The sequence below is a fragment of the Adiantum capillus-veneris genome, chromosome 12, assembly GCF_014529385.1.
Source record: "Adiantum capillus-veneris isolate H3 chromosome 12, ASM1452938v2, whole genome shotgun sequence".
NCBI classification, from domain to species: domain Eukaryota; kingdom Viridiplantae; phylum Streptophyta; class Polypodiopsida; order Polypodiales; family Pteridaceae; genus Adiantum; species Adiantum capillus-veneris.
In genome coordinates, this window is record NC_140942.1 from 116,617,769 (window position 1) to 116,689,857 (window position 72,089).

Sequence of the window (72,089 nt, forward strand, 5' to 3'; positions counted from 1 at the left end):
AAGGTAGAAGCACAACTACTGACTGCATAGGCACTGGGAGTATCAGAAGAAATGGTGGGGGATACTGCTGTGTGGATACTGCATATGCACTAGGAATATTGGGAGAATTGGTACGGGAAAACCTTTTTTCTTCTTCGTGCAATGAATCGATGATACCATGTAGAAGGGCGACGGATCTTTCTCTTTTAAACTAATGACAATTTGATGGAATCCATCAGGAAAACTTTTTAACAAAATGGCTATGAGATCTTCTTCTAGCACTGGGGCTTCGACATACACAAGTTGAGTTTCAATACTCTTTAGCCTGCTAGCTAAAGATGTAAGGATTCATTGGCACACATAGAAAGAGAGTACAAATCCATCTTTAGACTCATCATTGAATACATAGCTTTAGCACCAAAAAGCTTCTCTAACCCTATCCAAGCAGCACTAGAAGATTGCATGTCATCCAAATAATGAATAAATTCATCTTTGAGAGATATCATAATAATACCTAATGCTTGCTCATCCTTGATTTGTTGCTTGGCAGATAACGCTCTTGTATAACTGTAGCAAATGTGCATGCTTTATCGGTTGAGGGACCTTCAAATATTATTTTGCATAAGAGAGCCCTTCACTTTGATTTGTCAGGTATGAAAATCAAAATCGTTGAGCTTGTCGACTCTTGACGCCATGTTAAAGTCTTTAAGAAGCCTGGTAATGAGGTTGTGATGTTGGTTATTGCATCGGCTTAATCTTTAGAGAGGTTTTCTTTGTCTCTGACCGTCTTTGCATGCACCTTACAGAGTGTATTGGGATGCTGCAAAAATTTTCTTTAGAAGATTAAGGGTTTGGCAAGATTCAACCTATGGCAGAATTCAAAGCCAGTCAACTTCTGGAGCAAGTAGTATTTTCCAAAAAGTAAGTGTTACTGTTGTAGGACTTGGCAAATACCATATCACTACTGAGCTTGAGGGTGTGAATGGGCTATTAATGGAAGCCACAAGAGGTAGATAAATTTAAAGCAATAAAAATAGAAGAAAATTGAGCTTTATAGCAAACGAAGACAATGTGTCGATGGCGTTTTTCTCCAGAGCAGCCCCAACAGAAGCAAAACTGCACAATGCTTCAGCATTGAGATTTCACCAGCGTACCAGGGAAAATAGGTTGAGGGCGGTGCTGATGATTTTTTAGTAGGTCCATGACCTCTCTCTCTCTTTACAAGCAGCTGCTCCCGCAAGGTTAAGTCACGAGCCGAGGCCAAGCAAGGCTCTGATACCGGTTGTAGGAGGTTCGGGCTGTGCAGGGTGTTGGCAAGTAGGATCCATGGAAACAAAGATGCATGCAGGCAAAGATAAGAGAGAGAGAGAGAGAGAGAGAGAGAGAGAGAGAGAGAGAGAGAGAGAGAGAGAGAGAGAGAGAGAGAGAAGCTCGACACCACCCAAGAAAAATAACGCTATGTATATTTTAATTCAAAATCTTTTTACATATATATGGAGTTAAACTTTGCCATGCAAACTTGACCTAGAAGTGAAGTTGCTTGCATGGCATGGGGCACAAACTTGGGCTTGAAAACCTAACATATTTGACCTAGGTGGAAGCCATACTATGATGTAGGGGGTTGAATAACCCGCTTGAAAAGAAGTTACTAGTGGTAGGAGTCAGGCTTTGTACATATGGTTTTGTGTGTACAGAGTGTTTGTGTTTGGTGTGGCAGTTTCAGAGTTTAGAAAGCATGTATGTGGTTGAACATAAATGTTCAACAAGGGGTTTGGGCAATGATGGTGCAACCAAAGTTGGTCGATGTTGTGAGGAGTGCAATGCAGTTCTATGGGTGTATATAGGTGCATGGTAGAGTGCTAAAACTTGTATGAAAGTCCTAGGGAGGAAGATGATTGCAAGGATGTATGCTTGATGCCGTTGTTTAGGCCAAGAAGGCTCCAAAATGGGCTATCTAGGATGGTAGGTTAGGATGTCCAAAATGTTGAAGTTTTGCCTTGGGATGTGATGTTTGAGGTGCTCTACAAGCCAATATAGTCAGCTCCTCAAATGGAGCTACGGTGTGGAAGCTACGACGGGTCAAAGTTGGAAGGATTTGGATATCCTTGACAAACAGTGCAAGTGGGGATGGATGGTCACAACTGACGTTAGTAGATAGGATTGAAGTGGTTGAGTTATGGTGCATGCCAGTCTTTTTGGATTGTCAATTGGAGCTTGGTTGGCCAAGTTATGGCCAGTTGAAGACTTATCAGGGGCCGGTTGTGTGCCAAGTTGACTACCTTGGTAGGCATGCCATCTAGAGTTTTCTTAGCCTCACCAGAGATCCATGAGATAGTGTGCACTGCATGCAACTAGCTAGATTTGATGACTCATCAAGTAGAGTCAGGTGGCTTGGATGTGCCAGGTCAAAGTTTGATGTTGGAGCGAGAAATTGTGCGAGATGGTTTTTGCCCGCTTTTCAGATGTCAATTTGCGATCATGATGAGGTGGAAATATAATGGGGTTTTCATGGTTTAAATCTAGCATGAAGCACTTTTGGTCAGGTTTTGCGGCTTGGGAACCATGCCTGTGAGCATAGAATGGCAAAGCATGGAACGTGAGGTGAAAAAGGGATTTTTTATATGTTACGTTGGCCTTGTTGCATCAATCATCGACGTACCCTCGTGGTCCGTGGTGGTTTGGTGCCGCTTGAAAGGGCCTGTTCACACAGTAGGGGCATTGCCCCTCCATCCTTTTCTACGAGATCATGCATGTTTGAGCTTGGACACTACCACTAGAGCTAGTCCCCCCCCCCGCCTCGACTTAGGAAAGTGAGAGAGAAAGAGAGAGAGAAGTTGAAACAGCCTACAAAGAGTCAGTTTTCATGCATGAAAAGAGGGAAAGATGCACAAGTGTTCGGTGCTCCACATCTTACTAAATAAAAAGGACCAATTTTTTGTATAAATAGCCCAAAATGAATCTTTTTTTAGGCTTTTTTCTCGGCTATCAAAAGGAGGTGCCGTCAAAGTGACGAGGGCGAGTGTGTGTAGAATTTTTTAATTTCAATCAATCTTGAATTTCTCTGCAGTCTGTCTATTCCCCACCCCCCTTTCTCTTTTGTTGTTGCTCTTTGTACTTTCCTTATTAGTTGTACATATACAAAATAATAAGTAGCTCCTCATTTTAAGGCTTGCTCAACCCACATAGCACTGTGTTGCTCTTTCCCTTCCCCGCATCCATGCACAACACACTTATTGCACACTCATCATTATGACACTTGTTTAGATTCATTGTATTTTTCCATTAGACTTGCCTACCACTTTTAGTTGATTCTTGCATTGACTACCCATGATACACACTTCCATAAAGGAGCATGCAAGGTTTAGACACTAAAGAAGGAAGTGTCTACTTTAGTAGGCAAGGTAGCTACCATCTATCAATCTTTGCATCATTTGTGACCTTCCTCATTGTAAATCTCCCAATTTCACGCTAAATCAATGGCATCTAGAATGCAATATCCCAAAGTCATGTATTTCATGGTTATACAAATTAGCATACATGTCTTATTCAAAATCCCTTCCAATAACGAGGAAACTAATCTTTCCTCTTTTGGATTTTCTCTCTTAGGACATCTAGCAATATATTTCCTCATACTGTTAGCACACTCTCCAACCGTTTCCTCTTGTTCTCTTTAAAATTATAGATTCGACCTACAGTAATGTTTGATTCATATTTTACAAAAGAGAGCCACAAATCTTTTTGCAAGTGTTTGAATATTTGTTAAACTTGCAATCCCCTGTTCAAAACAAAAGTAGTACCTTGGCCCTCAAGTGTCATTCTAAAACCCTCATAGTGTGTATGTAAATCACACTCTCTCAGCTCGTAACACTTTGTTAAAACTTGCTATATGGTCATATGGATATCCATTTCCATATACTTTTGGAACCATTTATGGGAAATTTGTGGGTTTTATTTTTCCTGAAGCTACTTTTGCTTGCCTAGGAAATGGAGGAGCTAACAATAGATCTAGATCTTTTTTTTTGGAAAAATTCATAATAGATCTAGATCTTAAAATAAATTGTTATTCATGTGTAACGCATGTGACTTAATATCATGAGTGCTAGAGTACAATACAAAGAGAAACTATAGGCCGTAATATTCCCTTATCCAATTGATGAACTTTAATCTAGGCAAGAAAATTTTATAGACATGGATATAGCTCTATTTTAAAAATGTCTTCATACACATGCCTAAGAAAAAATACTAGTGTTTCAATAACGTTGCTATGTGCAAAGTAGCTTATAGTCTCTTTCTAGTTTAGCTAGTTATAGTCTAGACTAAGAGCCTCCCCTTTCTTCGGGGGAGTTTATAGACTTCTACCTATCTTTATCTCTCTCTCCAGACTCTCTCTCTCTCTCTCTCTCTCTCTCTCTCTCTAAACTCTCATTCTCTCTTCCATCCCTATATTGTAAGGTTAGGGTGGGTGAGCGAGACTAGCATTCATGTTAGCATAATTGATAAGTGCACTAGTTAACTCACTATAAATGAGAGAGAATGTAAACACAAAGGGATAACTTGATTAGAAAATGAACTACCAACATTGGGAAAGTGTGTACAAATGAGTGACTTCTTAAATAGCAACACCATAATTATGGCTAGGTGCATCTCTCAAGGGTCACATAGGTGTCTTTCCCAAGGGTCAAGGGGAAACTACCAAATTGCAAGAGTGGATCCATAGAAAGTGGAAATCTAGGATTGAGGGGATACCTTTTAAACTCTTGTAAAACTCATCGTGATATTTGTGTTAGTCCATATGCCCTCACATGCTCAGGGGTGACTAGACTACCGACTGTTCAAGAAGTCATGCCCATAGTATTTAAGAGGTCTAGACCAAAGGCCATAATCCAAAAAATCCTCCCCTTGGATTTTGGACTCTACTGAAGTAAGCTAAACCAAGAGTCAATGCCACATAGGGTAGTAGTGACATAGATTGGGGTAGTCACACATACTAAAATAGGTCTCGACTGATATGATGTCACATAGTCTAAAGAATGCTCCCCTCAAAGAAACAAGGTGAAAGAACATCCATATCTATAGTACATCTGTATACTCGCAAAAGTGGTCAAGGGTGCCATAGACATGAACATTGTTCTCCTCCTCTTGATCTTCATCTTCGTCTTCATGAGGTCTTCATCCTTTGTAAGGTTGAATTTTTCTTTGTCTCTATTGTTGCCTACTGCTATTGTGGCATTTTCTTAGGTGGATGACCTTTGATGTTGCATTTTCTACAAAACTTGTCCTTATAGAAGTCTTGAGAAAAATTTTGTGATTTGACACATTCGTAACACTTCTTACGGTCTTCGATGAAGATGCCATGTAATACCCTCCATTGGTTGAAGCCTTCTTTGCTTGCTTTTTTTCTTTCTCAATTAACACATTGATAACATGTTGCAAAGTTGGTTTAGGGTCCTTTTGTTCTAGCACTATGAAAATGTTGTCAAAATTTTTGAGGACATCACTTAAGAGTAACCTTATCTTCTTTGGAAATTTGACACTCAAAACAAGTTAATTGAGTGATGATACTCATCAACCTATTCACGTGGCTTGAAATTTTCTCCCCTTGAAGGACTACGAGTTTGTAAAGGTTTCTTTAATGTTTAGTTTGCTCATTTTCTATTTGACACCAAAATTTTCCTCTAAGATAGTCCCTGTTGGGATGGCCATGTTGCAATTATTAGTGAACTACACATAATTAATGAAGTGGTAAGCATACCAAGATCCTATTCATGTTTCACTTGAATTTTTCCAATCTAAGATTTGGTGAGTGCGCCTTCAGCTACAGATGTTTCAGGTATCCGTGGTTTAAAAATAGACCACAATTGCTTGTGCATAAGGTAACCATGTATGAAAACCCTCCTTGTTAGATTTTCCAATACCTTTTTCTCCCATAGTGCTGGTAGAGAGATCTTAGCAATTAGCAAGAACCTAATGCCAATGTATAGCCTCCATACAAGTGCACTTGAGTGATTCTATTCCCATGGGTGGAAAAACTTATGCATACAAATCAATGGTTCTACCATGGATACAAGGTTTTTCTTAGAGAAGAAAAATATATCTTTTGTTTGAAACCTAAGATGTAATGCTTGAAGTTCAAAATTAAAGCTCGGGAGGCCCTTCTTTGCTCTTTAGCTGCTTTGGGGGAATGTGAAGGTAAGCATTCTCCAAGAAAAAAACCATTTAAATATCTTCTTTGATTCTTGTAATAACCTTCTGAAGTTTAGAGCCTTGCCTTTCCCTTGTTGTGTGAATCTCCCTTTAAGAAGGTAATTTTCCAAGCTCAAGCAATTGTAGAAACGGATTCCTAACAAGGTCAAAGTTGGGGGGGTGATATTTGGGAGAAACAAGTCATGTGGGGTAGGGAGCTTAGAAACTTGAGCAGAGCAGACAATGGGTAGATTGACAAGCAGGTGGGGTCACGCACTCAAGCATCCGGGCAATTGAGTAGTTCATCGGTAGTGGGGAAAATTTTTGGGCAGGTTAGGGCAAGAACAAATGGCTGCCCTTTTTTTCCTTTTTTTGGTGTGGCTTGGGCCTTTGACTTCTTAAAAGGGCCTTTCCCTATGTTGAAATCTATCCCACCAACTCTTCATCTGATTCAAAACACACAATCAAAAAAGTTCATGGCATTGAATGTATGTGTTGAGGCTCGCCCTCAACATGTTTACACACACAATTGATGAAGAAGAAGAAGATACAAAAAGCTGAGGTACATGTACTAATATGCTCCACAAACATCTCCTCTTCAATATCCATCATTCTTGCAAATTAGACTCAAAAGAGTTCCCTCTTTGGAACTCAACCATTTTGTTCATCAAAGATTGCAACTTTAGCAAGGAAAACATCCAAAACATTAAATTACTTTGAGATTCACATGCATTTTGCAAAGTAAGGTTCAAAATATTCATCTATCGCTCGTTATTTTGAAAAATTTGATCCAAACAATATGAGACTGACAACATTGATGAATATCAAAATCAACATCTCCCATCTGCAAAATTTGGTTTGCAAGCTCAAAATTCACGAAATCTAAAAAATTCATTTCAGGTTGAACTTCATTTTCTTTAGACACTTCAAGGTTCTAATCATTTTTAACTTTTAGCTCAGTATCCATTCCATACTTCAAAAACATCTCCACAATCAATGTTAACCACCATTTTTCCACAAATTATAAACTAAGTTTCAGTTCAAAATGAGATATGAATGGTTGGATGCAAGAAAACACATTGAAAACTATCAAACATTGCTTCTTCAACATCTTCAACACCTATAAGTATAAATTCAATTTTTGTTCTAGGTTTAGGTTCATGTTCCTCTTTAAAAAGACTGAAGAAAGATTTAAGGTAGGATGCAAACTTTGCAACAATTAGACACTGCCTCTTGAGCATCTCCAATATTTGTGCATGTAGATAAAACACTTTGAAACCTGATTCAGACACAATATGCCAAAACAAATAATTTTTTAAAAAGCCTTGATATAAGAAACACCTAAATTGATCTTCTTCTTCATCAAACAGATTTGATTCAAGGCATAAAAATAACAAAATTGGACTCTCCTTCACACATAAAAAACACCACCAAATTAGCTTGCTCATATTTCTCCTCAAAAACATTAAAAATTCACTTTTTACATGCAAAACACTCCAATCATTGATATCTCCCTAAAATTGATAAATTTCACGTTCATTTTTAAGCTTCTCACACTCCATTAACACTTTAAAGAACTTCACATAATATTTTTCTCCTTCAGGTTGCACAACTTTGCCTTCACGTTGCACAAGTTTGCTTTGAGATTCCAAAAAAATTGCAGTTGTGGATGTAAGAACACTCAAGAAAACCATCTTGAACTTCAATGTGAATTGCTTCACTTTCTACTTTCGCTTGAAAACCTCTAGAGAGCTGCTTCTCATAGTGATTAGTTTACTCCACTTGACAAATACGCAAAAATTGAAATGAATAGAGTTTAAATGATTGAACCTAAAAACTTATGACGTGTTCCTAAATTTCCTTCCGCTTCTTCTCTTCTTGGATGTATCTTCAATGCATAAGGAAGATTCAAGTTAGGCTGCTCATCTAGTCGTTCAAGAGGCTTCAAACTTTTATTCATTGGTGATTTAACTGTCCATGCATGAGAATCCAAAGCTACTATCAGGAATGACTCGCATGTTTAAAAAGTCTTCCCACATAGAAAACAAATAAAATCAGCAAACCCACCATCAATGTCATTCAGCATGAACACATAGAACCATTGAGAGATAATAAGATCATCCATATCTCCTTCATCAACAGAATCACATGAAAATTCAAAAGAATCTTCAGGAACAACCACTTGATTATGATCAAGAACTTGCAATAAACTTGCATCATTATTGGTCAAAACCATCTCCTTTGCATCATAAACACCATTCACAACATTGACATCAAGATCTTGACCACATAAGGAATACAAATCTTCAAGAATATCATCAAGAAACCAAACTTTCTTGAAAAAAAATGGACTTCCAATCTCCTTTACAAAATTTATAAAAGCACCAACATCATAAAATCATTCAAGACAACATCATCATTTAAGACATCTTCCATAACATTGAGGTTTGAAAAGAACTGCCACATTCATGTTTCAAGTAAGTTAAAGATTCAAATCCTCAATTTGAGTATCCTTGTCCAAAACAACTTGCTTAAGAGCATCATGAACTCTATAACAATAAGAAATATGCAAACTAGCTATAGCTTGAACTTGTGAAAACTCCACCATCAATGATTCCTTCTCTTCTTGAGTTTGGTTGATCTTGGAAACCACTTCATTTGGTGTAACCATATTTATTTGAATACCTCTCATTCTCCAACTCTAATGTGAGATTGGTGATCATATCCACTTGAGAAATTACAAGACTTTAATATTCAATAAATTCAGATACATAACTTCTTTGCAAACTACTAATTTTTTGTTCAGGGACCTGCATTATGGATTTCTATAAATTAGGGACATCTGGTATCAAAACTTACAATTCAAGGACCTGAAATTCAAGATCCTTGTCTTCACAACTTGAATAACTCATATCCACTCTTCAAAATTGGCTTTCAATCTTCAATACTTCAAAATCGACAATTCCTTCATCAACACAAACAATGTCACTTGTGGGATACTCCTCATTAAGGTACATAAACGATTAATTCATCACACCATCTCATCATCAACACACATTATGTCTCCATCTATATTCATCTCTTCCATTTCAATACACTATAATCTGATGTCTCCTTAAATTTCAACCTCTTCAAGATTGATGTCCAATGTTGGCATATGGGTTGGTATGGGATATCGATGGCTTCTATGGCTCATCCCCACTTGGATTCCTCCCTTCTCAATCACTAGTTCTTCTTATGGGTTACTTGCCTTCTCTTCCTGCAAAGAGATGAGTGTCTTTGATGTGAGGTTTGGGGATAGCTGGTAGTCCTCTTGGCTCCTTTGGCTCATAAGCTGCTTCTAGCTTCCTCCTTCTTCCTCCATCATCTTTTTCACTCTATATCCCTTGCTTTGAACAGTATCTCCTTCTTAAACCAACTTATTGTCTTCAATCATCTATATCTAGAACTTTGATTCCATATTCAAGTACGTCAAAATCAGGTTTGAAACATTTAGGTGCTGAAAAATTAGATTTAGGCTTTAAAATTTGAGATTCTGAAACCACAAGTGCTTGAAAAGCTATTGGTAACTAAAATTTGACAACTTGGGGTTGTTTTAGGTTGTAAACAATAAAAGTTTGCTGAAAACACCATTGAGAATCATCATGATTGAGGTAATCATCAAATTCATCTTCATATTACTCTAAAATGCCTTGAACCTCTTCATGCAACCTTGATATTCATCGTGCTATAGAGCACGACTTCCTCTTCTTATTGACAAAACTATTATGCCACTTGAATGCATCATCAAGAAGATCAAAAAACCAACCCAAATCCTCTTGAGCATCACACATGTCCTGATGACATGATGCATCCCAAAAACATTGCATAATTTGATGCAACTCCTTGGACAACTTTGGCATGCAATACCTGACACAAACCTCCTCCTTTGGAAAAGGCTTACATTTGTAAGGACATTGCTATATAGAGTGCCCATATTTTTTACAAATGGTTGAAAGTCTTGTTTCAACCATTCTTTCCACTCTTTCCACTTTAGCATCATGGCCCTACAATCATAACTTTCTTGTGCCCCTTCTAGGCTTTCTCTTAATCATGCTCAAGGGCATGAAACCACATCATAGGATCATCAAGTGTTGAGGCTCACCCTCAACATGTTTACACACACACAATTGATGAAGAAGAAGAAGATACAAAAATAGATACATATAATAATTCAATTTCTCATTCCATTATCGAGTTACAAGCATGAAGAAATAGTTCAAGCTTGATTCAAGAAACTGCTTGATTGAATGGAAAAGAGTTGAGGTTTGGAGCGAGATTTTTTAAGATATTGTTCAAATGACCAAATCCAAAAAAAACCTCACTCTGAAAACTCACACCAAAAAGCTCGCTCCAAAAAGAGGTCTTGGAGAGATCTTTTTCTTCTCTCCCCCTCTCCCCACCCTCTATCTCCTCTCACTCTCACTCCTCAGTCTCTTGCTACCTTTTCCTCTCTCTCTCTCTCTCTCTCTCTCTCTCTCTCTCTCTCTCTCTCTCTCTCTCTCTCTCTCGTGTGACCCCCACCCAATCCACTTGAGTGTGTGCTCCCAAAATGACAACACCATGATACATTATCACATTTGGAAAGGAAAACCACTATCCCACTTGAGTGGTCCCCTTCATGTGCTCCCAAAGCGCGAAGAAACAAAAAACACAATGTGGGCACATTAAAAAAAAAAGCAAAGTACAAATTTTCATCAGCAAGCTACAAGTTAGAGAGCATCGACATGCCCTCGGTTTCTTGTTGAGGCTGTCATCACCTACTTCTGCAACAATCCTAAAAAAGGGACAGTTGCCTCAATCAAGACTGTTGTTTATTGGGCAACGAACAACACATTTGCATATTGGTTCGACAGTGTTTTGGTGAGGTCAACAATTTTGGCTGTTGCATGCAAAGGCTTTGAAAGTTGATGTGGACTAAGAGAGAGAAGGAAAAATGCAAGAGAGAGAGTGGCAACATTGAGCCACAAAGTTGAAACTTGGAGGGCTTCATTTCACTAGGTAAATCCCACTAACACTTGAGGTTAACAATATAATATGGTGTGTGTGTGTGTGTGTTGTGCGCGCGCACGTGCACACACACACACACACACACACACACACACACACACACACACACACACACACACAATTTTACTTGTAGCTTACTTTTGTTGCAAAAACAACAAGAATTTAATACCAAATTTAACAAGAGAATTAATCCCTCTTGAGGTACCCAATTTGAACATTCAATAGAGCTCATGAAGATGGCTATGCACACATGAGAACTCACACGCACACACCTAAAAGTAGGAAAGTTTTGAAGCTGATGAATTGGTCTAATGGTGCTCAAATATGAGGGAGTTAAGGGCTCTATGAAAATTTTGCAAGGAGGGTTCAAAATGAGGTGAGCAATGCACACTGAAAACAAAGCCACAAAAACTAATCAAAGATGTAAATTACTCAAAAATTGACAAAAAAAAAGGCAACCTAGACGCAAATTCAATAGTCTATATACACTAATTGCCTAATTGCTACTAGTCGCATGTTCCTCTCATAGATGAGGGTAGTGGCTTGCAATGAACATGCCCAAAATCTATGAGTCATGATTATGTAGCTTATTGCTACTAACACTTGATTTAAAGAGAGGGATCAAGTGTGTAATTAAAAGAGAGAGATTAGCAATTGATAGGCCTAGGTGTGATCCATCGTCTCTAATACAAATTGAGAGGTTAGGGTGGGTTAGAAAGACTAGCAGTCATGCTAACATAATTGATAGATATAAAAGAGAATTGATAGTAATTAACTCAATCCAAAAGAGAAAGAATGCAAATAGAAAATGATAGCTTGATTAGAAAATGAACTAACAACATTGGGTAAGTGTGTACAAATGAGGGTAAAAATGAACTAACAACATTGGGTAAGTGTGTACAAATGAGTGGCTACTTCAATAATAGCACCATATGGCTAGGGGCACCTATCAAGGGTCACATAGGTGTCTTTCCCAAGGGGTGTCTCCCAAAGGGCCACAACAGCTCCATAGAATGCGCGAAGCTAGGATGGTTGGGATACCTTTTGGACTCTTGTACAAGTCACCATGCCATGTGTGCTATGCCATGTGCCCTTACATACTCACAAGGTGACTAGACTGCTCACTGTACAAGAGGCCATGCCCATAGTATTTGAGAGGCCTAGGTTAAAGGCCATAATCCCACACACGCGCGCGCGCGCACACACACACACACACACACACACACACATACACATACACACACACACACACACACACGTACACATACACACACACACACATAATTATATATGTGTGTGTAGGTGCACGTGTGTGTGTAAAATTATATAATTTTGTCTCTCTTTCTTACTGATGCTTTAATATGTGTGTGTGTGCGTGTGTGTTTTGTGAGTATAAGTGAGTATCTAATGCATACATACATCTATATATAATCATATACTTTGAAGATAATATATATATTTATATATACATCACCCAAATTTTGAAAGAAATTTTAAAAGGTTTGAGAAAGAGAAGAGAGAAATCACCCGTGTGCTAGACTGATTAGCTTGCTTTTCCATGCAGTACAAACCTTCAGGTCAAGACTCATGTGAGGTTCCCAACCCCGAGAAGATTGGGGAGACTTTGATAGATGGCCTTCCTTTATTCTCCTTTTACAATGACGAAACCCTACCCTGTTTCCACAAAGTAGAGATACGAGCAACAAAAGAGAGGAAGTCCTCTATCCCATAGTTTACGTGGTTATACGGGTCATATGCCACAAACCAAGTCGATAATCTAGGATTCTAATGAAACTGTTTCCTAACATAAAGATGAAATTCCATTGATATGTTTAGAATCCATAAACAATGCCTTTTTCCCCACGTTTAAGAGGCACGGCCGCCATCCATAAACCATAAATACGATATGAGACTTAGTCTAAACTAAATAGTAATCTTATGTCACGTAGAGTTGGGCCATCTCAACTCTTGGCACAATGAGTCTCTAATTTCACTTCTCTTAACAAGAGGGAGTGGAGAGTTTCTCGACTAATCGAGACCACCCATCCTTGACTGGCAACCTGAGCCAGCCCCTACTTTCCACCCATACTCATACTTTTTTGCTTGTTTACTAATTACTACCACACTATTTTACATATACAAACAATGTTCTTTAATTAATTCCAGACACAGATTCCTTCATCCAGCCCTTCAAACATCACCAAAACATTTCTTTTTCAAACGTGGTCTAATGAGGACAGTCCTATAATTCAACAAAAATGAATCTTTCAATTATTCTTAAGAGTTTTCACTACCCGCGGACTTTCTCTGTCTAACCAACAGAGCCTTTGCAAAGGATTTACTTATTTGCTAACCACGAAATGTGCACACTTTTCCAGTCGCTAACTGCAAGGTATCCTGCTAACCGCAAGGTATCTTGCTAACCACAAGAGACAAAAAGAGAGCTGGTTAAACCTCAGCTTAATCTTCGCTAACCACGGAATCACCTCGCTAACCGTGAGTTCCATCTGGAAACAAGATATTCTTTCAGCAAAATTGTTTTCTTTATGTGATTTCTTACACAAGACTAACTAGCTTCTAATATTAAACAGAGATAGTTTATCAAACACAAATCATAAATCAAACAATTCCTTCTCTACTCTATGAAAGCATATGTTTGTTTCTTGTGATATAATCACGTTTTTTGGACAGTTTAAGGGAATTCTTAGGCTTGACTTACTGATCATCATGTACGATGATGCATAATTATAAATTCATCTTACTGGATTAGCAACACGTTCGACTACCTCTTGTGGTTGAGATTGGACGGCTTCGACTTCTTTTGCAACCAATCATAAAAAGCACAAAATGGAGTCATACCAATGCTTTGATGATCAGAAGCATCGTAAGCATACTCCATTAGAGGTAAAAATTGAATCCATATCTTAGGTTCTCTACAATAATAAGCTCTAAGAATATCTTTGATGACTTGGTTAACTCGTTCTGTTTGACCATCTGATTGAGGATGGTATGCGGTACTAAAGTTTAACTTTGTTCTAATTGCCTTGAAGAGTGAGGTCCAAAAGTTTGAAGTGAACTTCACATCTCGATCACTTACAATCCGTTTGGGTAATCCATGCAATCTAAAAATTTCTTTAACAAATAGTCGTGTAATGTCAGAGGCGGTAAAGGTTGTCTTGATTGGTATGAGATGTGCAACCTTCGTGAGTAGGTCAGCAACTACCATGAGTGAATTATAACCTCCTTGTACCGTAGGTAATCCAATGACAAAGTCCATACTTATCATTTCCATTTCATTTGGGGAATGTCCAATGGTTGAAGTTTATCGGGAAGTTTTACTCTCTCAGCTTTAATCCTTTGGCATGTCAAGCATTGATGAACATAGCATAGAACATTTGCCTTTTTGCCACTCCAATAGAAACTTTTTTTGTACGGCATTGAGAGTCTTCGCATATCCTGGGTATCCTGAAGTAGGGCTATCATGGGCCTCAAATAAGATATCCTTCTTTAAGTTAGGGTCCTTTGGTACACATAACCTATCTCTATAGTAGAGACAAGGTCCGTTATGTGAGAAGTGTAACATTGAAGGTATATTCTTTGAATCCCTAGATCGAGCAAGGTTAAGCTGATTTTGATACTCCGGGTTAGATGACGCAACGTCCTTAATATTTTCAATGATTGGGTTGTTGGGTATAGATATGAGGCTCAAAAAAGGTTTTTGACTGAGTGAATCTGCAACCGTGTTCTCTTTTCCGAGACAATAGATAATGTCAAAGTCAAATTCTTGCAAAAGTTTTACCCATCGTCTTTGTCGCATATTCAAGGTTGCTTGGATGAAAATCCACTTTAAGCTCTTATGGTCGGTTATAAGTCGAAACTTCCTTCCCAATAAGTAGTGTCTCCATAGCTTCAGAGCGTGAATGACTGCCAATAGTTCGAGATCGTGGGTGTTGACCTGCAAATCAACCGCATCCGAAAGCGCATTTTTCTTGTACTATTCACATGATGAGCTTAAATGTAATTAATTCTTCAAGCTTCAAATAATTTTCGGAACATATGTCATTGTATTTGCTACTCAACAACACCCCTAATAGGAAGTAGAATTCATTTTTGATGAGATGACACCTCCAAGGCTGAGGTATAAAAGCCAATCTTTTGTAAACCTAAGGGTTTTCTTTTTTAATCATTTTTGGGGGTTTATCTGAACGTAAGGTGACTGCGTACCATGTGTGAGAGTGAGAGAGGTCTTCTTCCCTTCCCCTTGCATGCTATGACTACTACATTGTGGAAGTGACTATGCCATCGTGTTAGCAACGGCGAGAGCTACGCCTCGACGCCAAGCTTGAGCGGTTTTAGTCTCTTCTCGAAGAGCTCTTACGTGAGCTTTAGAGTGAGTTTTCTCTCTATCCGTGTGTCCGTTTTGTGATTGCTTTATGTCATTGTGCTCACGGAGAGTAGAACTACACTTTAGGACTAAACATTTCCAGATTCGACGACCTGTAAATTTCGGCCTGTCTTTATACGCGATTTCTGCACCATATGTTTACGGGTTGTGGAATAGGTTAGAAACTTCAGGGAAGTGTCCTCTAGGTGTGTAGAGTAGGATCCTAGATTTTCGTGACGAATCGAAAATGTTTGACTATGTTTCGGTGAACGGAAGTGTTGTAGGAAAGATTGCAGTTCAGTATGATTAGAGTGCTTTAGAATGATTGCCTTTGGTACTGATTGTCTAGAGAAGGTCGAATAGTTAAGTGACAATCAACTATTTGTTTCCATGCTCTTGCGGATCAACTCCGTCCTAGGTTGACAACTTGTTGTTGGCTTGGTTCTCATTGTATTAGCGTCTGCGAGCAGTGTTTCTGCCCGACAACATTGGCGCCGCTGTCGGGGACGAGAGCCCTAAGTAGGTGACCTTCGACTAATCCTACGAGGTAAAAGCCCATTTGGTTCGCCAAATTTCCTTGTATCTTAGATAGGAACTAAGGATCAAAGAGAGGTTCGAGGGAGTGTGTGTCTCGCTTAGGTCTTCCGTGATTGATAGTTAGTTAGTCTAGAATAGTTGTATCGGAGAGAAAAGGGCTTACTAGTCTGTGTGTGGCAGTTAAGCGTTTTTCTACTCATAAATGCAAAACCCCACATGATGTGTAGGAGTAGCTTTAGGTAAGGGATCTGATTTTGATCTAGAGCTATTCAACGATTACTTATTTGCTGACGTGTTTGTTTGCATTCACGATCTCTGAAAAGTTGATTTTGAGGCTAAAAATGCAATAAACAGGTTCTTGTTGACATTTTTTCATGACCGACTGCTGCTGTGCATTTAAGAGGGCATTTGCAAGAGTTCTGTAAAGAAAACTTGAAATTCTGTGAACAGAGACTTTATACGCGTATAATGTCTCAAGGGGCATCTGGAGACCAAATTTTACAAATCTGACTGAACCAGGGTGTTCAAAAAGAGGGTTTTACCTTAAGTACACCTTAAGACTAGGGTTTTGACCAACCCTTAGTACCCAAAAGCCAAAAGGCAAAGTGTCAAAAACGAGAAAAAGAGAAAAACTTGTGGTTCTAAGCATATTTTGCATAAAAATTGGTAAAAGTGCTTGAAACCCAGTATTAAAGACTTGGGGATGCTTGTGTTCTAATCTGACCAAAAACTCAGCTAAAGTCTTTATACGCGTATAAAGACTTACTGAACAGATCTGGCTCAAATGGAGCAAATGAATATTCCCTAGTGTTCTAAGACAGAAAAGAAGTACCTAGCCAAAATTTGATTGCTTTTAAAATTCATATGGGCTAGAAAGTGCAAAAAAGGCAAACTTGGACTAGATAACAACTTGAATTGTTCATAACTGACACAAAAAAGGGGTGAAAACAGAAACTGAGAGTATCTAGGAGTTCCTTAGGGTGTAGGGAACACAACTTGAATTGTTCATAACTGACACAAAAAGGGGTGAAAACAGAAACTGAGAGTATCTAGGAGTTCCTTAGGGTGTAGGGAACATCCAAAACAAAATTGGGTCAAATCTGTGTCAGAAGTCTTTATACGCGTATAAAGACTCATCTCTTAGGATAGACACCAGATTTGGGAACTAACATCATAGGGTTGTTCAGTATTGTAAAGTCAACTAAGGGACCAAGTTTGGTGTAATTCTGCCACAGTAGTCTTTATACATGTATAAAGACTTGAGGCTAGATCTGGGCTCAAACGAGAAACTAACTGTTCCAGACATTCTGTCAACCTTGAAATCCCAAATGTTTTGTCAAAACAAGATTTGGACTTAAACAACGAGTCCAATTGCCAGAATAGGTGTGAAAAGTTGGAACTTACCCACCGAGTGCATAAACTTTGCATACAGTCATTGATTAAGGATTGATTGACTAGTTCTAACAGCTGTGGATGGCTAATGTGAATGCTCATATTTTGATTAAGTTTCAGAGGCTAAATATTTTCTAAGAAAGTAGGAACTAGGGATTGCAACTATACAATGGAGCAAGTCAAGGAAAAGACACGAACAACAGAACTTCTCAGATAAGAGGTTTGGTTTTAAAAGAAAGGCTGTTTAAGAGGTAAGTTTGATGAATTTGAGATCAGGAAGACACATTCCAAGAGACCAAAAAGTAGCAGGAGACCAAGCTAGCTTAGTGTCCACCAAAGAGAGTGTGACTTAGGCAACGTTAGATCCGCTAGCACCGATTATTGAGGAAGGTAGTGCATTAGGAGATTTCGGAGGTCTTTTGGAGGGCCTTTTGGAAGAGAGAGGAAAATAAGCTCCTCCAATGAGAGAAGAGCCTACGTTACGTAGAAAAATAGATTAATATTAACAAAAATATAAAAGGTGTCCCTCTCCTCATTTAATAATCTAGTGGTCCTTGAAGACGATCACTCTCTTTCATTTAATGCGAGCACCTTTTTCAGAAGGTAGATGCGGTGCATTTGATACGGCTTACGTCATCACTAGAATTCAAAAAGTTACAAAACTATCAAGTGGTGGAAGATTTTGAAACTTTTGATACTGTCAATGCGTCCGGAACACCCAAATATCCTAGAAATGAATGTCCAATTGCCTAGCTCCGACATCCAAAGAGGCAAAGAATGTCAAAAACCCCTAAAAGAACATTTTACTAACGGCGCGTGAGGGGGCATTCCAAAATTTTGGAATGCCTCATCGCGCGCTGTTAGTAAAAAGCCCCTTTTTTCCTCTTTTAGAGAGGAAAATGTCAAAAAATCTCTAAAAAGGCCTCCATCTATCACATAGGTTTTTTCTTCATCATCTTAGCCTTAGAGATCATAATTTCGGGTCTATGAGAGTGAGCACGCACACCCATTGTTACAATTCTACAAAGTGCATTTTGATCACACACAAACACACACACACACACAGACAAATATAACATACACACAAACACACAGAGACACAAATATAACATACACACACACAGAGACACACACACTCACAAACACATAGACATACAAATATAACATACACACACACACACACACAAACACACAAACACAAAGAGCCTCTCTCTCTCTCTCTCTCTCTCTCTCTCTCTACTATAGGCGCGCGTAGAGAGGCACAACCGGTGTGCATGTCTCTATGCGCGCCTTTAGTACTGTGCATCCACCAGTGTATGTGTTTATGTGTGTATGTGTGAGTGTTATAGAGAGAGGAAGTAAGGCGGGGGAAAGAGAGAGAGAGAGAGAGAGTCTTTCTGTTACCTTATACTAACGGCGTGAGGAGGTGTTTTTTGAGGTCAAAACATGCTCCACGCGCGCCGTTAGTAATGGGAGTCTCTCACTCTCTCTCTCTTTAAATATGCTAAGCTATAGAAAGGAGAGAGAGAGAGAGCATGGTGCAAAAGTGCAATAGAGAAACATGGGTAGGCTTTCTTGAAAGATAATTGTCCAAAAATCACTAAAAGGAGCTTTGTACTAACGGCGCGCAGAGGGGCATTCTAGCATTTTAGAATGCGTCCTCGCGCGCCTTAAGTAAAAAGCCCACCTTTTGGGGTTTTTTGACATTTTTTGCCTCTCCGGATGTCAGAATGAGACAAGTAGACATTCGTTTTTAGGGTATTTTGGCGTTCCGGACGTATTGGTGGTGTCAAAAGCCTCAAAATCTATCACTATTTGACAGTTTGTGACTTTTTAACTTTCAGTGATGACGTAAGCTACCTTGAATGCGCCGCACCTACCTCCTGAAAAAGACGCTCACATTAAATAAAAAAGTGACCGTTTTCAAGGACGATTGGGAATATAAATCTACTTTTTAAAGTGTCTGGTTGTCCTTTTGGACGTACTCACAAGGTGCAAGTGCATTTAAAAAAAAGTTTCTAGAGAGAAATACAATTTCTTACAAGGCCCTCCAAATGACCTCCGAAATTTTCTAATGATACTGACACTTCGTCAGACAAATCTTTCTTCATGATGGCTAGTCAACAACGAGGAGGCTTCTCCGGTGAAGGACGAATGCTAGGAGGGAGTACCTCCCAAAATCCTTTGAACCAGGCCAAGTTCACTATAATCTTCTTAGAAGGAACTAACTCGAGGGGAGCCCTAGTCTATTTTGACTATCGAGGACGCAAGTGCATTTGTATCGAAGAGAGGCCGGCTCAGAGATTGGAGATAATCCGAGTCCATGATGATGGAGATAGATTACGAGACAAAAAGGGGAACCACTATCTAATAGTCAGTAACCCTGAAGATTACAACAGATATGGAGATAACGTGGCGAAAGGGAAAATGGTTTCAGAAGCTCAAGAACCGCCACCAAACATTGATCGGCCCGGAGCTATTTTTATGTATGATAAGAAAACAACAAGGATTCCAACTTATAACGAGAACGTGGGAATCTACAAGCATGAGAGTGAGGGTATAGTCGCTTACTTTCGCAGCAAAGAACCATACATAGATGAATTAAGCAAAGACAAGGTTCTTTACTTATTCTCTTATGAAACTGCCGTGGGAAAGGGTATAGTTTTTGTTGATAGATATGGACGAGAATACCAACGTATTCTCCTAGAGGAGGTAGAAAGGGAAACAGGTCCAGGAGCATCAACACATGCCCCTGAAGAAGTGCTAAGATCCACCTACACCCCAAGTAAGTCTACGAATCCTTTTTCAGCTGAGTATGATGCTACCTCACATTCCACCCGACCGCAAGCATTCAACAACCAAAACCAACTAGCAAACCAGCCAGCATTGCAGGCATGGCTTCGACAGAGTGCAACATTGGAACAAGACCAAAACCGAGAAGGTTATCAAGCCGCACGAGGGCTAAGGGATTTGCAAGAACCACCCCTCTATTCAAAGTATCAAGGAGAGAGTAAGCCAAAGACTCAAGGGTCAACAGAGCCTGGAGGACCACCCATAGAACGAGTTCAAAGAGATGAACCACCTCCAATGAGAACCGTTAGAAATTATGGCTTAGGAGCACCACTGGGAGAGGAACCAGCCTATTACAGAAGACCTGAGGAGGTATATCAATTAGGACGTGGAGATCCAATGATGAGGTTTGTAGACCATCAGAGAATTAGACCTTCTCAAGTGCAAAAATGGGTAAACAAGAAATACACAAGAAGCAGAGACCCAAGAGATCATGTAGCAGCCTTTGTGCGTGTAATTAGAGCCGAAGAGGTGTTAGACTTCCCTACCCAATTTGCAGGGTTTGGACTAACCCTAGAGGATGATACTGCCACTTGGTTTGACTCTGTAGAGCGTAGAAACTTTGAGTCTATGGAGGAAGTGTTTGACGAGTTTATCGAGGAATTCTCACAAACAGGGATAGCTCATAATACTGTTTCACAAATCCATAAATTCAAACAGAAAGATGGAGAGGCTGTACAAAAGGCAGCCCTAAGACTAAAAAGATATGTTAAGTTCTATCCTGTGGAAGAACTGCCAACTCAGTCCAGGCTCATGCTGATATTTATCTAGGGACTAAGGAATGTGGATCTCCAGAAAGACTTACATATAAAGAGGAGCACAACGTTGAATGAGTTGACCAAAGAGGCTCTTTACCTTGTGGACAATTGTGCGGTCTACAAAGAGGGGGAGTTCAAGGACCTTGATGACGACTCATCTTCACAACAAAGTGGAAGCAAGTCTTCTAAGACAGCATCGAAAGGAGAAGTAGCTGTAAACCAGGAGCAGCTTGTAGATGAAGTGCTAAAAAAGATTAACTTGTACGCCAAACCCCAGGCTAAACAGCCCAAGTGATGTGCTATTGAACAAAAATGGACAAACCATGGGACCGAGGAATGTTATTATAACAAGGGATATGTGAGAGAGAGACCTTACGCTCCCCAAGCTCCGGTAGCTTCTCCTCAAGCTCCACCGATGCCTAGATATCAAGCAAGAAACTTACTAGGACCAGTAGGAGTAGAGAGGCCACAACCAGTATTGGGGCAACAACCACCCCTACCAGGATTACGACCAGTTGGTATAAGATACACACCAACCGTAACCGAATCAGAGGATAAGGCTTTGGTGCCTATGCATGCAAATTATGAAGATCCCAATGGATATGCGGCAAACCCTGTCTATTATCCACCGGAAGAACCCTCGATACCAGAACCATGGAGCATGATTGGAAGTACGGGACCACCAACAGTTCCCAGGCTGCAGGAGAGGGAAGATACAGTTTGGATGAACGAACACTGATGTTCATAGCCAATGGGGGCATGGGCGGACAGATACATGCTTACCAACAAAGAGGGGCACAAGGAGCACCTCAACAGCCCAAGGGACCCTGCTACAAGTGTGGCGGAGATCACTGGTTAAGGACTGTCCTCACGATGAGATCATCAAAGTCAATGCGTATTTCCTAGAATGTGGAATTACTCATTTGATTCCTGAATGTCCTAAAAACCCTAGTAAAGGAGCAAAAACTACTCTAAACATGCTCGAAGCAGTGCCATCCAGTGGAGGGTCAGAAAATGAAACGGTAATACCCATTCAGGTAGTTACAATGGCACAAGCTTAGAAAATGACAGACGAGCCCATAATTGAAGAGCCAAAAACCGATGCTCCTAGTTCAAAAACAAAAAATCAACGAAGCAATTGGAAAGCTAGAAAGGCTCGTATGAAAGCTAGGAAGGAACAAAAGCAAAACGCTTTAGCGGAGGAGCTGAAGCAAACAAAGGAGAGGTTGGAGCGATTAGAGGATCTAACTAGTTTAATCTCACACACTGCGGCAACCATAGAGCCAAAGGAATTAAAGGAACCACAAAGTGCAGGATTGGGAGGATTTGTACTGGCTGACAAGGTAAATGCGCTTCTAAAGGCTTATGAAGCTAGAGTCAAAAAGAACCAAACCCAGGAGCAAAGGTGGATGACTTATCCATATGCAGAAATAGAAAAACAGAGGTTGGAAATGTGCAAAAAGATGATCGAAACAGCTCAATCATTGATGGAAGACCCGCTGGATAAACCTGCAAATTGGCATGAGGCACCAGCTCCAACCCCTATCCAACCAACTTTAGAGGAACAAGTAGGTCCAACAACAAAATTTTGCAATAAGGATGGCTATGATGTGCTACCCTACTACATGGTAAACATTATACCAGGAGAAGATGAGACGGTAGAACCACTAGAACAAGAAGCGTTTTATAACTCCTCTAAACATCTCGAAGTAAATGATGATGCAGATAATGAGTGTTCAGACACCTCAAGTGAGCATGGAAGGGAAACCGAGAATATCAAGTTTTATGATTTTGCTAATCAACACCCTAGACGCCAGGAACACTATAGGAGGAAACGAACAGGAAACAAAGCGAGAGAGAACCTGATGCCCAGGATAAAAGGTAAAACTCACTATTTGATGCTTGTAAAAGCAGAGGATTGTGTAAAAGATCACATATCAGGAAGATTCTCAAAAGATCGAAGGGAAAGAATGCGAGAGGAAATAAAATACGAACGAAAAGCTAAAACAGAAACAAAATCACAATAATCTCAAAAATAAAAAAAAGAAACAACAAAAGACCAAGAGTGGACCAAACTGGAGCGTAAACAGAAATACCAAGAACTGAAACGGTCTTTAAGAGAGATATGGACGACTGAAAAAGATAGTGATGGTAAAGGGGAGTCAGAAAAGGGAACATGAATGTACCATCACACTATCGGAAATTTACTATCCACGACAGAAAAATCATCATGACACCACCAGTCAGGGAAAGAACCAACCAAGAATCTTACGATGGGCCAGAAAATGCAAAAAGGATAGACCTTGCAGAACCGGGTGAAAAGACTCAGCCGGTCTATATAGCCAACGATTTAGAGCCTAAAGAAGAAGAACGGCTAACACAACTTCTCAAGAAGTATAAAGATGTGTTTACATGGTTGTATAAAGACCTCAAGGGAGTTGATCTATCGATATGCCAACATACAATTCCTTTGAAATCAGATGCAAAACCTAGCAAACAAAGTCCTTATACATATAATGACACATTTGCTAAACGAATCAACGAAGAGATTGATAAACTGATGGAAGCTGAGTTCATCTATGAAATCGAACATACAGATTGGGTGTCACCCATTGTGGTAGTTCCCAAAAAGAATGGAAAACTACGAGTGTGTGTAAACCTCAAAAAGGTGAATGTAGCCACCATAAGGGGTAATTATCCCTTGCCAATCACAGCACATGTACTTGAGCGGGTGGCCGAGAAACGGGCTTATTCCTTTCTGGATGGGTTTTCAAGATACAACCAACTGGCAATATCAAGGGAGGATCAACACAAAATAGCGTTTGCCACAGAATGGGGGATTTATGCGTATCGAGTTATGCCGTTTGGCCTAACTAATTCCCCAGCTACCTTCCAAAGGTTAATGACGCACGCATTCAAGGAATACCTAAGAATATTCTTAGAAATTTACATGGATGACCTTTGTGTACACTCTCTTCTACGAGAGGAACATATTGACCATTTGCAAAAGGTCTTTGGAAAATGCAGGACATATCGAATATGTCTTAACCCAAAAAAGTGTATATTCATGGTTAAGCAAGGCCGCATCTTAGGACACATTGTCTCAAGAAACGGCATAACCACTGACCTAGACAAAGTCAAAGTCATTGTAGACCTACCCAGGCCTACTAATGCGAAACAAGTGCAATCCTTCATGAGACACTGCGGATATTATCAAAGATTCATATACATGTACGCGGTTATCGCACAACCTCTGTATCGTTTGCTAGTCAATTTAGATTGGACCGAGAAGTGTGAAACTTCATTCCAAAAGCTGAAGGAAAACCTGATATCAGCACCTGTACTGAAGGCACCAGATTGGAAAAAGATATTCCATGTTCACATTGATGCTTCTGCATATGCCATTGGAAGTATTCTGGCTCAACCTGGAGACAGAACAATGGATTTTCCACTTTGTTATGCGAGCCGACAGCTAAACAGTGCAGAAAAGAACTACACAACCATCGAATGGGAAGGGTTAGGAATGATTTATGCTGTAAAGAAATTTCGGCATTATTTGCTCGCAAACAAATTTGTGTTCTTCACAGATCATCAAGCTCTTTTGTATCTGGTAAATAAACCATGCAATACAGGGAGAATTGTATGCTGGTTTATTATATTGCTAGTTAGTGCATCTTGCTTGAGAATAATTTCCTGGCTATAAATTTTGCCAAAGAGGAATCTAAAATATAAATAAACAAACAAAACAACAAATAAATAAATATAAGGAGCAAATTAAATACATCTTCCATTTTTAGTAAAATGTATGAGTTTCCATGTACATAGACCTATGTAACCACCTCATGGTCCTTAGCTACTGCATACCATTAATAACATCTTTAAAATCAATTTTAGTTCTACCCTACACAAAATTTTCCATGTTTGCATTATGTGTGCAACAAAGTTGTTGAGCTCAATCTTATCTTTTATATATTTATGTTACTATGATTCATGCTCCATGAGATTCATGAATAAAGAGGCAGAAGGCAAATAATTGAGTATTTTCCTTCTTCCTATTTTTTCATATCATGGAGCATAAATTACCATATTATAAATCTTTGAAAGATAAGAGAGCATGAGCTATGCAATCAAGAGATTGTATGCCATGATTAAGAGAGAAAATCGGCATAAAAGAGGGCAAAACTATATCTTCTACATACTTGTTGTGATGGAGATTTTGAAGGCTTTGTTAGTCTCAAAAGGGGGGTAAAACTTCAAGCCACCACCCCAAAATGCTTTCAAAGCACTCAATTTCCTCGCAAAGAGTCCAGAAGATGATTATTTCTAAAAAAGTGTGGTGGCGCAAAGACACAATTTTCAGATTCTCTTTCTCTCTTCATGCATGCACCCCAAATAGAAGTGGTTACTTTTCATTTCTAAGAATAGTAGGTAAAGGAGAGTTTTATTTACATTGCTTGTTCTGAATGCTTTTAAGAATAAAACATAAGCAAAATTGATAAATTATCCAAAAGTAGTAATAGTGATAACAAGTCTAATCCTAAAAAGTTACCCCAATGCGATTTCCATATCAACATTTTTTACCCTCTGGGATGAGGAGATGCTTTCACTCACCCCCAATTGCTACCCGGTTTTAATTACCACTTTTTGCCCCCCTACCAAGAAGGCTACCCCTTGCATTGTTGGGCTAGTACAATTTTAGTTAGAAATAGCTATATCAACAATTACATTTACCAATTAGGCAAACTGTTACCAACATTTCAATTTGAATTGTGAACCCACCATGATGGTGCAATCATCATGCCAACAACCAAGCAAAAGAAAATGAAATCAAACAATAAAAAGTGGTGGCCAAGTTGGTGGTCTAGGTACGTGCTAAGTGGCAGTGAATATTTCTTACTCTACAATAAGGAGGCATTTGGTAAGTTGTTGTGGGACAAGAATCAAACCCACAATTGCTAAGATGCTTGACAGAAGGAGTTTCCACCTGTGGCACCTCCTTGATGTTAGGATCCATGATTGCTATGGTTTTTCCATGCCATCCTTGGGCCTTTCATGGCCTTGGCCGTGTGACTTTGCAAGTTGTTGGGTGGAAAGAAAAAGTGTTAGAGGAGCTAGGCCTCTACTTGACCCCATGGCTCTACAAGTTGTTGAGTGGGAAGTAAAAGTCTTAGAGGAGATAGGCCTCTACATGACCCAAGGTAAGCAAGGATTATAATGAGGTAATAATATTTTGGGACTAGATAGAGAGTGCTTTATAATCAATTGAGAAAAGAGGGGTTTGGGATGGAGGGAGAGAATAGCATGGAATTCTTCAATGAGAAGAGCAACGAGAGAGAGTGGTGGAGGAGAGTTATGGCCAAGCTTAGGAGATTTATTTGCATGTGTGTTTGTTGATAGAGAACCACTATTCTCCCATATGTGAGAAAAATAGTGATTTGAGCCAGCAGAGAGAGAGAGAGAGAGAGAGAGAGAGAGAGAGAGAGAGAGAGAGTAAATGTTGGTTTAGAAATGGTTGGTAATTGGGGAGGAAAAAAGTGGACAATTTCTAGTCCTCAACAAGAGAGACCATTGAAAATTAAAACTTTCTTTGGTCACCTTGAGTTGATGTAAACCAACCAAATATCTATTTGAAAAGTCTAGCAATCAAGGCCAGTTACTCTAGAGAAAAGCAAGATAATCAATCTCCCACATGGGGATTTTATATTTGCAAGCTTTTGGAATTGACAAATTGTTTTCAATCTTTTTAACACTCATATTATGCTAACAATATCTTCAAATGTTTCAATTAGAAGATGCTAGCTACAACATTTGGAAGTTTGACATGAAGCATTTCTCTTGTTCTAGTTTATTGAAAGATGAATTTCATGAGCAACATATTCCACAGATGGCCATCATTTTACAGATAGAGAGAAAAGGGGTTTTTGCCTATAGAGGTTATTGGTCTTATATGCCCTAGTAGTCAAGGGAGAGAAAAAGCAAAAACAATATCCAACTCTCTAGAAGCAGCATGTCCACAACTCGTGTACAAATTAGGGAGGAGGTCGTGTGATGTAAGATTTTACTTCTATATTCTTATATGGTGTCTGCCATAAACAAATCTTACACCAAACATGTTGAGATGTCTCAGAGGCATATGAAGCTACACACAAGGGCTACATGGAAGTGATGTAGTGTTGGCCACTTTTGTCAATTGATTTGTACACTAATTGCCATGCCCTTGGCAAAACACCTAAATCTTTTGGTGTGACAAAATTTACTCTTTTGGAATGCACTTCTATCAAGGTGTGCCCAAAGTGGCTAGGATCAATGTTGTGATGTGTTTAGATTGAATGCAGAGAGAGGGCCAAGATTCCCTCCAGACCAAAAGTCATAATTGTGTAAAAGCCCCCATGTTAAAAAAAAGGAAAATTTTGTACATTTTTATAACTTGCTCAATAAGATCAACTCACAAACTCACGTGGTGTTTAAGTCAATTGCGTAAAAGTACAAATTCACATTTAAATACACTTGAGTTGCCACTAACTTAAAAGAATATGGCAATGACACATAGTAATACTATTCAGATTTGTAACAAAAAGATGCCATAGTTTGATCAAAAAAGGATCTTTTAATAGTTTCTTTAGTTTTTTGGGTATTCTAAAAAAGGGAATTTTTTTTGGGCCATTTATCTCCAATCTTGGCCAATATAATAAACTAAAACACCAAGTATTGGAGGAGAAGAAAAGTTTAATGTCATAGAAACAATGCCAAGAGACCTTGAACATCCAAAAAACTCAATTGACAATAACTCTGGGCCAAAAACCATAACTATGAACCTTAGAGAAAATTGTACAACATAAGTCTTGAACTCAAAACCTAATACTTCATAGGGAAGTAGGAGTGGGGGGAGTTGGGTGAAGAGCTTTGCCATCTTTAGAGAATCCTAATTTTGCGCTTGAAACATAGAAACCCTGCTATAGTTGTACTAGCAGAATGAAAAAGGTAGTGGCTAAGCTATTTTTTAGCAAAGAAAATCACCTCCCTGTTTCTCGACAACATCTCGCCAATGAGAGAGCGCTATCTCAACTCCCTACTCGCAAAAAAGACCAGATTTCCACTGTGCTACCATTGGGTGCGACTTGGTTCATGCCAAACACCTCCCTTTCCCCCACTCCCCCCACTCGTACTCTATGCGACTCAGCTCTAGCCAATCTACCACACTAGTTGAGAGAGAGAGAGAGAGAGAGAGAGAGAGAGAGAGCCATTTTAGATCTATTCTTGACAATTATTAATGGGAAATGTTGAGGTCAACACTCAAAAAATGAAGAGACAATCGGGCCTCTCTTTACTTGTAGATATCATCAGAGGAGCTTTCCAAAGTACACCACAATTGAGATACATGTCCACCAAGGTGTTCCCAAGCACAATTTCTTTATCAATAGCCCTTGTCTAACAATATCATTGTGAATTCTTTTTCCCATATCAACCTCTTATGTAATGCAACATGCCTGCAAGCGTACATGATTGCATCTGAAGAGGTACCACACAAAGCTAGTAGAGATAGCATCATCATTCTATAGGTATTTTGTCTCCTTCTCACCTTGAATGTCCTCATGACTTTCTTCGAGAGTCTCTAAAGCTAATATCATTTGACATTCTAGATTATATCCACCTTGAATGACCTCATGTTCGTTAGTAGGGGAGTAGAAAGCAAACATGTTGAAGAAGTTTTTGAAAAAAGGGCACTACCCCCTCCCCACCCCCAATCTAGGCGCCTTGTCTAACCTTATGTTCATCCGTACTGGGGAAAATATGTGTCAAAAAGGGAAAAAATGACTAAAAATGGCCAAATATTTTTGAAAAGAAGGGGGTTGGAGCCCCCTCATCATCTGCATGCACGTGGATGATGGGGGGGCTCCAACCCTCCTTCATTTTTCAAAATAATTTGTCCATTTTTAAGATTAAAAAAAAGGGAAGTTGGAGCCTCCTATATTGTCCATCCACATGCGGACGATGGGGGAATTATAACCCTCCTTTTTTTTATCTTAAAAATGGACAAATTGGAAAAATTATTTTGAAAAATGAAGGAGGGTTGGAGCCCCCCCATCATCCATGTGCATGCAGATGATGAGGGGGCTCCAGCCCCCTTCTTTTCAAAAATATTTGGCCATTTACGATGGGGGAATTATAACCCTCCTTTTTTTTCAATATAATATGCCCAATATGAGAAATTTTATCCATTTCCACGATTTTGAAAAAGAGGGTATGGAGCCCCCCTGATTGTTTGCACGAGCGCGGATGATGGGGAGGCTCTAGCTACCTTTTTTTTCAAAAATATCTGGCTATTTTTGCTCATTTTTATGATTAACCACATAAAACTCTAGTGTACGAATCTGGAAAAAAAGGTGGGGCTTCAGCCCCCTCATCATTCGTGCACACGCGGAAAAAGGGGGGGCTCAACCTCTTTTTTTTTTTGCCTGCGAAGCCGCATGGGAAGCGTCAATCACCAGCTACACTCCTCTTCTTTGATTTGTAGCATCAATGTCTCTCATATGCTTGCATCTTACAAGCATGTGTCATTATGCAAGATGCAATCACCTACGCTTGTATCTTACCGGCATGTGGCATTATGCAAGACACTGATCCTAGGTGGAATTTTCTCCTCTTATTGGACAAGCTAAATGCTAGCATTACAGATTTCTTGGCCACGATGAATGCTAGGGAGATCTTGGTCTATGTTGGTATGCAAATCCCCTCACTCTTCATCTGCCACCTTTAGCCCTGCGTTACATCACAACACACGAATATAGGGAGGCTGCATTGACATATTCATGATGATGCCCGTTGATGCAATTTTGACTACCTTCACGTCACAACATGTTCTTGCAAGTTACCTACAACACTCCATCGGTTGGCTAGGTCATCTCTCTCTCTCTCTCTCTCTCTCTCTCTCTCTCTCTCTCTCTCTCTCTCTCTCTCTCTCTCTCTCTCTCTCTCTCTCTCTCTCTCTCGCTATGCACAACGAGGTTTGTTGCTCCCGAATAAGGAATTTGCATCTAGGCCATCTTGTCTCTCTCATCCTCCTAGCTAGTAGAAAAATTGTTTAACTGAGAGGTCTCTTGTGTACCTTCGTGCTAGCCAGAAATAGAGAGCACATCAATGCCATATGGCAAGCAAATGGTTGCATTATATATATCCCCTCTCTACCAATTTATTATGATGTGTGTGCACGTGCTCCCTACAAGTGGACTTTTACTCTCTCTCTCTCTCTCTCTCTCTCTCTCTCCTCACATGAGGGCCCTACATCCGAGCTCATGGCCGTCAACCCTCAAAGATGTTGCGTATTCCACTAATTTCTACATATGTTGTAATATATATATTTCTCCAACAACAGGAGGCCATGATGTCTTCTTCTCTACAGCTTTGTTCAAGTTGACTATAGAGAATAGACGTCCTTTTCAAATACAAAATGGTAGCTAAAAGCATCAAACTAAGTGATACAATTACAAAAACACAAAAATAGAAGCTCACAAATAAAATGCACTCCTCGCAGACTAGGGTGATTTCTCTCTTCTCTTTTTCAATCTTTTTTTTATAAATGTTTGTTGATATATATTTATGCGCGCGCGCGCGCACACACACACACACACACACACACACACACACATGTATGTACATTTGTGTATTTATGTATACAAAAAGGTACATTTGTGTATTTATGTATACAAAAAGGTATACATGTATATATGTATGTATGCATATATACATGTGTGTGTGTGTGTGTGTGTGTGTGTGTGTGTTTGTGCACATGTCTGTGATGTATCTATAAACCTATAAACCATAATACTCCTATAAACCTCAAAACCATAGTAAGAGAGAATTACCCCATTACAAGGCAAAAAAACCTACCCCCTAATGTGTATAAGGACGGCGAGAGAGTGTAGGGCTATGCAACAATGATAAATAGAATCTTTGGATAACTCTCTTTGTTGACCGCTGGGTCAACAACACAACATAACTCAAGTTTCGTACCAAAATCTTATCTTTTGCAAGTTATGAAATGCTGCAGATTATGGCTATAAACGTCATTTGTAATGAGTAGTTATTCTAGTTTCAGAAGCCGGGGTGCAATGGCACTTCCAGATTGTAAATACAAAGCCATTTGACCCTTTCAACCCCATTTTTGGTTAAACCTAAGGTAGCCTTAGTATATAAGGTACCTAGGTCATTTTGTAAAGGAGGCTTTTATCATAATCAAAACTTTAGCGTTGCCGTCTACTGTGTGTGAGAGAGAAAGAGAGTGAGCGTGAGCTTTATCCTCTCGCTACGCCCGGCTCGCTCAACACATTGGAGATCCGACTGCACCATTGCTGTAGGCTCGAGGAGAGCTACGCGACAACGCCAAGCATTCCACGCGAGACGAAGCGCACACGCCGATGCATCTACGAGCTATTTGTGGTCGTAAGTGTATCAAACGATGTCTGTTTTCTGTGCGCTAGTAGTCTATAGAATCGTGGCGACATAAGCTACGCATAGGTACTCATAAATTTTAATTTCAAGAACTTTCAAAATTATGCTCTGTCATCCTACGTGTTTTCCACAGATGGGTTTAGAGTGAGGGTTTGAGTGCAGACGCTTAGGGACAGGTGTATCCTAGTGAGGGGATGGTGTTCCTTAAGTTTCGTACGAATCTGTCATGATTAGGTGAGTAACCTTCCGTATGTGTGTATATGGCTAGGTGGTGTAGTTGAGAGCAGTGAGGTTCTTGATTGTGGTTTAGTTGGCCTTCCAGAGTGTTGTATGTGTAGGATGGTCTCAGCTTGACAAGCTAAATAGATTTCCTCCGTGTGCCTATCGTGTCATCTGTGTCCTCGATTGACATTATGCTGATCTAGGTAGTGTTTGCATGCACTTCATGGGTGTGTGAGTCGTTCCCATCCAACATTGGCGCCGTTGCCGAAGACACAAGGACCCAAGTAGGTTTCCTACTAACACTCGTGTGATGGTTGCTTGATTTAGTTTCGGCTAAAGAAAGCGTTGTTCTTAAGTGGATCAGGAAGAGGATATTCCGCGATCAAGTGGATAGCCAGGAAGCGTGTGTCTTGCCGAGGGTCTGCGACTAGATAGGTTTAGTTAGGATCTGTGGATTAGAGTAGTTGTTGGTGGTCGAGTGATTTGTGAGGTGATAAAAGCGTTTACTAGTCCGTGTGTGGCAGTGAAGCGTTTTTCTACTCATAGATGCAAAACCCCATATGATTTGTAGGAGTAGCTTTAGGTAAGTGATCCGATTATGATCTAGAGCTATTCATCACTGAATTATTTGCTAAAGTGCTTGATTGCATTAGAAATCACGGAAAAGTGTGCTTTTGAGGGTAAAAATTCATTAAACAAGATTTTGTGGATATTTTTGTATGACTTACTCATGTTGTGCATATAAAAGAGCATTTGCAAGGGTTCTGTGAGGAAAACCTGCAATTCTGTAAACATAGACATCCTATGCGTAGGATGTCTCAAGGGGGTTCTGGACACCAAATTTGAAAATTCTGACTGCACCAGCATGTTCAAGGGGTAGGTTTGACCCTAGTAACATATTGACTTGGGTGTTTTTTCCTATTTTTGTTGACCAAAAGCCAAAAGGCAGAGTCAGAAAACGTAAAATTTCAGAAAAGGCTTAAATTGAGTGATTTTTGCATCTTTTTGCAATTGTGAAGCATACTTGCACTTGTTGAGAGCATAAGGAAGCATCAGGGACACTTCAGTCTCAAAAAATCAGCAGTAGATATCCTACGCGTAGGATGTCTACAGGGTGATCTGGTGGAAATTTTGAAATTCTGAGTTGACCAGTGTGTTTAAAAGGTAGGTTTTACCTATTTTCACATGGAAAGGGGAACTTGACCATATCTTGACAGGATAAGGCCAGATAGACTGAAATTTCCAGACATCCTACCCAATTTGTGCCAAAACATTATTTTGGAGACCAAACCATAGGGTGACTTCATGTGCATGTTATAAATGATGTTTTGAGTGCATGTGAGAGTTTTCAGCTCATTTGGGTGAGAAAATTAGGTTTTAAGCAGACTTTAGTATTTTTGATTGAAAAAGGCAAGGATAGCTAGTTTTGGGGTCTTTTGACATCCAAACTCAAATCTAAGCATAGCATTGGGTTGCTGACATCAAGGGGAAGCTGTGGCTCAAGTTTGGGGCAATTCTAAGCACTTAGACATCCTACGCGTAGGATTTCTTCACCATGATTTAGCACTCCAAATCAACCTCTGAGCATACCACAGTGATCAGCACCTTAAGGAGAGTCTATGGTTCAAATTTAGGGCAATTCTGAGCAGTTAGACATCCTACGTGTACGATGTCTAAGGCATGATTTAGAGGCCAAATTCAAACTGTGGACATAGCAGGGTGTTGTATAGCCTTAGATAAGCTAGCTAGGCAAATTTGGTCCAATTTGGAGTTGATTTGACTTGGAAATTCATCAGAACGGACATCAGGCTTTTTGAAACAGATTCTTCATCATTTGACCAACTATAGGTGTCAGAATCAAAAAGTAAAAATAGCTGTGAGCTTAGCACATCAAGGGGAAGCTACAATGCAAGTTTGAGCTGAAACAGAGCAAAAAGACATCCTACGCGTAGGATGTCTCCAGGGTCATAAAGTGGCCAAAATTCTACTTTGGCCATATAGCCAGGTTCTAAGTGTCTCAAGGATTCCAAAACTTTTTTCAAAAGTGAATTTGGACCTTGTTTGGCCTATTTACCAAGCAAAGACAAGAATTGCCAGACATCCTACTCTTGGAGTGCACTAGAAGCTCTTGCAACCCAAATCTTGACCTATTGGCATCCAAATTCAATTTTGAGCATACCATTGGGTTGCTGAGCACTAGGATAATCTTGGGATCAAGTTTGGACAAAATTTGAGCAGTTAGACATCCTACGCGTAGGATGTCTCTAGCTTGATTTAGGACTCCAAACCAACCTATGAGCACACCACTGTGATCAACACATCAAGGAGAAGCTGGGGTGAAATTTTCAAGTCATTCTGAGCAAAAAGACATCCTACGCGTAGGATGTCTCAAGGCCATTTTTAGGTCCAAAAGAAATTCTGAGCATACCATTGTGTTGTTGGACTTAAGGGGAGTCTCTGGACCAAATTTTGTTAAATTCATAGCATATAGACATCCTACATGTAGGATGTCTCTAGGCCAGTTTTAGGGTCCAACTGAAATATTGACCATACAGGAGTGTTCACAGTGTCACAGAGATCCCAAATCTTCTTTTAAAATTGAATTTGAACTCATTTTGACCATTCTAAACTGCATTCCACTGTTTTGGCCATAACTTTCACAAACGGTATCGGATCGGAAAAGTTTTTATTTCAAAACGTAGCCTGAGAGCGGCTCTACAAATCTTAGAAAAAAAATAAAAATCTTAGAGTGGCTCTACAAATCTTAGAGCGGTTCAACTTTGAAAAAAAAACGTCGTTTGAGGCCTCAAAATACATCTGCAAGTTAGGGGTGTCTAAAAGCGACAATTTGCGAGAATTGTGACGAAACGGTTGCGGTTTTGGACCTAGTTTTGACTTTTCCCTAACCAAAGAACTTGAACACAGTGGACTAAGTCTACTTGAACCAATCAAAAGCTCTTAAGCCCAGAAATCATGTCTACCCTAGATTCAAATGCAATTACACAAGCTTGGAGATCCCGACGATAGTGGAATATCCTCCCACAATGGATCTTCCAAACTTGCAATTGATAAAGATCCATCTTGTTGAGAGAGTTTGGATGATTGGTCATGAGAGTGAAGGACTATATAGATACATTGACGACAATGAGGTCAATCTTTATAGGTGCCCAGATCCATACCTAGAAGAGATAACGTATTACAAGCTCTTATATGTCTACACATACGGAGTCGACTGTCAATGGAGATCTATAGTTGTCGACAAGTATGGACGAGAATACAGAGTTGTAGAAAGCACAAATCCACAGATTGTACTAGAAAGAGTTGGATATTTGGTCAATGAAGGACCACAAATGCCTCCACCAAACACGAGAATTCCTATAGGAATTCCAAGAAGAGAGCCACCAGGATTCCCTTCAAGAGCGATAACGAGAGAAGGATTGGGAGAGTCTTTGGTTAGACTTGTAGACAATCGATGAGTTAGACCATCCCAAGTCCAGAAATGGGTAAACAGAAAATACTCCGGAGATAAAGATCCGAAAGATCACGTAACGGCTTTTAGAAGAGTGCTTAGAGCAGAGGAAGTTTCAAATTTTGCGACACAGTTTGCGGGATTTGGATTGACTCTAGAAGATGATGAAACTACATGGTTTGACTCGGTGGAAAAATGGAATTTTGAGACCCTAGATGAGCTGTTTGAGGATTTTATGGAAGAATTCTCGCCAAAAGGCATTGCTCACAACACGGTCTCGCAAATCCATAGATTCAAACAGAAAGAGAATAAATCAGTATGCAAAGCATCATTACGGCTCAAGAGATATGTTAAGCTCTGTCCGAGAGCGGAATTACCTACGCAAGCACGAATGATGCTGCTTCAGAAGGATCTGTATATGATAAGGAGGATGACGCTGTCAGGAGTTTTTTGGAGCAAGGGATTGCGCATATGTACATACACATGCATGGTGCATCAAATAAAGAATTGCCCATTTTCCTTAGCCAGGTGGTTACGTGGGGCCCACATGTGTACAGGTAGGACAGCATGTACATAGTGCAGCAATTTTCACTATTATTAGTACTGGTGTATTTTTTCTACAATAAGGAGGAGTTGGTAGCGCATAAAACTTCTCGAGGAAGCTATCCGCGGGCCGACGACATGAGGTCAGCAGGTGCGTCAGATGGCATCTAGTGGCGTCAGGAGGGCGAACGAGGTCAATATTTGCACGCAGATGAGGACGGATACAACGTGGGTGTTTTCTTGTGAGAGTTACGCAGAAAGGTCATCATTAGGACCACTTTTTGGGGCCACTTCACGTGGTGGCGAGATGCATTATTGGAAAAAAAGCTAAGTGCCAGGTGTGCAAATGATGCAAAAAGGTGACAACTATGCACTGCGAGGTCAGTTTTTGGCCTGTTCGGGGTCCGTTTGAGGTCATCTAAAAGGCCAAGGGTGCCCAAGTAATAAAGCTAAGTGTGGGAACTGAAAAAACGGAGAGAAGACCAGAAAAAACGTGGAGAAGAGAGGAGGAACAGCCGCAGGTGTGTTTTTGTCCATTTTGGAGCCTGTTTTGGCCGTAAACTGCTCATCCGAGGTCGGATTTGAGCACTTTGACATTGTAGACTGGGGTTTTGGGCCGTTCCGGATGCGATGGCGCTGTCCATTTTGCCAAATTCCTCACTCTTTTCCTGCTGTTTTTCTGTGTAAGTTTCTCCTATGAGCGAAGTTTCTGCTCTAGTTTGTGATTGTATCTGGTATCTTTTACCCATATTGTGTGAGCTGTTTGCCCCATTGGTGTTGGCCCAAGCTCATTTGTATCTAAACATAAAAAATTCTCCTCTTTTGAGCTGAGTTTTTTGGGTGTGTGTGTGTATGTGTGTGTCTGTGTGGAGTGGGCAAGTGGATAATCTCTCTCCTCTCACTCCAGAGGTGTGTTCCCTGTCTCGGCCAGGTGTGTTGTGTAAGCCGAGTGGTGCCCCATAGTGTGTGTGTGTATCTTTCCAAGAGTGTGTGTCGGGTCGTTATAGAGGCGTTGTGTGTGTTTTCATCCCGCTCACATTCTTTTGGCGCCCCCACGGAGGATCTTCTTCGAGTACCTTCTGCTTCGAGCTTCGAGCTTCGAGCTTCGGGATTACAGGTTGCAGGTTGCAGATTACAGGTTACAGATTACAGGTTACAGGTTACAGGTTGCAGGTTGCAGGTTACAGGTTACAGGTTACAGGTTACATGTTACAGGTTACAGGTAGCTGGAGTACAGTGATATACTAGCAGTGATGTCACTTGCAGTTGTTGTGGGAATGCATCACTTGGCGCCTATTTGAGCGCATTGTCTGCTGGATTGTACGTTACTTGTGGAAACTGCCCTTGTACGCATTTGTGGAGCCATACTTGGTTGTATTTGGCAGTCCCAGCCATTTCTGAGACTTGGTCTGGACGATAGTCATTTCTGAGATTTGACTATACGCGATTTGCATTAGCCTTCGTGTGAGGGTCGATAGCGTGAGGTTTTTATTGAGCTGGGGGATTCTCAAATGTGGAGATCCTTTCGGTGATACAGGTAGCTGGAGCACCCTTTTTGTGACCTCGCCATAGGCTATGTACTAGTGAGTCCTACTTGATACTCGGGTTCTATTGTTGACAGTTTATGCATACAGATACAATCTATATTTTGGGTTCCTACTGCTCTACTTCTGGGGAAACTCTGTCGAAATTTTCCCAAGTTATGATGGCTGGTTTTTTGGTATTTTGAGCCATTTATGCTGTTATGCTGCTGAAATTTTGGCAAAATCAGAGGTTGAGTCAGGTGTGCCTTCTTGGGAGCTTCATGGTTGGCTTTAATGGATGATCAAAATGGCCCTCAGTTCACTCCTTTTCATTTAACTCAAAGAATTCAGATTAATGTTCATGTGTCCAGGAAGATCTTTTTCCAGCAGCGCATAGTCTTTATGTTTGGGCCAAGAAGATTGAGAGAGATCCTGGAATGTCCTTTGCCTGTTGTAATTCCGATGATCAACTATGAAAACTCATTTGATGTGCATGTGTTTGTCCTTATCTAAAGTTGAGCTCCATTGAAGTTTCTGGGGATTGGGAAGTGAAAAGTTTTGGGTTCTTGCACGTGTGTTCGAAGGGGTTCTCAAAGCATCATAATTTGGGTAGCCATGGCTTTCTCTTATCCCGAGTTTCATGGAAGAAGTGATGAAGATGTGGAAGAATTTTTGGAAAAGATGGAGGTTGCCTGCATTAGCAACCAGATTCATGACCCTACGCAAATGTTACGCCTTCTCCAAATTTGTTTGAAGAGTGATGCACGAGCTTGGTCCAAAGCATTTGAAGAGGAGTTGCGTATGGCTGATCCACCTATAAGATTGAGTTGGGACAATCTAAGGCATGGATTGGAAGTGGAGTTTGTGAAGATAGAAGACCCTGACAAGGTGTGGCAAGAAGTACAGGCTTTGGTGCAAAAGGAAGGTGAGCCAGTAGATGCGTACATACGTAAGTTTTCATTGGCATGGGAGCGAATGTGCAAGGCTTTAGCACCACAGGTACCCCCGCCTGACATGATGAAGAAGGACAGGTTCTTGGCTGGTCTTTGGGAGAATATACGTTGGAGAGTGGAGCTAAAGAAGCCTAGGACATATGAAGATGCACTAGAGGTAGCAAGGAACAAAGAGTGGAAGCTGAGGAAAATGAGCCAGTTAGGGGTGGAGTCTTTGCCAATGAGGTCTGAATTTCAGCCTATAGACTCTTTACAAGGGCGCATGTCAGGGGTTCATCATGAACCAGTGGTTCCTGTTACTACTCAGGTTATGCCAGCAGTGGTCACTATAGCAGTGCAAGATGATGGCCTAAGGCAAGACATGAGGCAAGTGGTTGATCTGATGAAGAATCTCAGCCTAAACATGCTAGGTCAAGTGGGAAATAATCGAGGTCGAGGGAGGTTTGCAAATCAGCAAGGAGGTGAAGAAAGGCCTAGGAATGGTGTTGGACAAAGCAATGGTAGGTTTTGGAGGCAGACGCCCACATGTTATAATTGTGGAGAGTTGGGTCACATCAGCCCGCAATGTGATAAGCCACCAAGGATGGGGGGAGACATGTATCCATTGCCAAGACAGGTGCTAACTAGGTCAAATGATTATGGCATCGAAATTAAGGGAGACGAAGGAACCAGTGGACTGACCCAGGAGGAAAAAAGGGAAGACAAAAGTGCTAAGTGTAGTCACCTTGGAGAAGGCATCAAAGCTAGAGGATACATTAGTGATGACTATTGGGAAGAGGACCACAGAGGAAAAGGAAGGAAGAAGTGCCCCAGGTCCTAGTAAGAAGAAAGGAAAGAGCCATGAAGGCGAGGATGTCAAGGCCAAGAGGAAAAGGAGAGCTCGTCGAAAGTTTCATGTTTCAGATTTTCCACTAGGGGATGGGCAATTAAGCTATGACTTGAAGGAGGATCTGACAAGCAGGAAGGCAGATGTTACTTTTGGGCAGCTTATAGAGATGGTGCCTAAGCTAAAGCGACAGTGGAAGAGGATGGTTAACCCAATGGAGAAAGAGCCAGAGAGAGGTTCAGTGAAGGTGTTGGCAATGGACGAGCTACCAGACATTTGTCCAATAGTAGATGTGTGGCATAAAAGGAAAAATTTGGGACAAGGTTATGTGGATGGCGGAGCCCAAATATGCGTCATAACACACTCATGCGTTGAGAAGATGGGTCTCACAGTGGCTGGGGTGTCAGGTTTTCGGATCAGATTGGCAAACCATCAAAAAGTAAAATGCTTGGGTGTTGTAAAGAGCTTAGAAGTGGAGGCATATGATGCAAAGGCAGTGGTTGATTTTCATGTGATGCCAGCAGGGTTGGGAGCATATCCTATTATACTGGGCAGACCATGGTTACGTGCAGTGGGAGCTGTTCAAGATTGGCGACATGGTACGATTAGCCTCTATGGAAAGACAGGTACCAAGAAGCTTTATAATATGGACACAAGGAAACGATTAGAGGAGCTTTATGAAGATGAGGATGAGTCTAGTGATGAAGACTCTTCCACGGTGACAGATGAGGATAGTGATAGCACTACCAGCAGTGACGAGGATGCTGATGTTGCATTTATTTTGATGGATAAAGAAATCCAGGAGTGTGGTTTAGTCGCATTTGCGAATGAAGTTGAAGATGAAAGTGAAGGGCCTTATGAAGTGATTGAAGGGCTGATGCAAACCAAGGTTGAGTTGTCAAAGAAGCAGGAATTAATGACGCAAATGATTAGTGGAGACCTCTCAGCTATGGAGAAGGATATATATTTGCATATGCTGGCTAGTTTTCCTGATTTGTTCATTACTTCATATGAAGAGATCAGAGGGTTCAAGGGTGAAGAGATGCATATAGAGCTGAAAGAAGGTGCTAAGCCAGTGCGGCAAAGGCTAAGAAGGATGGGTCAAGAGCAAATGGAAGCCTTGCGGGTAGAGGTGGACAAGTTATTGAAGGCAGGGTTCATAGTCCCTGTGGAGACCACAGAATGGGTGAGTCCAGTAGTAGTCAGTCCAAAGAAGGATGGGAAGTGGAGAATTTGTGTAGATTTTAAACCCTTAAACGCAGCCACTAAGAAGAACCCATATCCTCTTCCATTCATCGATCAGATCTTGGATTCAGTGGCAGGTTATGAGAGGTACAGTGTGTGTGATGGTTTTTCAGGCTATTTTCAATTGAAGATTGCTCTTAAAGACCGCACAAAAACAACATTTATTACGCCATGAGGCTGCTATTGCTACACAGTGTTGCCGTTTGGGTTGTCAAATGGACCATCTTTCTATCAAGAAAGAGCAAATTGGGTGCTGGAACCATTCATTGGTAGTTGTGTTAAGGCTTTTATGGATGACTTCTGTGTTTATAGCAGTAGGGCTGAACACCATGAGAAGCTGCAGATGGTATTGGCTCGATATGATGAATGTGGAGGACAACTAAATCCAAAGAAATGTCATCTAGCACAGCCAAGGGTGAAGTTATTGGGACATATGGTGTCAGAAAATGGCATTGAGGCTGATCCAGATAAGGTGAAGTCTATTATTCTTCTTCCATCACCTATGAGTACGAAGCAATTGGCAACCTTTATACACAAAGTGAAGTACATGGCACGGTTTATTCCATTGTCTTCGCAGCTTCTTTATCCATTACAGCAAGTGGCAAAGCATGATCCATTGCAATGGGATGACAAGTGTGAAGAAGTGTTTCAAGAGGTGAAAGAGGTGTTAGGGGGGTTGTCAGCCATGCAGGCTCCTGATTGGGAGAAAGCTTTTTATGTAAATCCATCAGTGGGGGATGATGCCATTGGAGCCATGCTATTGCAAAAGGGGAAAGGCAGCCATTATATGAGGCCAGTGTATTGTGCAAGCCGAGTGAAGTTGGTAGCGGAGAGAAAGTTATCGGAAGTAGAGCTAGTGATGGCCAGTGTAATATTTGCTTGTCGACGATTTCGTCATTACTTGCTACCACGGCCTTTTGTTTTCTTGACGAGTTATGCCTTTTTGCCACAGTTAATTAATGGTATTAACATGTCAAATGTGGTGAAGAAATGGGTAATTGAGCTGCAAGAGTTTGAGTTCTCTTTTCTAGTGGAAGATAGTACAAGGGCTACCCTAGCTGATTTGTTGACCTACAAGGAGAATCCCCTTATTGTTAAGGAAGAGGTGGTGAGAAAGGTAGTTGAAGAAGTGCCACATATCAGCAATGCACATGTGTTGTTCTTTGATGGTTCATACAGAAAGAGCCATGATGCAGCTTCAGGGGGTATAGCACTTTATGATCCAGAGGGGAAGCTAGTATGCAAGAGAGGGTTCAAATTGGATGCTCATAGTAACAATGAGGCTGAATATGCTACATTGGAAGCCGGATTACACATTTGTTTGAAGCATGGGGTTCGAAGGTTGAGCATAAAAGGTGATGCCTTGTTAGTGGTGAAGCAAGTGTTGGGTGTGTGGAAGAGCAAGAACACCTCATTGAAGGAAATGTGCTTCAGAATTAAAGGCCTGTTAAAAAAGTTTGAAGCATGGAGTATCAGACACATTGAACGTGCTCTAAATGGAGAGGCACATGAAGCAGCTCAAGGCATGATTGGGGAGCTATTTGTGTTGAGGACCACTTTACCTCTTTATCATGGCCGGGAAAGTTTGGCTCAAGAAGAGGAGTTTTTGCTAACAGGAATCATTCCAAAGGAGATTCAGAAGTCTAAGAAGTATGGCTTTGTGCGTAGAGCATACAGGTACAAATTGATTGGTGATGTCTTATACATGAAAGGGGCTGATCTCGTGTTGAGACGTGTACCTTGGCGGGAGGAGCTTTACAGAGTGTTGGAAGAGAATCACGAAGGCGCATGTGGTGGCCATTTTGCTCTAAAGATCACCTTGCATAAGATTTTGCAAGAGGGGTATGTATGGCCTAGTTTGCACAAGGATGTTCACCATTGGTGTAGGTCTTGCAATAGGTGTCAAGCATTTGGGAAGAGAGTGTTGAAGCCAGAGCTACGAAAAACCATTATGGCGTTTGATGTGTTTGAAAAGTGGGGAATTGATGCAATAGGCCCGTTACCTATCACAAGCAGGGGCAAAAGCTATATTTTGACGGCAGTGGACTATCTCTCTAGATGGGCAGAGGCTATAGCAGTAAAACAGATCACTGCAAAGGATGTGGCAAAATTTGTGTATGATGAAATATGTTGCAAGTTTGGGGTGCCACTGGAGTTACTTTCAGATAAGGGGCCTGGCTTTAGAGCTAAACTGCTAGATTTTTTATGTGCAAAGATGAAGATTAGGCACCAGCATACCACTCCTTATTACCCGCAGTGTAATGGCTTGAATGAAAGATTCAATGGTGAGTTGGTACAGATTCTTTCAAAAGTGACAGAGCACCAAGGAAAGAATTGGGATTTAGAATTGCCTAGTGCATTATGGGCTTACCGTACTTCGGTGAAGACAGGTACAGGGTTTACTCCATTTCATTTGGTGTATGGAAAGGAAGCACTATTGCCTGTGGAGGTAGAGTTGCCTGCGGTCAAGATGTTAGAGAAGTTGCTTGGGCCGCCTAGTGATGCATTCAAAGAGAGGCTCTTGCAGTTACAAGAGGTCCAGTTGGATAGGATGAGCGCACTGGAGCATTATGGGCAGATGCAGGATAAGGCTTTGACAAAGATAAATGAAAAGGTCAAAAGTAAGGGTATCAAGAAACATGACTTGGTTTTGCGCTACAACAGTAAGCTGGACAACACCTTCCAAAAGAAGTTTCAAATTAAGTGGGAAGGCCCTTTCAAGGTAGTAGAGTGTTTTCCAAATGGCACATATCAGCTGGCTAACCTGGATGGTGTTCTACATAAGTCAAGGGTAAATGGATTGCGTCTTAAATTGTATCATGCTAGATTGATGATGGTGGAGCAAGATGAACTGTCTGTGGAGCAAGCAATGTTGGTGAAGGATGAGGAGACATGTGATGCGGCGAGTCTCATATCGCTCTTTGCTGCTGCTGATCATGAATGATCTAGCAGGCTAGGGGATGGGCAAATTATGTCAGGAGTTTTTTGGAGCAAGGGATTGCGCATATGTACATACACATGCATGGTGCATCAAATAAAGAATTGCCCATTTTCCTTAGCCAGGTGGTTACGTGGGGCCCACATGTGTACAGGTAGGACAGCATGTACATAGTGCAGCAATTTTCACTATTATTAGTACTGGTGTATTTTTTCTACAATAAGGAGGAGTTGGTAGCGCGTAAAACTTCTCGAGGAAGCTATCCGCAGGCCGACGACATGAGGTCAGCAGGTGCGTCAGATGGCATCTAGTGGCGTCAGGAGGGCGAACGAGGTCAATATTTGCACGCAGATGAGGACGGATACAACGTGGGTGTTTTCTTGTGAGAGTTACGCAGAAAGGTCATCATTAGGACCACTTTTTGGGGCCACTTCACGTGGTGGCGAGATGCATTATTGGAAAAAAAGCTAAGTGCCAGGTGTGCAAATGATGCAAAAAGGTGACAACTATGCACTGCGAGGTCAGTTTTTGGCCTGTTCGGGGTCCGTTTGAGGTCATCTAAAAGGCCAAGGGTGCCCAAGTAATAAAGCTAAGTGTGGGAACTGAAAAAACGGAGAGAAGACCAGAAAAAACGTGGAGAAGAGAGGAGGAACAGCCGCAGGTGTGTTTTTGCCCATTTTGGAGCCTGTTTTGATCGTAAACTGCTCATCCGAGGTCGGATTTGAGCACTTTGACATTGTAGACTGGGGTTTTGGGCCGTTCCGGACGCGATGGCGCTGTCCATTTTGCCAAATTCCTCACTCTTTTCCTGCTGTTTTTCTGTGTAAGTTTCTCCTATGAGCGAAGTTTCTGCTCTAGTTTGTGATTGTATCTGGTATCTTTTACCCATATTGTGTGAGCTGTTTGCCCCATTGGTGTTGGCCCAAGCTCATTTGTATCTAAACATCAAAAATTCTCCTCTTTTGAGCTGAGTTTTTTGGGTGTGTGTGTGTGTATGTGTGTGTCTGTGTGGAGTGGGCAAGTGGATAGTCTCTCTCCTCTCACTCCAGAGGTGTGTTCCCTGTCTCGGCCAGGTGTGTTGTGTAAGCCGAGTGGTGCCCCATAGTGTGTGTGTGTATCTTCCCAAGAGTGTGTGTCGGGTCGTTATAGAGGCGCTGTGTGTGTTTTCATCCCGCTCACAACGCTAAACGAGTTGATCAAAGAAGCTCTTTATCTAGTGGATAACTGTGAGGCATACAAAGAAAAGGACTTAAAGAGTCAAGGAGATGACACATCCTCTCAGCACAGTGTTTCACAGATAAGTGAGTCCATTGCCAAGCCAACGACACCTATTGATCAAGAAAATCTTATTGACGACTTGGTCAAGAGGTTGATTCCTCTTGTAAGGTCTGATTCGGGAGAGCCGAAGTGGTGTGAAATTGAGAGAAAATGGACGAACCATACGGGGGAAGAGTGCTATTATATCATGGAAAATGCTAGGGAGAGGTATGTACAACCTGTTCCAGAAGAACCTACTCCACCTAGATACATTACGAGGAATGTGACAGGACCAGTAGGAGTTTTAAGGCCACAGCTTGTCTTAGGACAAAAACCTCCGCTGCCAGGTGCTAGAATTCCGGTAGACATGAGATACATGCCAATGATGGAAGCATCAAATAAACCAATGCCAGTACTAGCTACAATGTGGTATAGAAACCAAAGTGAGTACTACCCTTCGGAGCAACAAAATGTGAGAGAAACACATGGAGTGGTGAGGCCGGTACAACCTCCACCTCCTGGGTTTCAGTCGAAAGAAATAAGGTATGAAATGGACGAAAGGACATTGCGATTCATTGCAAATAGCAGCTTATCTAGGTCAAAGCTTGCTTATAGCCAAGAGGAAATGCTAAAAGAATCTCCTCAACCAGAGACAGATTGTCAGTGACAACCACTTGGTCAAACAATGTCCTCGTACGGAGATCACTGGAGTAAACGCCTATTGTCTTGAGTGTGGTATCACTCACTTGATCCCCGATTGCCCGAAAAAACCAAACCGAATCAGGAAAATCACGCCAAATGTATTAGGGATTTTCCAGCTACCTAATAGCTCAGAAAATGAAAATGTCGTACCAGTTCAAGTGATTACGAGAGCACAAGCTCAAAAGAAAGCTGATGAGAATCCAGAGACAAAGAACACGGAAAGTGACACGAGTCCAAAGACAGATGATGGACCAAAGACAGATGCACCTAGTCAGAAAAGCAAGAGCAAACGAAATAGTTGGAAAGCTAGAAAGAGAAAAAATCCCTAGCTGAGAAGCTTACCGAAGCTGCGGAGAAGATAAAACAACATGAAGAAAAGGAGGCACCTTCTCTTACACAGATGGTGAAACCTCTAGAAGAACCATCCACGGATGAGAAACCGAGAAGTGCTAGTTCAGGAGGATCTGTGTTGGCAGAGAAGGTTAATGAGACATTAGATGCCCTCTTGAAAGCCTATGATATGAGGCTCAAAAACAACCAAACCCAAGAACAAAGGTGGAGGAAATATCCCTATGCGGAACTAGAAAAGCAAAGGTTTGAAATGTGTCAGAAAATGATTCAAACAACCCAAGCTTTACTAGAACCACCAGTTGCAAAACCTGAGGATGTGATCCGTGTCATGCCTACACAAGTAATCCCACCAAACTAGTCATGAGCACATACCAAACTTCAAAGACCCAGCATTAGAACCAAGGATAGTACTGAATGCCATGGATAACTCTTCCGAGGGATTTCACCAAGCTATACCTGAGGATTGTAAAGAGATAGATGGTTTTGACGAATTGTGGAAACAATTCAGAGAGGCCAATGAATCCGATGACCTAAGAAGATGAGTAGACAAGACTGGTGATGAACAAGGAGTGTTCTACCACCAATATAGGAATTTGAGACTGGATCTCAAATGAATCTAGACGTGCGATCGTATTGGGGCGACAAAGGATCTGTACAATCTATGGATAGTCAACCCCATTCGCTAAGAACACTACCGTCCTACATGGGAGAGTACGAGACCAAGTCAGATGTGGTTGCAGTCCCATCACAGAGATTGTCTCCCAAAAAGGCCATCGATTCAAAGGGGCTAGTAGATATTCTTTCTACCCCAGTTACTTGTACAATAATGTTAGCCGAGTTGCTCAGAATAAGACCAAACATGTGGGCTAATGTGGGTAAATGTATAGAGAAATTTGGTGTAAAAACCCCAATGACTCAAATCGAGGAAGGCATCAAAGAGCTTGAAATGCCTCAACTGAATACTAGGCTAGTGCCATTAAACAAGGTAGGCGAGTATTACGAGGGAGAAGAGGGAAACACCACCCTTCCTGTGGAATTCAATGGTGTAAAAACCATGGCAATCCTTCACAGTGGAGCTGGTGTGGCCATTGCAACCAAAGAGGTTTGGAAAAAATGGGGAAAACCTGCCTTGATATCCACACGAATGACCCTGCAGCTTGCAGACAGACACAAGGAAAAGCCCCTAGGACTGCTAGAAAAGGTACTTGTTACTTCTTGTGGCATTGAATATGAACACACTTTTGCTGTTGTTAACTTTGGCAAGAAGAACAACTATGACATCATTTTGGGAAGACCATTCATGCGACAATTGAAAATGGTCCAAGATTGGGGTTATGACCATGTATATCTGAGATATATGGAAACCATAACAAAGATAAACTTGAGGGACCATAGCTATAGGGATGTGACAAGAACACCGGTTTAGGAGTTTGATTCCGCCACAGAAGCAGGATCAGAACTTCGAGCTTGGTTAGGTAAGCCTAAAGAACTGTGGATGTGTGGAGCTTCACAATGTGGTAGCTTGAAACGTAAGGAATGTATCCTAGAATGGGTTATAGCGGATAGGGACTATATCCCATAACCATTTCCTGAAGAAGAGTTAGAGCCTTTTGGATGGGAACACATCTTGGCTACTCTGGACGTTTGCGTCGTGGAGGATGCTCCCACAACAAAGTTTCGTGATGAAAATGGCTATGATGTCGTTCCTTATTTTGCAGTGAGTGTAATCCAGGAAAACGAAGAGTACCAGACATCAACAAGCTCTCGACATAAGGAGCAAATTAAGAAATGTGGAGAATCAAAAGATGAAGAAGACGACGCGTTCTATGACTCTGTAGAACACTTCGAGCTTCAAGAAGATCAACGGCCCGGGAATCAATGTCATCGCTACACGAATAAAGTGCATCAAAAGTGGATTCCAAAGTCCTCGGTGAAGACACAACCACCACAAGCATCCTCATACATGGCTCCTAATAAGGATGCAAAGACTCAGCTAGGAGGAATACGACCAGAGCAACGAGCTAACAATGCTCTAATCAATGGGCTAGAAAACTCCTCCAAGAAAATACCACCCACGAGCAAACAGACAGTAACTTTCCACTACCAGCCAAAAAATCAAGGGAAAGTACAAGAAGTCAACCTTGCTGAGGATAGTAGCGATAGTAGTGATGAATCTTATGACATTCCCTATCATCAACTTAGGCCATCACTATCATCAACCCCTTCAGCAACAACCATGACAGGTCAAAAGAACAGGACAACAAGTCAAAGCCAAAAAGCTCGACAAATCTAGATACCAAAAAGCCAGATCGGCCAAAAACAGATATGGATCAAGAAGACAAAGGTCTCTAATGACAAATCACAAGATCCAACACCAAAACAAAAAACAAGGAAAGAGTGCACGAATGGGTAAGAATATCACAAAGTTGCAAGCTTTCACAACTCAGGTTTGGGCTCCAAAGAAGTTGATTCAAGCACAAAAAAGTCAGGAATTCATTTGGATTCCAAAACAACCATAGTATCAACTTTCAAAGCCTAAATCCCATCCCCAACCAAGCGTACAAGGGCTGAAGCAAAGACCACTGTCGACTCACACAACAAAAAGGTGGATCCCAAAGAAGTCTCTTCAAACACAAACGAAGCACGGGCAAGTATGGGTTCCCAAACGAGCGTCAGCAACAAAACAACCAATAATCGCAAAGAAATGGGTCCCAAAGAAGAACAATAAAACTGCTGTCAGTGCCTCGCCGCTTGAATTCTTGCAATTCTTCCTACGATTACAGTACAGTTAGAAGAGAGAAAGTCTCTTCAATCAAGCAACGATACAGGAGCTTCAAAGACCATTACATTGCTTAGAATAGGAAGCCTCGCCAACAAATGCCAATAAGCAAATTGCTTACCCACATCTTGCACAACATAAATCTTTTCCATGCATTGACTGTGTATGCATAATAGGGCCACATTACAAGGCCTGCATAGGCAAAACTTTTAATTGCCCAAGCACAACACATACCCTTTGCGATACCCTGTCGTAAAGGATGACTCCAAATAGGAAGGGGGGAGGCATTCTGAATGCAAACCTAACATTATGACTATTAGAGGGCAATGTTTTGTGAGATGCATTGAATTTTTGCGTTTTATTGTGATAATTTTTTGACGAAATTTAGAGTATATGCCCTCATAGTAGTGTTATAGAGGAGTATGTACATAGCATTTAGATTTCTATTTGAATGATTTTTCTTTTGTTGAGTTGTTTTAAGATTTTCTTTGTTATTATTAAGAAAAAATAAAAAAATCCATAATCCACATGAAGAAAAGATTGATGAGAGACCTGAGAACTACAAAGAGAAGAAGGTACAGGAAAACGATGAAACTTCACGAAGTATGTCTCAGTAGCCACTACAACAGCCAAAGAACTTGTCACAAAGCAGTGTCAACATGCAACCGACAAGTCATACAAGTCAGAGTCGAGTAGCTAAGCCACAAAATGAGTGAGGTGTTAGTCCCAAAGCTTCAAGTAATATTCTCTGTGGTCTAAGCGTCTTAGCTATTCTAGGTACTGCTCAAGCTGGAAGAGTTGAGCATATTTACGTTGTGTCGCTCATGCTGGTATAGGTGAGCAAAAGAGTCGAAGTCTAAGTACTTAAGTCTGGTGAAGTGAAGGAGAAGGTCCAAAAGACACTCACGTATTGAGCACAGTGAGATACGAGTGGAGAAACTTCTACATTGACAACCCTTCTTGGAAAGGTGGAAGCTATTGAGACATCTTTTGATGTCACATGTGCTACATTTATTCCTCGAAACACCCATCATCTCCTTCTTTCACATTGCATGCTTTTGTTGACAAATTTCTCATATGCATATAGAGTGTCCCATAATTGGCACTTGCATCAGGCACTCTTTCCGTGTTTCACCCAAGCACTCACCTTTCATGAACATGTACTTCACGTTCAGCTGCTCAACTCCAATAAGAGCGTATACCAAAGGCATTTTTTTTCCCCCACCGGGTTTTTTCCCTTTGATCATCCAGGTTTTAGACCCTAATCTAAATGCACCTATCACCATCCTCTTGTACATATTCCTTCTACATCAACAATAAGGAAATGCTACTCAAATTAATTGACAAATGAATTGTAGCACCAATTTCAGATCATAGCATACTTCTCCTCAATGGCGAGTCAAAGAATGGCCTACAATGACAAAGCTGCAGACAACACTAACAACATGATTGCACAGAAACAAAGAAGTCCCCAATGAAGAAGAGCAGACATAAAAGTAATCAGAGGATCTCAAAAGATGAATGGTTATGATGATAGATGTCTGCTCTAATGGATCATAGTTCTTGTTGTTGTTCAATAAAGTTACAAGCAGTGCAACACATGAAGCCAAAACAATAGCTAAGACCACATCGCCATCGACAATCAGGTCATGTCGGGGACGACATGAACGCGGAAGGGGAGAGTGTTGACCGCTGGGTCAACAACACAACATAACTCAAGTTTCGTACCAAAGTCTTATCTTTTGCGAGTTATAAAATTCTGCAGATTATGGCTATAAACGTCATTTGTAATGAGTAGTTATTCTAGTTTCAGAATCCAGGGTGCAATGGAACTTCCAGATTGTAAATACAAAGCCATTTGACCCTTTCAACCCCATTTTTGGTTAAACCTAAGGTAGCCTTAGTATATAAGGTACTAGGTCATTTTGTAAAGGAGACTTTTATCATAATCAAAACTTTAGCGCTGCCGTCTACTGTGTGTGAGAGAGAAAGAGAGTGAGCATGAGCTTTATCCTCTCGCTACGCCCGGCTCGCTCAACACATTGGAGATCTGACTGCACCATTTTTGTAGGCTCGAGGAGAGCTCTGCGACAACGCCAAGCATTCCACGCGAGACGAAGCGCACACATCGACGCATCTACGAGCTATTTGTGGCCGTAAGTGTATCAAATGATGTTTGTTTTCTGCGTGCTAGTAGTCTATAGAATCGTGGCGACATAAGCTACGCATAGGTACTCATAAATTTCAATTTCGGGCACTTTCAAAATTCTACTCTGTCATCCTACGCATTTTCCGCAGATGGGTTTAGAGTGAGGTTTTTGAGTGTAGACGCTTAGGGACAAGTGTATCCTAGTGAGGGGATGGTGTTCCTTAAGTTTCGTATGAATCTGGCATGATTAGGTGAGTTACCTTCCGTATGTGTGTATGTGGCTAGGTGGTGTAGTTGAGAGCAGTGAGGCTCTTGATTGTGGTTTAGTTGGCCTTCCAAAGTGTTGTATGTGTAGGATGGTCTCAGCCTGACAAGCTAAAGAGATTTCCTCCGTGTGCCTATTGTGTCATCTGTGTCCTCGATTGACATTATATTGATCTAGGTAGTGTTTGCATGCACTTCATGGGTGTGTGAGTCGTTCCCGTCCAACACTCTTCCTTGTTAGGAAATATTATGTAGCTAAGTAAATATTAGAGTAGTTTAAATAATGTAGAGAGAATTTTCACACACAAGAGTTTATAGAGTAGAGAGAGAGAGAGAGAGAGAGAGAATACACGTTATATGTGGTTCATGTAATGTGGGCTACGCCCATGAGAAAGCAACCACTCAATGGATTTAGTATTTTAAACTAGTAGTAGGTTACAAAGAGATTATACCCTTAATGGAACTCTTGCCTTGATTCACTCTCACCACCTCACACTCCCTCTTCCAAACGAGTGCATATAAAGTAATGTCTCACCTTGATGTGCTTTGTCCTTGAGTGAAAAACTCAATTCTTTGCAAGATGAATGATGAGTTGACTGTCACTATACAAGACACAATTGTCTTGCTTGTATCCAAGATGCTCCAAGAATCTATTGAAGCCACATAATTTCTTTGCTTGCCTCTATCATTGCTACATACTCTTCTTCCGTGCTAGAAATTGAAACCACTTTCTACCGCTTTGAAGCCCAGCTTACTGTTGTGCCTCCAACTGTGAAGACATAGCCAGTGGTGCTCCTTCAAGTATCTTTGTCACCTACCAAATTTGTATCAACAAGAAAATATGAGTGCCTCCAAAATACAAAGCATTCATGGTTGTCCCTTTTAGTTACCTAAGTATCCACTTCACAGCTTGCCAATGCTCTTTACCTGGATTATCCATGAACCTACTCACAACTCCTACTGCATGTGCAATATTTGGCCTTGTCCAAACCATAGCATACATTAGAGAACCTATCATTGCAGCATAAGGAGCTTTAGACATATAGGCTATCTCCTCTTGTGTCTTTAACACATATCCTCAGTTAGTTTAAAATGACTAGCCAAATGTGTAGAAATATATTTTGCATCTTGCATTGCAAACCTTTCTAGTACCTTCTTGATGTAATCCTCTTGAGATATATTTACTGTCTCCTTTGCCCTGTCCCTTGATATCTTCATACCAAGTAACCACTTTGCAACACGTAAATCTTTATTTAAAAAGATTTAGACATCTCCTCTTGTAGGTCTTTGATGTCCTGCATGTTAGCACTTGCAATCAACATGTCATCAACATACAAGATTAAGATGATAAACTTTTCATCTCCCAAATTCTTTGTGTAGATGCAATGATCTGAGTTGCATCTTCTAAATCTGTGATCCATTGATCGAACTTCAAGTTCCAATGTCTTGATGCTTTCTTTAGACCATACAATCTCTTCTTTAATTTGCAAACCATTTTCTCCTTACCCTTTACTTCATACCCCTTTGGTTGAAGCATGTAGCTTTCCTCCTCTAAGTCACCGTTAGGGAATGCCATATTTACATCCATTTGATCAAGATTTAAGCTATGAGAATCCACAAGGCTAGAGAAACTATTTCATTGAAATTAATACCTTTCTTTTGGGAAAACACTTTTACCACAAGCCTGGACTTGTAGCGTTTCTTCCCACCTTCTTCTTCCTTCAGCTTGTACACCCACCATTTGTTTTATAGTGCCCGCTTACCTTTAGGTAATGCAACAACCTCCCACATTTGATTGCAATGTAATGCGTCCATCTCCACTTCCATGCTCTTTATCGGTTATTCTTTGGATTCATGTTGCATAACTTGTTTGTATGATTCAAGCTCTCCAGAATCTGAGACGCAGAGATGGTTGAAGAAAGGAACAAACCTTTCTAGAGGTCTACTTGCTCTTGTAGATCTTCGGATCATAGGTTGAGGCTCTTCATGTTGAGATGTCGAGCTCTACACCTTGAGCTGGCATCCACTACGGGTCTTGGCGGCTTACGACATTTACTCACTGGCACGTTAGGTGACCGACACGGAGGATCTCTGCCAGTGATTCTACAGCTGGACTACACTTATAGTGCCAGCCTAGTACGCTACTAGCGAGTTCACACTTAGTGACCGCATGTACATATGTGCTACTTTTCAGCTTTAGCACTTAGTCATTTTGTACTCTCTTTTCTGTGAAGAAGAAGAAGAAGCTTTCCATCTGTGTGTGCTTTGTGCTTGTCTTGTGTAGCTCTCTTGCATCCTCATTCTTTACATGGTATCAGAGCCTGGTGCAGGCAAGAGAGGCTAAGAGAGCAAGAGCATCACAATCCCGTCGTTCGCAATCCACGACCAGATGCCGAAGGCGCCTCGCGCAGCGAGAAAAATTTTAGGGGTTTTTCGCACAATTTTATGAACAGGTCTCCAAAGTGCAGTATACAGAGATTTACTGTACAAGTACAGTGGTTGTATGTACGCTTGATTGTGGACACTCGTTGAGTGTAGAAAGCGTTACAAGAACCACGATAGCAGGTTCAGCAGATTTACAGGTTTTTGCAGATTGCAGCTATTTTGTCTTAGTGCTTCAAGATGTCTGACGGTTTCAGTCAGATTGTTACTGAGAAGCTTGAGAAAAATAACTACCCTGCATGGAAGTTCAGAATAACAAATTTCCTAAAAGGAAAAGGTTATTGGGACTATGTAGAAGGAGACAATGAAAAGGAACCAGAGATTCCCGAGGCAAATGCTACAGCAGAACAAAGGAAAGCTTTGAGGGACTGGCAACAAGGCCAGAGCAAAGTGATGTATTGGCTGTCTATGAGCATCACAGATGGCATGATGGGCTATCTATAGGATGCTGAAACCCCCGCCATTGCATGGAAAAACTTAGGCAGAGTGTTCGAGGTGAACACCAAGGCCAGGAAGCTTCAACTAAAGTCGGAGCTAAATCAGGTTAAGAGGAACAACCTCTCCATCAATGATTATGCTTTGAAGATCAAGAGCATCATTGAGGCTCTTGGATCTATTAAAGTCTCAGTGCAAAACGATGACATTGTCCGTGCATGCTTGGATGGTCTGGGAGATGAGTATGTACATTTTAGGTCTTCCATGAATACAAGAGACGACATCCCCGTGTTCCAAGATTTGATTTCTATGCTTATTCTTGAGGAGAAGAACCTTGACACATCTTCTTCTCATGGCAGAAATAATTCTGAACAGGCCTTCTATTCTAACTCCAACAGAGGTAGAGGTAGAGGTCGTGGTCGAGGCCCAAGGGGTTGCAGGGGCCAATTTCTGGAAGGTCAATCAAATCAAAACAATACAGGTGGCAGGGGAAACCAGTCTCAAGGTAGGGGGAGTCAAAGAGGTCGTGGTGCAGGATCAAGCAGGCAGCAACATACTCCAGATAGTAGAGAATGTTGGACTTGTGGTGAAAGAGGTCACATGTCACGTGACTGTCCAAAGGGAAAAGCAAGTAGAAAGAGAGAACAGGGCAACTATGCATCTACTAGCAGAGATGCAGATGACAGCAAAAACGAGCGCATGTTTGTTATGCAACATGTAATGAATACAATGACTGCAGAGAATTCCACCCAAGATGATGTTTGGTATGTGGATTCAGGTGCCTCTAATCACATGACGTCTCGTGGAGAGTGGTTTAGAGATATGCGCAAACCAGATGTGTCAGGCTATGTGCAGACAGGAGATGACACAGCTCACCCCATTGCTCATGTAGGGGACATACCTCTAAATACGAAGAGTGGGAAATCAAAGTACTTAGCAGATGTACTTCATGTCCCAAACATTACAAAGAATCTTGTTTCTGTTGGACAAATGGTTGAGCAGGGTTTGCAGGTTCGCTTCAATCCAAATGGCTGTTATGTAGAAGATTTCCAGAATGGTTGTAAGCTGATCACAGAGGGCAAATGTGTGGGCAGAATGTTTACGCTGAATGTAGACATGCCTGAGGTAAAAGCTGCATTATTTGCATAGGGCACAGGTGTTGTGGCTGAGGTTGACATTTGGCACAAACGCATTGGCCATGTGAATGAGCAGAGATTGCGCAGCATGCAATCAAAAGAGATTGTAAAAGGTTTGCCCAAATTCAAGGTGGATGGTATGCATAAAGTGTGTGCAGCATGCCAGTTTGGAAAACAGTCAAAGGGCTCATTTCCACATGAGCGCAATGTATGTAAAAAGCCACTTGAGGTGGTGCACACAGATGTTTGGGGTCCAACCGATACTGCAAGTATACATGGTTGTAGGTATTATGTCTCTTTCATTGATGACCATACAAGGAAAGTATGGGTCTACTTCATGCGTAACAAAAGTGAAGTGTTTGGTCACTTTCAAGACTTCAAAGTCATGATTGAGAAGGAGACAGATATGCAAATCAAGACATTGAGGTCAGATGGAGGGGGAGAGTACTTCTCCAATGATTTTTCAGATTTTCTGCGAATGCATGGTATACACAGGCAGTTTACATGCAGATATACTCCACAGCAGAATGGGGTCGCAGAAAGGAAAAATAGGCACATTGCAGAGGTTGCACGTGCATTGATGAATGAGAAGAACATGCCTCATCATTTCTGGGCTGAAGCTGTAAATACAGATGTGTACATTATGAACAGGACACCTACAGCTGCGGTGCATGATGTAACACCTGAGGAAAAGTTTACAGGTACAAAGCCTGATTTGGCACACTTGAAAGTGTTTGACTGCATAGCTTACGTGCATGTACCAGATGAGCTGCGTAGGAAATTGGATCCTAAAGCAGAGAAATGTATTCTTGTGGGATATTCCCTTGAACAAAAGGGGTACAGGTGCTACAATCCTACTACACGAGAATTACGAGTGAGCAGAGATGTAGTCTTTGATGAGATGAGCAGCTGGTACAGTAATGCACATGGCACTATTGGGGCTGATGTAAAAGATGATGTGGTTGTACAAAATGTGAGGCCACAGTCACAGGTTTTGAGTGGACCACAAGAGTCCTCTTCTCGTGGCTCTGTTGAGAAACCATGGAATGGTAGACTACGTACGCAGGTTACTCCACCAACAGGTACAGGGAATGTATCACGAAAAGGAAAGGAAAAGGTTGATGAACCTCCCTTTATGGTTGATGCATCATCAGGTTTTTCACATGTAGACATGGATTCAGATGGTTCTGAACAAAGTCTTGATGAGGAATTTGGAATTTCGGCTGTCAGGACACCTGGTGTAAGGAAAGTACAAGAAGATGCTAGAGGGCAAAGGAGTGACCAAGGACCGCGCAGATCTAATAGAGTCAGAAATCCAGTTCAGAAATTGACTTATGATGGGTATCTAGCGCATCACCAAGCCTACATGGCTAAGGTGATACAGGATGTGGAGCCCACATGTTTTGAGGATGCAGTTGGAAATGTGCATTGGGATGATGCAATGAATGAAGAGATGGCTGCATTGGAAGCAAATGACACATGGGAGTTGGTTCCATTGCCAAGTGGCAAGAAAGCTATTGGCTGTAAATGGGTGTATAAAACCAAGCATAAGGCTGATGGTAACATTGAGCGTCACAAGGCCAAGGTGGTCGCAAAGGGTTATGCACAGACGTATGGCATAGACTATGAGGAGACCTTTGCTCCAGTGGCAAAGATGACGACTGTGAGAGCTGTCATAGCAGTGGGTGCATCTAGAGGATGGATTATGCATCAAATGGATGTAAAGAATGCCTTCTTGAATGGTGAGTTGCAAGAGGAAGTGTATATGGATCAGCCACCTGGTTATGTCGATCCAGGTTACCCAGATTATGTATGCAGACTTCTCAAAGCTTTGTATGGTTTGAAGCAGGGCTCTAGAGCATGGTATGACAGGATTGCCAAGTATCTTGTCAGTATTGGTTTTAGGAGAGCTCATGCTGATCATTCACTCTATGTACGTGAGAGTGATGTGGGGATTGTGGTCATTACCATATATGTAGATGACCTTATTATTGTTGGTGACAATGCTATGGAGATTGATCATGTGAAGGGTCTTCTCAAACAGGAGTTTGAAATGAAAGATTTGGGCGAGTTGCGCTACTTTCTTGGCATTGAGGTGATCAGGACTCCAGAGGGTGTATGGCTGTCACAGAGACAATATGCTTTGGACATGTTGTCAAAGTATGGTATGGCTGATTGTAAGCCAATTTCTATTCCCTTGGATGTGAATGCAAAGCTGAGTGCAGAGAAGGGTGATGTTGTTGAGGATGTCAACATGTACAGGAAGATTGTGGGTAGTTTAATCTACTTGACTATCACGAGGCCAGACTTGAGCTACACAGTAGGCTTGGAGAGTCAGTTCATGCAACTTCCGAGGAAGCCACATTTGGATGGAGTACGACGCACACTTAGGTATGTGCAAGGTACTCTTGACTACGCATTGTTCTATGCAGCAGATGCACCATTAGCATTGTATGGGTATACAGATGCAGATTGGGCAGGTAGCATTGTTGATAGGAGATCTACGAGTGGCTTCATGTTCTCTTTTGGGAGTGCTGCTGTTACTTGGAGCAGCAAAAAGCAGCCTACGGTTGCTTTATCGAGCACAGAGGCCGAGTACAGAGGTGCAGCAGTTGCGGCGTGCGAGGTAGCTTGGCTACGCACATTACTTGAGGACTTGGGAGTGCAGGTGGACCAGCAGATTTTCATCCATTGTGACAACCTCAGCAGCATGCAGTTGGCTAGGAACCCAGTGTTCCATGCCAGGACCAAACACATAGAGGTCCATTACCACTACGTTCGAGAGCGAGTGTTGGCGGGCGACATCGACTTGGTCTACGTCAGCACAGAGGAGCAGATAGCGGATATCTTTACCAAGGCCCTCGGAGCTGAGAAGCTTCGACGTTTCCGGACTATGCTTGGACTCTGCGACATGCAGAGCTCGAGGGGGAGTGTTGAGATGTCGAGCTCTACACCTTGAGCTGGCATCCACTACGGGTCTTGGCCGCTTACGGCATTTACTCACTGGCACGTTAGGTGACCGACACGGAGGATCTCTGCCAGTGATTCTACAGCTGGACTACACTTATAGTGCCAGCCTAGTACGCTTCTAGCGAGTTCACACTTAGTGACCGCATGTACATATGTGCTACTTTTCAGCTTTAGCACTTAGTCATTTTGTACTCTCTTTTCTGTGAAGAAGAAGAAGAAGCTTCTACAGCTGGACTACACTTATAGTGCCAGCCTAGTACGCTTCTAGCGAGTTCACACTTAGTGACCGCATGTACATATGTGCTACTTTTCAGCTTTAGCACTTAGTCATTTTGTACTCTCTTTTCTGTGAAGAAGAAGAAGAAGCTTTCCATCTGTGTGTGCTTTGTGCTTGTCTTGTGTAGCTCTCTTGCATCCTCATTCTTTACACTTCATTCAGTTGACATTGTTGCATGTTGTCACCATTTTCACTCCTTGAGTCTTCGCCGTCCTCAAGCTCCATGTACTCATCACCTGTATCTTTTTTTTGTTTTCTTTCCAAGTAATCTTTGTACATATTTTATTCGTTGAGAATTACATCCGTACTTCTAGAGATTTTACCATCTTCACGATTCCATAGGCGATATCTAGAGTCAACTTCTCCATAACCAATGAAGAAACATGTTTTCAACTTTTCATCTAGCTTTGACCTTAGGTTTCTATCTATATGCATAAAAGCCTCGCTCCCAAACACTTTAAAAAATGCATAATTCACTGGTTTACCTATCCATACCTCGTTTGGAACTCCCCCGTCCAATGCTATTGAAAGTGATCGATTGTTGATCAAGTACATATACGTACTTATTGCTTCCACCCAAAGCTCAAGCGATAGGCCTATATGTAGGCGGATGCTTCATACTCGCTCCATGATTGTTCTATTCATCCTTTTGGAAATTCCACTTTGTTGAGGTGTCCTTGGGGTTGTCCTTTGCCTCCAAATGCCATTGCTAGCACAGAAGTCTTCAAAATCTTGGCTACAATATTCGCTTCCATTGTCGGATCTGAGGCATCTAAGCTCGGTACCTACTTCATGCTCCGCAAAGGCTTTCCACCTTTGAAATATGAAAAACACATCAACTTTATTATTCATTACATAAACCCATGTTTTCCTAGTTGCATCATCTATGAATGTTACGTAGTGCAACGAGCCACCAAGGAACGGTGTTCTTGGACTCCAAACATCTGCATGAACCAATTCAATTTTTTTATATTCTCTTTCATTTCTTGCTTTTTGAAAATCCACCCTCTTTTGTTTACTGTAAACACAATCTTCCCAGAACTCTAAGTCCACTTCTTTCAAACTTGGTAGATTGAACGATCTATATTCCTTTGGCACAGTTGCACAAGGTGAAGATTGCATGCTCACAGTACACAAGTAAAGTGTACCAACCTGTTCTCCTTTGGCAACCACCAGAGATCCCTTTGAAATCTTCCAACGTTTGTTTTTGAATGCAATGTTGTGACCTTCATCGTCCAATTGTCTTGTAGAGATTAAATTTTTGCAAAGAGAAGGAATATACCTAACATCTTTAAGGTTCCATTCATTCCCATTAGCAATTTTGACACAAATTGTATCTTTGTCAATAATTGCACAAGCTTCATCATCTCCCAAGTATACATACCCAAAATTACCTTTGGTGTAATCTTGGAAATGTTGCTTGTGCGGTGTCGCATGGAATGAAGCCTCGACATATACTATGTAGGAATTAGACACATTGGCTAATGAGAGAATTAGGGAATCTTGCTCTTCCTTACTTGCCATATTGGCCTCCGATGTTGGCTTGTTGCCTTGAGACTCCGACTCCTTCTTCTTCTTCTTGGAACAACAATTGTTCTTGACATGGTACTTCTTGCCACAATTCCAACATTCAAGGACTGCCTTTGTGCATGAATTGCTTCTCTTTTGGTTTTTGAACCTCTCTTTTCATCGACAATTCACCTATGCTTCTCCTTCGCATTTCCTCGTTGTCCCAACTATTTGGTAGAGATGATAGTATAAGGAGGGCTTGCACTTCATCATCAAAATTGACCTTCATCAATCAAACTTGACTTATGTTGGTGTTAGGTGTTTTGCAACTGAATCACTCTTTGTCATTTTTAGACTAAACAAGCACTTCATGAGAAATACCTTATTGGATGCCAAAGTTTTCTTGTAGAGGTTGATAAGTGACTCCATCAAGTCCTATGTGGTCTTCATCTCCAAAATGTTGAAGGCCACCATTGACGCCAAGATTAGCCGGATTGTTTTGAATGCCTTTTGGTCAAGGAAAATCCATGCTTTATCTGCCATTGTTACGGGCTTCTTCACACTCTATGCAAGTATGTCCTTACCACAAGCCATGACTTCATTAGACATAAGATACTTACATGTTTTATAAACCATATTCCTTTAGTCCCTATGCACATGTAATTAGTGGAACAAGAGTCTCATAAAGGATGGGGTCAAATTTATCATATGATCAAGACACCTTTTCATTATTAGTTAATCTCAACAAGACCACGGAAACAATTCCAAGAGATTTCTCCAAACTATAGACCAAACCAAACTCCATGGTACCTGGACATAGACATCATGGATGAGATCAAGTTTATGCTAAAACACATTTTTATATGCGGTCTTGATAAAGAAAAAGTCCTAATTGTATTTGTAAACACATTATTCGAGTGCATGCAAAGCCTCTCAAACTCTTGTTTTCATTTGTAAACACATTATATGACTTCATGCAAAAGAAATTAGAGTAGTGTCCTTAGAGTTCATAGCACTACATGAATCTAAACCTACCTTTTGAATTTTTTTATAGAGAATCTGGTGTTGAACTAAGGGTAGACAAGGGACTTGTTATGGGAAACTACAAAATTCACAAAATGGATTTTTTGTGGATAACCAATGCCCATGATTGTGTATTTTTTCCCATCACTCTGATGTAATTACAAAAGTTCTTGCAAGGCTAATTCATGGATTTAAAGAATACATGGAACACCAAGGGAAAGGGGCAGCATGTATCCTCTGTTTGGTCGAGGCAGGGGTCAGGCGCACTTTAATGGTCCAAGGGAGCAGCAAGCAATTGAAAACCAAGCACACACGGCTCCATCAGGTAATGATGAAGTACAAAGGGTTAATGTTAATTGTGTTGACAGGCAGGAGGTTGATATTATGGCCGAAAAAAGAGCACGAGGTGTAAGAGAAACCGAGATGGAACGTGAAACTAGAGCAAAGAAGGGTAAAGAGAAGGTGAACGAAGGTAGAGAGCAGCTAGAGCCAAGCAGAAGAAGACGAAGACAAAGAATTACTCAGAAGGATTTTCACTTGGGACACGGTAATCCGGAATATGATCTGGTAAGAGATGTTCAAAATCAAAAGGCTAACATCACTTTTGGGCAACTGCTTTCATTAAGCCCTAAATTAAGGAGGCAGTGGTCAACCAGCGTCAGTACAAGGCTTCCTCAAGTAGCAGGAGATGTGCATGCGGTACAGAATCTAGCCTTGAGGGTGGGGAGTCCGACCGATGTGCTTCCAGTGGTGGACGTTTTTCTTGAAAAGAAGAAGCATGTTCAAGCCTATATTGATGGTGGTGCCCAAGTCTGTGTGATCACCAAATTGAGGGATATTGGTATTAAAGCTATTGTTAGGTCCAATGTGCGAATGAGGATGGCCAACCATGCCAAAGCTCAGTGTTTAGGAGTGGCACAGGATGTGAAGGTAAAGGTTATGGGAGTTGAATGCTTAATCAATTTTTTTGTCATGAAAGCATGAGAAAATGCTTATCCAAATATATTGGTGAGGCCATGGTTGTTGGCAATTGGGGCCAAGCAAGACTGGGAGAAGGGGGTGTTTACTTTGCCGGATCGAGAAAATCAAGGACAGATTATGTTGGATTTAAAGACCAAGGAGAGCCTCTTTCATCCATCAGCCGGGGGAGATAATCGAGACTTCAGCACCATTTACAAGTATGAAACTGAGTCTACTTATGATGAAGGGTTCACCAGTGTCGAAGAGGAGGAGAGCAATGAAGATTTATTGAAGCTAGATACAGATTTATTCAGAGTCACCGTAGACTCTATCATTGCAAGGAAAGGTATGCAAGCCCCTGTCTGTGGTCTGAAGGCTAGAGAGGTGGAAGATATGCTAGGTACAGATTTAACCAAGCAAGATAAGGAAGGATTTATGGACCTATGTGCATCCTATCCCAACCTATTTGCCATAGAGTATAAAGATATGAGAGGAGCTAAAGGAGTGGAGCATCATATCCTACTTAAAGACGGATATAGGCCAAAAGCACAGAAGCTAAGGAGGTTGGCAGATATACAGAAGGAGGCTCTATGGCAGGAGATCAACAAGTTGCTTGAGGTAGGTATTATATATCCAATGAAAGAGTCTGAGTGGGTTTCTCTTGTTTTCATTACCCCAAAGAAGAATGAAAATGGCGAGTATGTGTGGACTATAAACCTTTGAATGCTGCGACCAAGCGGAATCACTACCCTCTGCCATTTCAAGATGAGATTTGAAACCAGGTTGACAGACATGAACGCTATTCTATTATCGATGGTTTTTCAGGATATTTTCAAATTGGTATTGCTCTAGAGGATCAGCTAAAGACTACCTTCATTTCTCCATGGGGGTGCTTTGCCTACCGCGGGATGCCTTTTGGACTGGTGAATGTGTATGCTACATTTCAAGATTGGATGAACAAGGTGTTCGGGCCATACTTGGGTAAGTTCATCAGAGTTTTTATGGATGATATTGGTTGTTATAGTTCCAGGGCAGAACATTTGTCCAAGTTGAGGCTGTGTTTTCAAAGGCTAGATGAAGAAGGAGGTCAATTGAATCCAAAGAAGTGCAAGTTGGCACAACCAAGGGCTCAGCTATTGGGTCACGTGGTATCACAGAATGGAATAGAAGCATATCCAGAGAAGGTGAAGGCATTGGTTCGTATGGAGCCTCCCACCAGTGTGACAGGGTTGGCATCGTTCGTGCATAAGTTAAAGTATTTATCCCGCTTCTTTTGGATGTTGTCTCCATATGTTTACCCTCTTCAGAAAAGGGCTCAACAGGTGCATGGATTTCAATGGGATGAGGAAGCTCAAGAGGCATTTGACAAATTGAAAGGTATTCTATCTCAGCTACCTACATTGTGCCCTCCTAACCAAGAGGATGATTTCTACATTGCTATGACGGTGGGTACGGTGGCTATTGGAGCAGTATTGCTACAGAAGGTGGGGAGAAGTTACAAGCCTATTTACTTCGAAAGCAAGGTGATTAGTCCAAGGGAAACTACTTATCCAAAAGCGGAACAATGGGTGATGGCTTTAGTCTTCGCCTGTAGGAAGTTCAAAGTGTATTTGATTGTTTGAAAATTTTATGTGTTGATGGCTTACAATATTTTGCCTGAAGTGGTGCTACACTTGAAGCCAGGGAAGCGAACCATGAAATGGGTGATTGAGCTTCAAGAGTTTGAGTTTGAGTTCAAAGTAGATGACACGATTCGGTCTCATTTGGCGGATATCCTAGTCAACAAGGAGATCAAATTACCAATTTATCTAGGAGTAGTGTGAGAGGAAGATAAGGAGGAACCAGACTTGGAAGGGGCCTTCACTATGTGTTTTGATGGTGCTTACAAAAGGGTAATGTAAAAAGCAGGTGGGGGTGTGGTCATTCAAGATCCGCACGGCACGGTCATTTTTTCCAAAGCTTACGACTTGGAAGAGGTGCATGCCAACAATGAGGCGGACTATCTTACTCTACATCTGGGACTAAAGCAGTGTATTGAGTTTGGTATATCAAGGTTAGTAGTGAAAGCTGACGCTCTGTTGGTTATCAAACAACTTTTGGGCCAATGGCAGGTAAAGAGGGATTCTCTCAAGAATCGGTTTTTCTTTGAAATGAAGCTGTTGAAGTTTTTTGAGGAAGTGCAGTTCAAACATGTGACAAGGGAACAGACCCAAGAAGCAGGTTGGTGGCTAGCAGTCCTGTTCAGACTCATGTGTCAAGTTTGTATGTGGCACCGGCTACTTATGCAGGAAGAGAGACTTTAAAGGACGTAGATGATTTCTTGAGTACAGTTCAATGTTCTGAAGGTCTTTTCAAGCTACAGAAGAAGAGAATTGTTCAAAGAGATCAAAAGTTCACTCTGATAGGAGAGGATCTTATGATGCACGGTAGAGATGGGGTGCTACGTCGAATCCTCTACAAGGAGGAGATCGGTATGGTATTGAAGCAGTGCCACTAAGAAAGCGGTCATCAAGGTAAGGATCAAGTTTTGTTTCGTATCTTAAGAAGTGGGTTTTGGTGGCCTTCTGTTGTATGAGATGTGCATTATTGGTGCAAAACCTGCCATCAGTGCCAAGTGATGGGTGAAAGATGACTGGTAGCCGAGCAGCAAGGAGCTGTCATAGCACATGTTGCTTTTGAAAAGTGGGGTTTGGATGCAATTGGTCCATTGCCCATGTCAAAAAAAAGCGGTAAGAAGTATGTTGTGGTGGCCATACACTACCTTAGCAGGTGGGTCGAGGCTAAAGCGGTCAGAGAGGTAAATGCACATATTGTTGCTCAATTTGTTTTTTATTGCATATTGTCATTTTGGAGTACCTTGGGTGCTTATATCGGATTGAGGACAAGGGTTTAAAAGTAAGTTGGTGTGTGCCCTAGTAGAGAAATTGGGGATTCAACATCGATTTTCATCTCCATACCATCCACAGTACAATGGTTTGGCGGAAAGTGCCAATGGACAGATAGACAAGATGCTTATTAAGTACATCTACCAGCAGGTTGAAGGGTGGGAATCAAACCTTGACAAATGTTTGTGGGCTTACAGGACTTCATATAAGGTGGCTACCAGCTTTACTCCTTATGAGTTGGTATATGGCAAGGAAGCAATATTACTTGTACATGTGCAGTTAGGGGCTCTCAAAGGTTTGTGGTGGCATATCAATAAAGCTCATCAAGATGTTTTGCAGAATAGGATTACAAGTCTTGAAAATTTGAAGATGAACCGGTGAGGCAGCAGCAGATTTTCATGTGAAGCAACGAGAGAAAAGAGTAGCAAAGTTCAACCAACATTTGTCAGAAAAGTTGATTGAAAAGGGTGATCTAGTGATGAAGTACAAGAGCTATCTTGACTTCACCTTTCAAAAGAAGTTCAAAAAGAAGTGGACAGGGCCTCACAAAGTCCATCAAGATTTTCCCAATGGTACCTATGCATTAATGAGGATGGATGGTCGTTTTCTCAAGAATAGGGTTAATGGTGTGCGTCTCAAGCTCTATTTTGAGAGAGAGTTGGTGCCAGCAGCGCATCAGGTTCTAATGGAGGGGGTTGGGCAACCAACCTAAGCAGTGTTCTCATATGCTAGGAATAAAACTATGTACATACAGTCGAGTTTTTTTGGGTTTTCTCATAATGTGCTCAGTGTTTGCAGTTTGTAGGGTAGTAAAGCTCTTATGTGGTTGAGCATAAATGCTCAACTAGGGGGTGGGCAATGATGGTACAACCAAAGTGTGTCAATCGTGTATGACTAATGCGGTTTATAGGCCAAGGAAGGCTCCATGAGGGGCTAATTTGGGGAGCAAGTGAAGGAGATGCGAGGTGCACTCTTTGGGTCCAAGAATGAAGAGCTTGAAGTGTTGAAGGAGCAGGTCCAAACGGCTCATCAAACTGAGCTACAGAGCCCAAGTTATTGAAGGTTGGAGGTTCAATGTGTTGCAGATTCTTGCCGAACGGGGTAGCTGGGGACAGGTGGTCCGAGTGGAAATCAAAGTACACGTGTGTAGTGCTTGATTTATGGGGCCTACCTGTCTTTTCAGGTTGCAGTTAGGAGTTACGGATTGCATTTTATTGCCAGCTGAATTTTTGATGGGGGCTAGGTTGGTGCCCACCTAACCACATGGGGAATTGTGCAATCTGGCATCTTTTGAGTTGCGGCAAGGTTCTACAACAGGGTATGCATCTATGGAGCTAGGAAGGATTGACTGCATGTCAAACGGAGCCCGGAGCAAAATTTTACAATGGTCAGAAGATTGGGTGCCTTTGTCCGAAGTTAATTGCGAATGATTTGATCGGTATTTACGGCCTCAGGTCAAGGGCTCGGAGAATTGTGAAGGGCGGCAAGGAAGGGTGGATCCGGAGTCAAACCAGTGAGTTCATGGCCAGGCTTTACGGCTTGGCAGTCCAACATTGGAGCAGGTAATGGGAGCCTGGAGGAGGAGGGCCAAAAAAAACTAAGCAGGGAGCCTTTTTTAATAAAAAATTACAAAGGCCTTGGAAGGCCAATGGAGCTGGGCGCGCCACGTGTCTGGCAACTTAATCCCACATGTGAAAGACGGAGGCAGGGTGCTATGGTATTTAGCCTGGCCCATGAGGCTATTATAGCGCATACGAGGGGAGCTGGGAGCTCCTTGGTGCCCGGCGATGGTGGCTCATGACAGGCATTGCGAATGCGGGCCTGACGGTGCGAGGCGGTTTTGATGGAGATAACGGCATGCGCTGGAGTTGCTCGCTGGCAGCGGTGGTCTATGCAGAAGGTGATGTGGCACCCACTATGGGTTAGTTCCCGTGGCCCCCATTTTTGAAGTAAGATGGCCCCCCCTCCCCCAATAGCGACATCGCTATTGCTCATGGAGGAGAGGGGTCCCACAAGAGAGAGAGAGAGAGAGAGAGAGAGAGAGAGAGAGAGAGAGAGAGAGAGAGAGAGAGAGAGAGAGAGAGAGAGCCTAAGACCAGTCAAGGGGAGGGTCTCACTGCCAATGGACAACTAGCAAGAGAGGGAAATAAAGCGGGTCCAAGGCGGCCCAAAGCTCCAAGACAAGCAAGCAGGGGAGCATGTAATAGAGGGGTCAAATGAGAGAGAGAGGGAGCTTATCCGAGAGGTGTCTACAAAGCCAAAAGGGCAAGTGCAAGGGCAGACAAAGAGCAAAGAGGTGTGCACCATGCAATTGCCAAAAAAATGGAAAGTGCCAAGTGGTGGCAATGCAAAAAAACTTCTAAAGGGAGCTTCAGTTAATTGTACGAGCTTGGTAGCTCCTTGTTTTTTTTCTTTTTTAGCCTTAGCCAAGCCTTATAAAAGGACATAGAAGTGATTTTTTGAGGGATTTCTTGCCAGGGAGAGTTATTGGAGGTTTTCAAGCATGTGTATTGCAAACTTGCCATTGGAGTTGCATACTTGACTGTACTATCTCCCTATGCAATACTATCAAACCTTTGCCCTTATTTCTTGTGTTGCTTCTCCCCATCCCCCTCCTTTTCTCTTGCTCTTTGTGTACTTGGCAATGCTTGCAGAGGGTTTGAAGGGTGTTACCAAGAGGGCGCAATCGGGGTGTCTTGTGAGTCCAAAAGAGTGAGTTCAGCAGTGTGGGTGCGTTTGTGCTGTAAGGTGTTTTTTGCAAGGTGTGAGACAATTGTTCTGCATACTAAAGTGGAGTTGTTAGTGCAAATTAGCCAATTTGAAGGTGTTATTAGAGAGGTTAGGGGTGTTGTGGAATCCCTGGGCTATAGATAGGCAAATATTTTGTGCGCTAGGTGTGTTCCCTATTCCCACTCTCCAACGTCTGTGTACTTGATCAACCCATCACCCTCAGTCTCATTGGATGGGGGAGTTCCAGAAGAAGCATGGACAGGTAAACCGGTATTATGCATTCCTCAAAGTGTTTGGGAGTGATGCTTTTATGCACATAGATAGAAACCTAAGGTCAAAGCTAAATGCAAAGTCTAGAAAGTGTTTCTTCATTGGCTATGGAGAAGTTGACTTTGGGTATCGCCTATGGAATCCTGCAGATGGTAAAATCTCTAGAAGTAGGGATGTAATTTTCAACGAATAAAATATGTACAAAGATTACTTGGAAAGAAAACAAACAAAAGATAGAGGTGATGAGTACATGGATCTTGAGGACGGTAAAGACTCAAGGAGTGAAAACGGTGACAACATGCAAAAATGTCAACCGAATGAAGAGCCTCAACAACCTATGTCCCGAAGATTTATGAGAGCAAGTAGACCTCTAGAAAGGTTCGTTCCTTCCTTCAACCATCTCTTGGTCTCAGATTTTGTAGAGTCGGACTTTATACGAAGAAGCTATGCAACAAAAATCCAAAGAAGAATGAATGAAGAGCATACAAGTGGAGATGGACTCATTACATCGCAACCAGGGAGCTGGTTGAGTTGCCTAAAGGTAAGAGGACACTGCAAAAAAAATGGGTGTACAAGCTAAAGAAAGAAGAAGGTGGGAAGAAAAGTACGAGTCTGGGCTTGTGGTAAAAGTGTTTTCTCAAAAGAAACATATTGATTTCAAAGAAATAGTTTTTCTTGTTGTAAAAAAGGAACTGAATTAAGCTTCTCTTAAGCCTTGTGGCTGCTCATAACTTAAATATTGAGCAAATAGTTGTAATTACGGCATTCCCTCATGGTGACTTAGAGGAGAAAATTTACATGCTTCAACCAAAGGGGTATGAAGTAAAGGGTAAGGAGAAAATGGTCTTCAAATTAAAGAAGATCTTGTATGTTCGAAAGAAAGCATCAAGATAGTGGCACTTGAAGTTCAATCAATCGATGTTCGATCACGAATTTAGAAGATGCAACTCACATCACTGCGTCTACACGAAGGGTTTGGGAGATGGAAAGTTCATCATCCTAATGTTCAATTTTGTGTAGGGTAGAATTAAAATTGATTTAAAGATGTTGTTAATGGTATGTAGTAGCTAAGGACCGTGAGGTGGTTGCATAGGTCTATCTATGTACATGGAAATTCATACATTTTAGTAAAATGGAAGATGTATTTAACTCGCTCTCTATATTTCTTTGTTTGTTTGTTTATTTATATTTTAGATTTCTCTTTGGCAAAATTTATAGCAAGGAAATTAATCTCAATCAAGAAGCACCAAGGTTTTTCTCAGTTAATTTGTCTCTCTCTCTCTCTCTCTCTCTCTCTCTCTCTCTCTCTCTCTCACACACACACACACACACACACACACACACACACACACACATGACAACACAAAGTCAAACCATCTATATGAGGAAACACAAAAATGTGTTAATGTCAAGGAAAGAAAAGGGCTATCAATTATTGCAAGCATAAAGTATAAATTAATACCTCATCAAATGTTGGTGGCACTGAAGAATAGATCTGCCATATCAAGCTCTCCACAATCATGATGTTGAGTTGCATGTTTTAGTGTTCATGACCAAGGTAGCTTTGTAAAGGCAAAATCATTGTTATATAATTTGTAAACTTTTTTAACTAATCTATGTTATTTTCTTACCTAATTATTTGAGATGCTGACACGAAAATGAACTAGGTTCTAAATTTTCCACATGATGATAAGTGAGCGACTACCCCATAAGACAAATGGTTGGTGTGTCAGCTTTTGAGACGTATTTGACTATTGTACATGATTTTGACAAAAGTAGCTTGATTTCGTGTGTACTTCTCTCATGGTTGTGGGAGTAGTGAAGAGCTTTTAAAATCATAAAGTAGCACAGATGGAAGTGATAAAGCTTGCTTAGGTAGTGTATAGAAACTTTAGGAAAGGTAAGGGCCCAAGAGAATTTCATGGGTTTACACAATTACTTGAAAGCTTCCTCTCATCATGCCCTTTAAGGACTTTTGGGTTTTCAAAATCTAGATTAGAGCTAGCCAGTAGGATTGCTAAAGGCTTTGAATGGCACACTTAGCACTCATATATGTTGAGGAAAATTTTGATAAAGGCATAATACAAAGCTTCCACTTAGTTTATAAAAATCACAAATAGTCTCCTTTCCAATGCAATGATTGGGGTCTCCATTCACAAAGAGCATTGTTACTACTCAAAGACTTGTTAAGAGTGAAGTTGAAATCTTATTACAAGAGAAACTTTGAGGTGGCATTGAAAAGCTAGAGAATGTCTCTGTATGACTAAAGTAAAGGAGCACGTTTGCAATGATGAGGAGTACAAGGGGTCAATATATTGAAAATGCTTTCTTGTTGGATATACTTCAACTCTTTCAATAATCTCTTTCTTGCTGGTCTACACACATGTATAAGTTTTCCTAGGTCTTTGGAAGTGAGCTTAAGACCACAGATTCCATAGGTCCTTCCTTGTCTTCTTTTGACCCAGCTCAAATTAATCAAGTGCAACAACCCCATCTTAAGAGTGGTCCTTTCTCAAAATTATTGTTGCTAGGCTCAAAACAAAGAACCAAAGAAACTCATGATGTGTCTCCCTAGACTAATAAGGAAAGTGGCTTTTTAGCAATTTGATATTTCTTCAAGTTGTCAATTAGCTCCAGCATTGTGTGTTGTAAGCATAAAGTGTTAAATTCCACTTTAAAAGGTTGTAAATTTCAAGGGCATGGGCATACACTATTCATGACACCAACCTTATGCACTTTGTTTTATGATGTATGATAGTTTAAATATCCTACCACTTTGAGTACATATAGGGTTAAATTGAACATGCTTTTGATTCTAAGTACATCACTAGAGCTCTTTTGCAAGGGCTGAAAAGAATGTCAAGATCTTTCTATTTGCTTGTGTGAGTAGCAAAGCTCTTGTTTATTTAGATTTATGGTTCTTTGAGCACTTTACTGTCTAGGGAAAGGCCCTTTGGCATTGCCTCGATTGTGAATTCAACAAGATACTATAGATCCCCCAATCTTTTCTAATAACAACGGGTGCATAGCATGTGCATACAATAAATTAAGGTCTTGCTTTACAAAGATCGATAAAGCATCCACCAATACAAAGTTGGTGGCAAGTTAGTAGAAGCTCAATTCTCTTATAAAAGCACTGATAAAAAAAAGGGAGTCTTATATAATATATGAATAAATAAATAGAAAAATTGATTCAACATATCCTTATTAACCACCTACTATACACTTTTGACTATAAGATCACATAAATAAACATCCAATCGATGCAAAGCAACTTTGGTACACAAGAAATGAAAATTTTTATATAAAAAAAAGTTGCCAATTTTATTACAGCTTAGAAGTCTTGTCAAATAGGTTGACCGATATGTTATCAAGGTTTCACTTTCACAAGAGGACCTTGATATGATATCAATCCAAAAAAATTCCAACAAACATTCTTTTTAAAACGTACTTTCAATACAGCTCATACGTGCACAAAATTTAGTCACTCTTTTTTTTTTTTTTTTGTTTACAAAGCAAGGACAAACTTTCCACACATTTTACCAAAGGACAAACTTTGCACACATTTTTAGAGTTGCTTGCACATGTTTTGCACTCTTGATAAGTAGAGGCTTTGTTAAAGTGCTCCCTTGCTTATATAATCTTGCATGATTGCATCCATGCCATTTGTAATTAATTAAAATGTAATGACAAACGCTTCGGATCTTGAGAAGTAGATCTACTTGTGGGCCTTGTGGGCCTACACTAAACTACATACAAAAATAAATATTATTAGAAAAATTATGTACCCTTAAGATTTTGATGAGTCTTTATTCTTGCATATCTTCAAAAGTGGCTTTAAATGTTTTCAAAAAAATGGCATATGCTTGCACCTTCAACTGAGAATAAAGGCTACCTTATATGCTCCTAAAAAGACTAGACGTCCATCTCAAGAGGACAACAAAACATTAGGCATTACCTATCAATCTTTAAAATTCGGATTTTTTGTGTCATATAAGTGAAGGTTTGAGTGATTAAATATGAAAATCAATATTCTCTTCTCTCCTTGATGTTGGGTTGTAGGCTCCACAGTCACTTTTCTAGTCTTTTTTTTTTTTTTAAAATGTCTGAGCTATGAGTGGGTGAAGTTATTTGCCAACAAGCTTGTAAGAAGATTTACATAACTAACTGCTAAAGAAGAGATTCAAGAAACTAGATGTTTGTTCGAATGACATTAGCTTGAAAAGACTACAAAGTGCAATAGCAAAACATTAATTTTGTATTATTAGGTCTTTTGTAGTATAAATTTTGACAAAATAAAACAGCTTACATGCTTACATAGAGCTATATATGCATGTGTGTGTAGCTATATATGCGTGTGTGTGCGCACGCGTGTGTGTGTCACTACAAGAGGTTGTGTGCTCTTGTGACGCTGTTAGCGACGGAAATACACTGGATTTTTATAACTCCCGACGTCGCTAAAACCGTCGCTACGAGAGCGTCGCTATATGCGTCGCTATAATGTCCTGCCACCCATCAACCATATTGTACTTGATTCACTTTTTAAAAAAAGTGCAAGGGTAGATAATAGACCCAAAATAGTCACCCACAAGACGCATTGTTTGCAAAATTGACAATTGTACACATCATAGGCAAAATGAATTGATTGGC